At 38.1% G+C, this 72,089-nt stretch overlaps 1 protein-coding gene and 1 long non-coding RNA gene across 2 annotated transcripts; one reads left to right on the forward strand and one right to left on the reverse strand.

Annotated features, from left to right (window-relative positions):
* The first annotated feature begins 12,041 nt into the window (after positions 1 to 12,041).
* LOC120462479 (uncharacterized) lies at positions 12,042 to 16,782 on the forward strand. The gene is made up of 6 exons (XR_016147484.1): positions 12,042 to 12,152; positions 12,244 to 12,299; positions 12,709 to 12,774; positions 13,073 to 13,128; positions 13,222 to 13,291; positions 16,632 to 16,782. It is a non-coding gene; the product is annotated as an uncharacterized LOC120462479 (long non-coding RNA).
* Positions 16,783 to 26,829: 10,047 nt separating this feature from the next.
* On the reverse strand, positions 26,830 to 42,881 carry LOC148997641 (G2/M phase-specific E3 ubiquitin-protein ligase-like). Its single transcript, XM_089120273.1, has 4 exons — positions 42,820 to 42,881; positions 28,879 to 29,192; positions 28,533 to 28,711; positions 26,830 to 27,006 (listed from the first exon to the last, which is right to left on the reverse strand). The coding sequence occupies exons 1-4, from the start codon at positions 42,879 to 42,881 to the stop codon at positions 26,830 to 26,832; spliced, it is 732 nt and encodes a 243-aa protein (XP_088976399.1).
* Positions 42,882 to 72,089: the final 29,208 nt, after the last annotated feature.

Consider the following 72,089-nt stretch of genomic DNA (forward strand, 5'->3'; position numbering starts at 1 on the left):
GCTGACTTCACTTTTTACTCAGACATAATGTTTTGCAACTGCAGTGCAGAAAATGCTGATGGTCATTCTAACAAGCATAGATCTTTGTTTGATATCCTGATGTACTTTATCCTTCACATTTTGCTTATCTCACATGTATCAGTTAAGTCTCCTATGTCCACATAGTTACTAATAACAAGAAAGAGGGCTAGCGCAAAAATGCGGCATCGGCATCTCGAAGCGGCACTTCCGGCGGCATCTCCAGCGGCCATCCGTGCAGCGGCATCTCCAGCGGCCATCATCTCAGCCACTGACTGCAGATGCCGCTGGACATATATTTTAATTGAATAGTGTATTTATATTTACAGTACATTGTTAAATGATTATCAAGTGATATGCAAACATTTGAATGCATGTTTTGTGAAATCCGTTACAAATAATTTACAAACGATTGGTAATTGATTATTTAATGGTTTAGTTATGAAACATGACTGTAAACAACAGGATATAAACAAAAGGACAAAGGTGAGACCGATAATAAAACACAAGGTAAAACAGTGTAAGTAAATTTGACTAGTAAATGATTTAATAGATTATTTATTTTTACAATCGATTCTTATGTGATTATCAAGTGATATGCTAACATTTTTATGTTTGTATTGTGAATTTCGTTATTTGTATAAACATCAGGACAAAGGTAAGAGAGAGAATAAAACACAAGGACAAACAGTAAATGCAACATTTTAATGAACAATTACAAAATGGGACCTTTGGGAATAGAATGATGAACAGGGCGCCATATGGTTAACATTACATAGGCTATACAAAATATAAAACCTTAATTTACTCTGGACAGCTGCACTCATAGCAGGACTCACTGCTCCTCAAATCTTGCAAAGACTCTTAACTTTCTTTTGTCAACAAGTTCAGTCATGAACTTTTCAAAGTCCAGTCTTTTTTTGAAGGCAAATGTAAAAAGTTCGGCGGGAGAATTTTCATTATATACACCTTTGAAATCCTGCAGTTTCTGAAGGCTTTTGATTTGCATTTGTTCTGGCATGTTAAGGACACTGGGAACATTAACCGACTCTTCAAATGCTGTGTTGCGGCACCAATCAGTGCAGCCACGAGGTCTCTCCAAAAAATGCTGTCCTGCAGTGAATTAAGAACTAATGCTTCAAAGTTGTATAGCATTTACATTACATCATTAATAAATGCTATTTGTAACAAAGTCTATACCCCTCACCCTCTGCCACTTGCGTTTACGCTCCCCTTTATTAGGCTACTGATTATCACCTGTTTGCAGTCTGCATCTTCAGCACTACTTAAGCACAGCACAACCCTCTCTTTATGGGCTCTATGCACAGCTGCACTACTTCCTGAACTTCAGCCAGCTCCTTGTTTCCTGGCTGTCTGTCATTATTGGACAATTTGATAAATTCAGGTGTGCTTGACCTCAGTAGTCATGGCAACAATAATCAGACACACCTGAATTAATCAATGTGTCCAATAATGCCAGACAGGAAACAAGAAGCTGGCTGAAGTTCAGGAAGTAGTGCAGCTGTGCATAGAGCCCATTGTCCGGTCTACTTGGACCCACACGACTCGAAGCATTTGCTACTCACCAGCGTTGTCACCTTTTCCCCGGATCCGGTCTCTGTCTCCGGTCCGGTCTCCATCTCCGGTCCGGTCTCCGTCTCGTCTGCCTGGTTCCTCGTCCCGTCTCCCTGTTCCCAGTCTCTCTCATTCGTCGTCATCTTCATTCGGATAAGACATTCAGTCAACTCTCAAATGATCTTCAACCAGTTAACGTTACCGTTTACATTCCTCTATCATTCCAAAAGGAGATCAGTCTCAGTTTCGAGAAAGTTTGGAAGAGTGCTGGCGTCGAAAGAATATATTTCTTTAACTTTATTTATATAGATTGTAGCCTAGTGATTCACAAGTTCCCAGAATTATGTGCGTGCAACTATCAAAACACACACACAAACACACTTTTTTTTCCCGATAAAACACCTAACGGAACATATTGTCTGCAGTGTAATAAATGCCCCCTTGTGGCTACAACCATTTAAATTTTCAAAGAGCAGTCAAATTTTACAAAGTCTAAATTATACAGTCCTTTCCAATCACCAAAACAGTTCTTTGTTTAATTAAAGTGTGTATCCATCCACACAATTTAAATTAATCTATGGATTCAATACATGTGTAATCTGTTAACAGCGTGTGAAGTTTAAAGTATCATCATTTAATATTAATTCTGATTTCAAATTTGTATTTATGAGCTGTATAGTTTCCAACATCAGGTGGTCAAATGGACTTAAAACAGAAAAATAGTGTTAGGTAAGAGCAACTACTCAGCCTGTGTCATGTGCCTCTGCCATTAATACCATTGCTTTAATGTATTTGATTGAGGTTTTGACAATGTCTTACTTCTTCTGCACTCTAAAAAGAGATGTGTTAAAAAACAACACACATCATGTGTTGATGGTATTTTGACACAAGTTGTGTAGTTTTTAACACACAATGTGTGTTAAAATGTAACTGGATAGAAGTTTAATGTGTTGAGGGAAGTTTGTGTTTAAGAACCTAATTAGAGGTAGTATATTTTCTATGGTATCCCATAACAAGCTCTAAAATAAATGAAACAATACATTACAATAAATAAATAAAATCTTAATTCATAAAAAAACTTCAGATTAATGAGTGTTTTTGGCAGCCAATCACATCATGCCTCGGTTTCAATGTTTTTTCAAATGCTGATTTCACTTGTTATTGATAACTAATTTATTATAACAAACAATTTATTTCTGTCAGACGTCTACAGAAACACTTATTGAGAATTACCAGGTTTTGTGTTGACGATTCATTGAATGTTTGTTTTGATGTCACCAGAATCGTGATTAGTGGCAGCTTTATTTGGGCTCTTGACCCTTCACACTAGTGATGGGAAGTTCGGATCATTTTACTGATTCGGATCTTTGAGTCTCGTTCAGTAAAATGAACGAATCTTTTATCGAGTCATTTCGTTCATTTCGGTCATTTCATAATTATATAATTAAAATGTCATGTTAAATATCCCATACATCTAGTACTTACGAAAATCTTAATTACATTTGTAAAAATAACATAATAGGGTAATGCAGCCAAAGCCAAAAGCAACTGAAATAACTGTAACGTTAGCTATTAATTAGTTGCTGGGTCTCAAGTTCAGGCTATGCAGTCTGACCCTGTTATAGTTCACCTCACCTCCTGATCCGAGACGTTCTTTGCTTTGCAACTTCATATTTATCAGGTTTGTTCTCCTCCTCTCATGTCTCGAGACGTTAGCTGTTGACTCGTCAGTGTCTGACTCTGATCTGTGCTGTCTGCTGGCCGTGCCATGCGATATAGCAGGACCGGAAAGATTAAAGATTAGTTCATCTCTCGAGTTCGGGTTCGGCCGGGTCCGAGTCTTTCGTTCTTCCTGTCAGTCCCATAGAGTCTATGCTGTCAGCACCGGAAAGAGAAATGATTAGTTCATCTCTCGAGTTCGGGTTCGGCGGGTCCGAGTCTTTTGTTCTTCCCGTCAGTCCCATTAAGTCTATGCTTTCAGTACCGGAAAGGGGAATGATTAGTTCATTTGAGTCTTCGGGTTTGAGTCCGTCGTTCTTTTCTCACGTGGCCACGGGTCTCGCATCAAATACAACATTAGATTCGTATTATTGACTGCGTCTGAATATTGTGTTATATAGGCATTAAAATACAAATGTTCAATAAACATTAACGTCCATTATTCCTTATTCCTTATTATTGTCCCTGTCCGTCTCTTTTCTATATTATGCATCTGTGGTGTGTTTTATTATATATTGTACATTAATTAACTACTATTATATTATACATCATCTACGTGCTTGTTTGTAAAAGGTTTGTGAATTAGTTTGTAAAAAGTTTGTGAATTTGGGTATTCAATACGGTGACAATTCACGTGACTAAAGAACGAAGGACTCAAACCCGAAGACTCAAATGAACTAATCATTCCTCTTTCCGGTGGTCTGACAGCATAGGCTCAATGGGACTGACAGGAAGAACGAAAGACTCGGACTCGAGACTCGAGAGATGAACTAATCATTTCTGTTTCCAGTACAGATTCAGAATCCATATGTTGCGCAATGCGCATGCGCGGGTAACACAAGATGAACGAATCACTCCCTGAGACAACTCGATAGTCCCGAGTCATATTAAAGATTCGTTCAAAATGAACGAATCGTTCATGAACGACACATCACTACTTCACACTTTATCATTCGTTTCTCTGTTTACTGTTTCTGTGTATTTATATTGCACATCTGAAACAGTTGAAATCATCTTGAGGAAAAAGATCATTAAATGATCATTTTTCAACATGATGTTTTTTTAACATAGCAAGAGAAGTTTAATGTATAAGAGATAATGTATATTTGATCACTTATATTTGATTACAGATACTCAGTTTTTACATGATATTATGGTGTATGCTACCTCATTCTATAAATCTTAAAAAAATATATGTTTAGAGAACGTTTAAAGCTGCAGCAGAAACTAGTCAAATACAGACATCAAGAATCAGCATATGACTCTCAACAATGGTGGCAAAGCTTCATGTCTCTATAAAGCTCATCCATAAGTACCAGCATGCATTGCGGCCTGAAATTTTTCGTTTGTCACCATTATTGAGATACATACGCTGATTCTTGATATCTGTGTTTGACTGGTTTCTGCTGTAGCTTTAAACTTTTTTTGTCATTCTGCACTTTTTGATTGCTGGATGTAGTTTCACAAAACTTTCAGAACTAACAATAAATCATTAAAATAAAGCACTCCATCCATATACTCAAAAACTTGATCATAACTTGCTGATTATGACATCATCAAGAACCATCTGATCATATTTTCTATCACCATAACAGATGTATTTTATTAAAATACAGTTACAGCAGCCAGAGAAACACTAAAACAAGAGTAAAGGGTCAAGAGCCCAAATAAAGGAGCCATTAATCACGATTATGGTGACTTGAAATAAAACTGAAATGAAACATCAAATCTATGTTAATTCTCAATAAGAGCTTGTCTATGTAGATTAATGATGTTTAAAACATCCAAATGTTCAAACAAACTCTATTAAACATCACTGGACTACATAAACACAAGTTACCAATACGTGTCAATGTTCATCCAAACACTTTTGTAAGCACACGGGAATTAACTCTGGCAAATACTCTCCGACTACAGTCACATGTGACGCATATCTGACACAAGTTGTGTTACTATAACACATTAGTGTGTAAAAGGTTTCAACAACACACTGCTGCTGTGTAACACATTAGTTGTGTTAAATGTAACACAAAATGTGTAATCCTTATAAACACAGAGATGTGTAAAGAAACAACACAGGTTGTGTGTTAAATTTGACACAACATGTGTTGTCCTTGAGCAAACACACTAAATGTGTTAAAATCTACAAAACGTGTTAAAATCTACACAACATGTGTTAAAATCTACACAAAATGTGTTGTCCCTGAGCACACACACTACATGTGTTAAAATCTACACAACATGTGTTAAAATCTACACAAAATGTGTTGTCCCTAAGCACACACACTTTATGTGTTAAAATCTACACAGCATGTGTCATTTTTAACATCTCTTTTTACAGGTTGTGTTATTTACAAAATCATTTTATAAGAGTGCACCAGTGTAAATAAAACTTATTTACACACAATATTTTGTCAGTTGCTACATTTTAATCTAATTCAAAGTGCAAACTTAGTGAAATCACACTCCCTGTGTTAAGAACAATAACACACTGGTTGAGTTAAAAGTAACACAAAATGTGTTGTCCTTAACTAAACACACAGATGTGTTAAGATATAACACAGGTTGTGTTGTTTTTAACACATCCATTTTAAGAGTGTACCTTTATTTAAAAAAGAAAGAAAAACTTAAATATCTACTCTGAACGTATAGGCTACAACCTAGCGACAAAGAGAATAAACTACTATTTTACATTTAGTCCTCAGTACCTCGCATTAATACTTCAGTTTACTTGTTCTCAATTTATTCCATCTCTTTTTCATTTCTTCTGGACTCGATATCTCAGTTCACTTGTCCACGACCTGCTGCATAAATTTCTCCACTTCTTCTGGGCTGTTCATAATCATAGTACGGTCTCCATGTGTAAGAAGCAGTCGAGCAGGAAAGATTACTCTGTGTCGGTTGATTCCTTTGTCACGCAATTTTTGACGGACACTATCGTACCTTCTTTGTTGCCTGTGAAGCTCTGCCGACAAATCCGGAAAAAAACGAAGATTGGAGCCTTTGTATGCAATTGCTCCCTTACTCTTTGCAGCCTTTAGAACCTGTTCCTTCTGTTTGAAATTTAGGAACTTCATTATGACAGTCCTCGGCTGCACTTTATCATCTTGTCCATTTTTTTGACCTGAGCTGGGTATTCGATGGGCTCTCTCTATTATCAATAGTGTAACGCTTTCTCCCAACTCCAAAGTCTCTGGTAAAAACTTTTCCAGAAAAGCACACGCATCCGATCCCTCTTCTTTCTCCGGCAAGCCAACCAACCTAAGATTATTCCTCCTACTTCTGTTCTCCAAGTCAATTACCTTATCAGCCATGGATTTGATCTGTTTTTCCAGCGTATCATTTCTGACCTTCAATTGGACGATTTCGTCCTCTGTCCCTGAAATTCGTTCCTCCGCCTCTGTCAATCTCTCTTTGACATCCACGACCGCCGAAAGAATTTCGTCCACCTTACCGCTTACTTGTCTTTCCATTGCTTTAAAGGCCTTCATCATCTCCGCGTTACTAGGATTCTCGTTTGAGGCCTCCCCCCCTTCTTCCTCCGTCTCTTCGTGCTCGCTCAGGCTTTCAGGTTCGGATGGCATAATTTGTGATTCCGCTTCCGATCTCCCTTTATTTTTCATCTTTTTCTTCGACGGCATTGTTTTAGTAATCACTTTAGCTATTCCACTAACTTAAATTAAGTATCTTAAGTGGGTTCAGAAGGATTGATTCTAGCCTAATGCACGAGGGTTGAAATCTGCGACTTGTTACGCCACCGCCATAACCGGAAGTCAAAATTTGTAATTTTTACTGTTGATAACCTGGTGGAACCATTTAACCCTTTAGACAGGCCTGTGCAAAAAAAAAAGCTTTCTGGCTTTTACATGGAGTTATATAGAGTATAATAGCATATTACAGTGTGTATATGTGTGTGTGGGTGTGCGCGAGTGTGTGAGAGAGTGTGAGAACTCACCTTGATGCGTCTGAGAAAATAAAAATATACACTTCAGCTCTCAAAACTACATGGAGTAAACAAAAACAAAGTAAGTGTATTTATGCATCTGCTGCCTTTTGATGGTGAGAAATGCAGACTAAACAAAAACAAAGCAAGTGGATAAAAAACGCTTGTCATTTGATGGTGAGAAGAGCAGCAAGCAACATGAGAAAGGGCTTGACTTGTAGTGAAGTTTTAGAGATGATTATGCAGTCTGACCCCTCCAGCGAGCTGCAGGAGGTATTGTCTTCTCACTCTGACCGCAGACTCAGGACAGTCAGATCCTGGTGTGGATGTGGCACCCTCATCATCATCTCAAGCTTCCACTGAAGGCGAGGAGGATTCAGATGATCCTGGATCTGGATGGACTGGGAGAATCTTGAGAGGGACATGGTGGCTCTGAAAATCGCACGACCACTGCGATCATCCTACAGGCAACGTGTGGACTCCCCTGTAGACGCTGGCCAAAATCAGTAGCCCCATGCACAGAGATCTGTGGAGTCCACAGATCCAGGATCCTCTGAATCCTCCTCGCCTTCAGTGGAGCTCTAGCTTCCACTGAAAGCAGGAGGATTCTGTGGATCCTGGATCGGGGTGGATTGGGAGAAATGGTGAAGTATGGTTTTCCACCAATGCGGAGACAATTCCCTTTCTTCAGCCTGCAAGAGGCGTGAGTCGAGGCCTGACACGCTATGCTATCGCAATGGTTCAGAACATGGATTCTGTGTTCAATCTGTTTTTTACGGAGGAGACGACTGACCTCATTGTCAGCATGACCAACCTCCATGGGCACCACACAATGAGAAACTGGACTGGGGTGGACTCCACAGATCTCTGTTCCTACATGGGGCTACTGATTTTGGCCAGCGTCTACAGATCCAGAGGGGAGTCCACACGTTGCCTGTGGGATGATCGCAGTGGTCATGCGATTTTCAGAGCCACCATGTCCCTCTCAAGATTCTCCCATTCCATCCAGATCCAGGATCATCTGAATCCTCCTCGCCTTCAGTGGAAGCTTGAGATGATGATGAGGGTGCCACATCCACACCAGGATCTGACTGTCCTGAGTCTGCGGTCAGAGTGAGAAGACAATACCTCCTGCAGCTCGCTGGAGGGGTCAGACTGCATAATCATCTCTAAAACTTCACTACAAGTCAAGCCCTTTCTCATGTTGCTTGCTGCTCTTCTCACCATCAAATGACAAGCGTTTTTATCCACTTGCTTTGTTTTTGTTTAGTCTGCATTTCTCACCATCAAAAGGCAGCAGATGCATAAATACACTTACTTTGTTTTTGTTTACTCCATGTAGTTTTGAGAGCTGAAGTGTATATTTTTATTTTCTCAGACGCATCAAGGTGAGTTCTCACACTCTCTCACACACTCACGCACACCCACACACACATATACACACTGTAATATGCTATTATACTCTATATAACTCCATGTAAAAGCCAGAAACTAAGCTTTTTTTTGCACAGGCCTGTCTAAAGGGTTAAATGGTTCCACCTGGTTATCAACAGTAAAAATTACAAATTTTACCTCTTCCCAACAGGGAAAAGCATCAACAATCAAAAATGCATGAATTTATGGTGTCATGGCTTTGCAATCAAAAAATGTGGTTATAATGGAAGTCAATGGGGCAAAAACAGCCACGAACAGTAAATGAGGGAGAAAAAGTTAAAATCTGATGCTACACAAAAACTAACAATGCATCAAAACCAATGTTGTTTCTAATCTTTGACATGTCCAAGACTGTGATAAAAGGTGAAAAAAAATCCAGTCCACAATCATATTTTATATTGAAAATAAGTCATTTTGTGTTTTTTTCCCCCCAAATCAGTGACATCATTTATGAATTTGGCAATTAAAGAGTTAAAATCCTGAATTTTTTTTAAACATTTAGTAGTTTTGATCAGGACTGAGGTCGGTTAATAGATTTATGCAAAAAAAATTGAAAAAAATATTTATCTGATACATTTTTACAGCAGTTTAAAGTAGTGGCTTTTTTCAGCCACGAACATAACGAAAGGGTAGTGAATTTGCCCAGAGTGTACTGTTGAGTTTTTGAAAAATTTCAAAGCATTTTCCCAAAATATGTGTCAAAATAAGATTTGTCACCAAAAATCATTCCATTTGCTGAAACAAAGAAAAAGTTACGGCCAAATTAAGACTAAAAAATACCCCTTAGTGGCTGAAAAAAGCCACAACAGCACATAAGGGTTAAGAGAAAATAAACAGAGACGTTGAGATCATACGGTGAAGTATTTTATTTAAATAAAACGAACAAAACAAGACTATTGTGGTCTATTTTAGTTAAAGCCTAATATGGGTTGTTGTTTTGGTCTGTCTCAGAACATTAAAAAAGTGTGCCCCCCTATGAAAATTAAACCCCATTTGGTTTGTTCTGGCGACGGCCCTTCTCTCTTGATAGCATGCGTATCACTGTTCTACCATGGTGCTTTAATTTTCTCTCTAACCTTTTTTAATCTAATTGGTGCAACAATATCTAATGTACTAGTGAAAATGGTGCTTAAACTGCTAGTCATTTCCTCTAATTCATCTGTTTGTTTGGGTTCACTTTGCAGCTTAGATAGATCAGGTAAGCTATTTGAGAATCCATCTATAGTGGTTGGAAGGATTGTTCTGCCTGGTCTATAACGTGGCACAACATGACATATTTCAGCAGTACGTTTTATGCAAGTCACCATGTAATGATCAGTGACATCATCGCTTTGCGGTATAATATCTATATCAGTTGGAATGGTTCCATATGATATAATTAAATCTAGTGTATGATTTAGACGATGAGTGGGACCACTGACGTTTTGTTTAACCCCAAAGGAGTTTAATAAATCTGTAAACGCAGCACCTAAAGCATCATTCGTATTATCTACGTGTATGTTATAATCTCCAACAATTATTGCTTTATCGACATTCACCAATAGATCCGAGAGAAAGTCTGCGAACTCTTTTAGGAATTCAGCATATGGCCCTGGAGGTCTATATACAGTAGCCAAGGCTAGAGATAATATGGATTTCCTTCTTACATCTAAGAGCGTAACATTTAGCACAAGTACTTCAAATGAATTAAACCTGTGACCTGTTTTCTGAGTAACATTAAAAATATCTTTATGGATTGTTGCAACACCGCCGCCACGACCGATCAGGCGAGGCTCGTGTTTATAATAGTATCCTGGCGGAGTAGATTCATTTACACCATTTAAAATATATCTTCTGTAATTCTGGCTATCGGATCAGAGATCCGATATCTCACGCATAACACGTGATTTAAGCTCTCATCACTTCACTAAACCAGACAGAAGAATTAATGAGTAACGATAATACTGGTTAATAGATCAGAATAGTGATATGATCACTGTACAGTCATATACAGGACAGCACCATCATCACTATGTAATAACCAGATCTACCATTAGAGGAATGAACATTGATTTGATCCTATTCAAGCTACATGCTTTCTGTGCGCTGGTTAGTTATGACAAACAATATGCATCAAATGTTAAAAGAAAAGCAGAGAAACTAACACATTACTATATAAGTAAGTACATGTCTCATGTAATGATAGTAGTACACTCTTAAAAGAGATTGAACCTTTGGGGTTCAAAAAAGAACTTTAAAGTGCAAAAATGAACTTCTAAATGTAAAAAAGGTTCAAAGTTGAACCTATAGGTTCTTTAATGATCCTCTGATTATTTGGCACATGTTGTCAGTTCATTTTAGAACCTTTGTTGTGGCAGAAGGGTTCATTTAAGAACCTGGCCTGTTGTTAAGGTTCCTTTTTGAACCTCATAAGATGGACTGTAAAAGAATGATTGTTTTGTTTTTAGGCCCTTGCTTTGCTAATAGCCCCTGAACATACAAGAATTAAACTTTTACATTTTTACACATTAAAAGTACTTGATCATTAAAGATGCTCCATAATGTTGTTCACCTATTCGTTTTAAAATACTTTGTAAGCAAAATTACACTCCTACACCCCTGCTTTCAAGTTGATAACATTGTTTTTTTATAGAGATGTCAAATTATAATTCAGTAAACATTACTCAAAAAATATTTCTGTAAATTGCAAAGTGACAAACCTTTGCTCTTATTTTTATTTTACAGTTCTCTTTTATTTATTTCTTTTAAGACATGCCTAGTCTATTGAAATGTCAGGCTATTAATTAATTCCTCTTCACACAAAACAATTTTCAGCGGTTCTTCAGTGGTTCTTTATGGTGGTAGAGGTGCTATATAGCACCACTACCATAAAAAGAACCAGTTCAGCCCAGTATGGTTCTATAGTGGTTCTTTATAGTCGAGGTCCTATAGTACCTCAACTATTCAAAGAATATTACAGGCCCTGTATGGTTCTTTAAAGGTTTTATAAACTGTCTTCTCATAGAAATTTAGAAATAATTGAATACAATAAAACAATGTATTTCCTGAGGATGACACATTAAAGCAAAATAAATAAATGCAACAGAAAAAATGGATCTATCCGGAGCTCCCGAGAAGAAAAAACGCCTTCGTTCATTCATTAAGGGATGGGAGAGAAAAAATCTAAAGAAAAATCAAAGTGATGGTATAAAAATAAAGCATTTTTCATACAACTCATACAACTACACAATGAGTTTTAAATTCATAATTTAAAATTAATAATAGGCCTAAATACTTTAAATTGTCATATATAATGCTACATGTTTATTTAAATGCCGCTTGCCTTTTAAAGTGTTCTGTTAATGCGCGTGCGCGTAAACATTCAGTCACATTCAGGAGCGCGCGCGATCAGATGAAAACAAGGAAACATCAACTGACAAACTGCAAAAATAACTTCTCGCGCTGTTGATTTCGCTGCTTTCAGGTAAGTTTACTTAACATATAATAAATACAAATGTCCCTGACACCTTTCTTATGTGTAATTAATACACTTCTGTTGAATATTTACTTTATAGAAATGGTTTTGTGTCTTCGAAAAAGTCCGTTAGCATCACAACCGTTTTAAGAAGAGGTAGCTGCTAAGTTAAGTTAACGTTGCACTGGACCTCTCGTTTTATATAAGTTTGGGGGGTTTTAACTACATCTTTGTGTTGATAACAGTTTTTGATAGTTTTGTTTTGCTGAAAATTTGTCAATGGGTGATTTGAAGTAAGCTAATTTATTTAACCTAAAATAATTCACTGTAACGTTACTGTTAATCAGTGACGTCACTCACAACAAAGGGGGGAATTATTTTTTAATCATGATAATAACTCCATATGATTTATTTCACAATATATATTACCCTAAGATTATGTATATTAACTGCATTTCATCTCTGCTCGGTGCTCTAGCGTGCTTCATTGTAATAAACCCTATGTTCTATTGTAAATCCTATGTAACCTTGTTGGCTCTGTGACACATTGCATGTTATGTTCTAGAAGATCTTGCTGGTGGCCTGTTGCACGCCCTGTCCAAGAAAATCTCCACGGCTATGAACTCAACTAGTAAGCAAAACCTCAAACATACAGTGCACTACGGTTCAAAATTTGGGGGACTGTGGGATTTATGCTTTTGAATGAAGTCTCTCACTTTAAAATTATTAACCCCAGTTTTTTTCAGTGAGACTGTCCTTGAGAAACCTGTAGGCTAAATAATCAGCTAATATAATATAATGTTATTATATACATTATAATGTTATAATAGCAAATATAATGTTATAATAGTCATAGTTATAATAATTAATTTAACTATTATGATAACAGGATATCATGGTCATTGGTATATTTTATTTTATTTCTCTAGGTGTGTTTTTAATTATGTTGGCCAATGAGACAGACACCATACTGTCCAACTCAAAGGTATTTATTTATTTTTATGTATTTTTTACTGATAAATACTGAAATTCTTTAATTCAGGGGATCGTAAAGTAATGGCTATGCTCTTGTTACCAGATGAGATATAATCGTTTGCCCCTGTGATTCTTCAGGACAAGATCTTGATCCACATTCAGACATGAAGAAGGTGAGTTTCGCAAAAGCTGCCACTATCACTAATCAAGAGACAGAACACAACAGGCCTTCATCCATATGAACTCACCCATATGTAGGGATGGGTACCGAAACCCGGTGTTAAACATTAAACGGGCCCTGGGGTTCTGTTGTCAAGCCGCCTTCTCAAGTCTGCAGTGTGACCAGTTGATGTAAGATGCTGCTGACGTGTGTATGTATTCGGGTTCAAATAAATATGGCTGGGCATAAAAATGCAAGTCTTTACCTTAGACATCCTTAGAACAAAGAATTTTTTGTTTACAGCATGTCTCCCTCAGACTAACCGAAGCTCAGGCACACCAGACATACGTCAGCAGCGTCTTACGTCAGGAGCGGCACTGAATGCGGATCAACAACAGAACTGGAAGACAATACAATGCTGAATAAAGTCGTAGTTTTTGTTATTTTTGGACCAAAATGTATTTTCGATGCTTCAAAACATTCAAACTAACCCATTGATGTCACATCGACTACTTTGATGATGTCTTTATTTCCTTTCTGGACAAGGACAGTATACCGTACATACATTTACAATGGAGGAACAGAAAGCTCTCAGGTTAAATCTAAAATATCTTAAACTGTGTTCCGAAAATGAACGGATGTCTTACGGGCTTGGGACGACACGAGGGAGAGTCATTAATTACATAATTTTACCCTAAGGCTTAACCCTTTAAGGCTTAATTCTATAAAGTTTGTCATTTCCGTGAACGAATCGACACTAAATAGAGACTGGCAGTATAAACACACACACCACTGCCACTGCAATTTTTTTTATTACGGACGAAAGTTTTGTTGACAGTGTGCAAGTGTGATTGACATAACGTGAGGTCGATTTTTTTATTCTTATTTTTATAAACATGACTCACACTTTACAGACTCATATCGTGTGTATGTTCCCTGGTGTCCATTAGATGTCCTCTTTCTGTGACCTTCACATTTGGAACTACATTCCCCACAATCTTTGTCTGCGCTCATCACTGTTCATTCCACTCAGCTGTTCCCCATCATGATTGTCATGTTCTGTGTGTATAAATACCCTGCCTGTTTAGTGCTTGCCTCAGCAGCCTCTTCCGGAGGCCGATCCAGAGACTGTTCACGTCATGTCTGCCCAGCCAGAGACTGTTCACGTCGTTCAGGAGACTGTTCACGGATCAGGAGATGGCCATTCTCTGGGCCGCGGGGTCACTGGCTGACTATTTGGAGCGTCTGGCTTGGATCCAGGAGAGGCCTTTCAGACCTTTTGTGTCCGTGGTTCCTTAGCCGGAGCCAGTGTCTGCCTGTTCCTTATCTGAAGCCAGTGTCTGCCTGTTCCTGAGCCGGAGCCAGTGTCTGCCGTTCCTGAGCTGGAGCCAGTGTTTGCTGTTCCTGAGCCGGAGCCAGTGTCTGCCTGTTCCTGAGCCGGAGCCAGTGTCTGCCTGTTCCTTATCTGAAGCCAGTGTCTGCCTGTTCCTGAGCCGGAGCCAGTGTCTGCCGTTCCTGAGCCGGAGCCAGTGTCTGCCTGTTCCTGAGCCGGAGCCAGTGCCTGCTGTTCCTGAGCTGGAGCCAGTGTCTGCCGTTCCTGAGCCGGAGCCAGTGTCTGCCTGTTCCTGAGCCGGAGCCAGTGTCTGCCTGTTCCTGAGCCGGAGCCAGTGTCTGCCTGTTCCTGAGCCGGAGCCAGTGTCTGTCTGTTCCTGAGCCGGAGCCAGTGCCTGCTGTTCCTGAGCTGGAGCCAGTGTCTGCCTGTTCCTGAGCCGGAGCCAGTGCCTGCTGTTCCTGAGCTGGAGCCAGTGTCTGCCGTTCCTGAGCCGGAGCCAGTGTCTGCCTGTTCCTGAGCCGGAGCCAGTGTCTGCCTGTTCCTGAGCCGAAGCCAGTGTCTGCCTGTTCCTGAGCCGAAGCCAGTGTCTGCCGTTCCTGAGCCGGAGCCAGTGTCTGCCGTTCCTGAGCCGGAGCCAGTGTCTGCCTGTTCCTGAGCTGGAGCCAGTGTCATCTGTTCCTGAGCTGGAGCCAGTGTCATCTGTTCCTGAGCTGGAGCCAGTGTCTGCTGTTCCTGAGCTGGAGCCAGTGTCTGCCTGTTCCTGAGCCGGAGCCAGTGTCTGCCTGTTCCTGAGCCGGAGCCAGTGTCTGCCTGTTCCTGAGCTGGAGCCAGTGTTTGCTGTTCCTGAGCTGGAGCCAGTGTTTGCTGTTCCTGAGCTGGAGTCAGTGTCGTCTGTTCCTGAGCCGGAGCCAGTGTCTGCTGTTCCTGAGCCGGAGCCAGTGTCTGCTGTTCCTGAGCTGGAGCCAGTGTCTGCCTGTTCCTGAGCCGGAGCCAGTGTCTGCCTGTTCCTGAGCTGGAGCCAGTGTTTGCTGTTCCTGAGCTGGAGCCAGTGTTTGCTGTTCCTGAGCTGGAGTCAGTGTCGTCTGTTCCTGAGCCGGAGCCAGTGTCTGCTGTTCCTGAGCCGGAGCCAGTGTCTGCCGTTCCTGAGCTGGAGCCAGTGTCTGCTGTTCCTGAGCTGGAGCCAGTGTCTGCCTGTTCCTGAGCCGGAGCCAGTGTCTGCCTGTTCCTGAGCCGGAGCCAGTGTTTGCTGTTCCTGAGCTGGAGCCAGTGTTTGCTGTTCCTGAGCTGGAGCCAGTGTCGTCTGTTCCTGAGCCGGAGCCAGTGTCTGCTGTTCCTGAGCCGGAGCCAGTGTCTGCTGTTCCTGAACTGGAGCCAGTGGCGTCTAGGGCTTGGTATTGTCAAGGGCATCCCGATACGCATCACGATACATGGGTCATGATACGATAGATACCACAATACAATACAATACGATACATATTACGATATATTGCAATATTTATATTTTTTACCTCCTACAACCGGAAAAAAAGTACTGGAAGACAATACAGTACATTACAATTCATTGCACTCAGCTGTTCGCCATCATGATTGTCATGTTCTGTGTGTATAAATACCCTGCCTGTTTAGTGTTTGTTACGGAGTTATTGTATATTGTCCCCACATTTCCATTGTCTTTGAGCCTGTTTCTAGTATTTGTCTTATGTTTTTGGATTGCGTTTTTGGATTTTGACCTTTGTCTGGACTGGATTGTGAGTACGGATTATCCTAATAAATTTACTGCAATTGAATCTCTCTCTCCTGTGTGTGTGATCGTGACACACAGACCTAATTTCAACGCAAACAATAGGTTTTGTTGCTTTCCACAAACTATGCTGTCAAAAAAATTACATTTATTTTTAGATAATGGCCAAAAGTATTTGAGCAATTGTATGATGGGAGTTAAATTAATTTGTTTACTCATAAGGTTTGCCTTCAGATAAATGTGAGAAGATGGTTAATACTTGTGCTCTCTCTTCCCCAGGGCCATGCTCAGACCAGCACTCCTGGCATCTCAACACCCAAGATGGTGCTTAAAGGGATACTCCACTTTTTTTGGTAATATGTTCATTTTACAACTCCCCCAGAGTTAAACTGTTGAGTTTTACCTTTTTTGAATCCATTCAGCCGATCTCCGGTTCTGGCGGTACTACTTTTAGCATAGCTTAGCATACATCATTGAAGTGCACTAGACCATTAGCATTTCTCCCCAAAAAAATTACCAAAGTGTTTCGATATTTTTCCTATTTAAAACTTAACTCTTCTGTATTTACATCGTGCACTAAGACAGACAGAAAAAGTAAAGTTGCGATTTTCTAGGCTGATATGACTAGGAACTATTCTCTCATTCCTGCGTAATAATCAGGAAACTTCACTGCCGTACCATGAGTGCAGCAGGCGCAATGACTACACAAACTTAGTCCCGGTCATGTTAGACGCTGGGGACTATTTTCAAGCACTGCGTCATAACATTACGCCTGCTGCACTCATGGTACGGCAGTGAAGTTTCCTGATTATTACGCAGGAATGAGAGTATAGTTCCTAGTCATATCAGCCTAGAAAATCGCAACTTTACATTTTCCGTCAGTTTTAATGCACGATGTAACAACAAAAGAGTCAAGTTTTAAACAGGAAAAATATCTAAACACTTTGGTAATTTTTTTCTGAGAAATGCTAATGGTCTTGTCCTCTTCAATGATTTATGCTAAGCTATGCTAAAAGTGCTACTGCCAGAACCGGAGATCGGCTGAATGGATTCAAAAAAGTTAAAACTCAACAGTTTAACTCTGGAGGAGTTGTAAAATGAGCCTATTTCCAAAAAAAGTGGAGTATCCCTTTAAAGGCTGCAGGGAAGGTCATCCAATGCAGTATGACCACATTGTGCTCACTATGGATGGGCAGGTAATCACAGAAGAGAGCGAGGACATCTTGATGGGATTGGGTCTCGTCCTGTGTGTTTTATTTTGTGTTTGGGATCCAGTATCCTAAAGGACTCAAGAAGACACTGACCTTTTTGGAGTGTGTTACATTGAAACTGAAAGATGCAGCCAGACTTCCTGTCACAAAAATTAGACTTTAGGACTCAATAATCTCTTTCTGGATGGCCAGTTCAAGAAAACAAGCACGTTTACACTGATGCATGATGTAAATACATGATGTAAATATATTAAATGGGTTAATATTTATTGTGAATATTCAATTGCATTCTGTTTTAATTTTTTCATGAAATATAATATTCTATTAATTGTTATAAGTCTTAATTAATTTGTACTTTCTGTCTTGTGTTCAAATTTGTACATGACTATATTAAATAAATATTTAAAGAAGAATAATAGGTTGTGTCTGTGTTGTGAAATGGGATTAAAGTAGTAAAGTATAATAATAATAATTTCAAACATACATATCTACATACATATACATACCGAAATCATGTCTAAAAAGGTTCAAAATGGAACCCATGCGGTTCATTAATGCACCTTTAAGGGAAGGTTCCAATTAGAACCTTTTCAAAAAGGTTCAAAAATGAACCTTAAGGTTCCCCCACAGTTGCAATTTCCAGGAACCTCAAAAGGTTCATTTTTGAACCTTTCTTCTTAGAGTGTAGTGTGTATATATGAATAAATAATGTAGTTAGCAAGTATTTAATCATATTTATGAGAGGAGCATGCTGAGAACTTTTGATTGGTCGGCTCCTCAACCGTAGAGATAACACAACCGAGGCTGCAGTTTCAGGACTCAGCATAGTCTCGATGGGACTGACAGGAAGAACGAAAGACTCAGACCTGGCCGATCCCGAACTCCAGACTCGAGAGATGAACTAATCATTTTGTATATCACACACGGCACGGTCCAGCAGACAGCACAGATCAGAGTCAGACACTGACGAGTCAACAACTAACGACACGAGATGAGTCTCCAGAATAGGGCTGGGCGATATATCGAACGATATTGAATGCGCATCTCATCAGTAAAGCCGGTTCCTTGATTAGCAGTAAATCACCTTCACCTGCTTTCAGATGGAGCGGCATTCACTACAAAGAGCCGTAGTTCACTGACAAGCTGAGCCAAATCGCGTTATCGAGGACATATCGATATCGATATTTAATGCGATATGGCTCAGCTGGTCAGTGAACTACGGCTCTTCGTCACGACAAAATATCCCGTGTTAAACTAACACACCTGGGAGTGTATATGAGTCCACACTCAAGAGTGTTAAAGTTAATGAAATAATTAAGTGATTAAATGAGTGATGATTGAGCATTATTGAAGACACCTAAAGCAGAATCACAAGGAAAAAAATCTAAAATTTTAAGCCACCGTTATGGAGATGAGTGTTTGCTTTAGTTGGGCTCTTCACCCTTATATTATTAACTTTATATTTTTATTTGCTGTTGCATCTGAGTTATATCTATCAGATGAACAATAATAAAATGATTGTGGTCATATAATGACATTTATCATTTAAAATTTATGTACTTATATATATATATATATATATATATATAATAATAATGTTTATTTATAAAATTTATAACATATAATTTATTCTGTTGCTTAGTGTATGACTTAGATTCTGATTAAATGTCCAGAATGTTAAATATAATAGACAGTTTTCTCAAAAGTTACTTAAAAGAAAAAAACCCTTCCTTTAGGCACACACAGACCTCAAGATTATTGATCTCTGTGTTTCTAAATAAGCATGAAAGTGATTGGATCAGAATAATATTTCTGTTAAAAGAAAAAAAATACAGATATGCAGTACAATGACTAAAATCTTGCTAACAAGTTATGCCAAATTATCTGAAAAATTTCATTTTATAGATCACAGCATGATTATGTTAAAACATAACCAACACTATAAGATCAAAGATGTCTTATTTGTCTTATACACACATAATTTAAAGTGAAAGTAAAAGTGTCAAGAGCCCAACTAAAGCAAACACTGATCTCCATAACGGTGGCTTACAATTTGTGATTTTGTCCGTCAGCGATTCTGCTTGTGATCATCAGGTGTCTTCAATAATGCTCAATCATCACTAAATTAATCACTTAATTATCTCATTAACTTTCACACTCATATCGTCCATTTGAAGGCATGTGAAGGTGATTTACTGCTAATCAAGGAACCGGCTTTACTGATTAGATGCGCATAACAATATCGTGCGATATATCGCCCAGCTCTAGAACAAACCTGATAAATATGAAGTTGCAAAAGAATGAACGTCTCGGATCAGGAGGTGAGGTGAACTAACAGAATCAGACGGCAATAGCCTGAACTTGAGACCCAGCAACTAATCAATTAATACAACATTTCAGATTTGCTTGTGTGACAATTCGCGTCACATTCGCGGCAGAATAATGTCTGTCTCCTGCGCGAGAGGAGAGGAGGAGAGAAGAAAGGTGGCAAATGTCATTTAAGTCGTAAGTTAATTCGTAGAGGTGTGCGGTCAGGGGATTTCTGGATAATCCGTAACGTTAATTCGTTTGTAATTATAAAACGAAAATACCGTTTTTCTGTTTTTTGTTTCAAATAGAAAAACCAAATAACCGTTTTTGGTGTCAGAATCAAAAAACGAAAAACCAATTAAAAACTGCACGTTTTTTTGTTTTTGGAAATAATTTTATCGTTATTTCCTTTTGAAGAAAGAATGAATTGAGTCTTGAACTTCTCTGTCAATTCGTTTTTCGTTTATAAACCAAAAACGGAAGTCACGTGGTCCATTCCTTATTTGGAAGCAAATGTAACCGGAAACACTTTCAAAATAAAAGTAACTACAGTTAGCGAGATGATTGTAGACTCAAACTGAACTAATATAACTTGTTTTAGTACAACTAAAGTAGCACTGGTTGTGAATAAGACTTTAGTTAACTGAAATAAAAATTAAAACTAATAAAATAATAACTCTGGCTGTCAGGGAGAATTAAACATTTGTAAGAGCATTGGTGAATAGGGCCTACAGCTATGTATGCTATGAGCAGGGCTCTGCATTGCAACTCTTTCACTAGCATATATGGCCTAACATGTTTTACAAGCATAGTGGGTGAGTGAAGACTAAAACCTACTGTAAATGTTAAAAGGTTTATATTATACTTTTATACATTTATAGTTCCTCCTCCAGATTGTGGTTATTAGCCTCTGCAGTGGACAGATGTAGATTTAGCCAGAGTCAGGATGTCATTGTGCAAATACAGCCTCCTCCTGAGAGCAACACATTCCCCTTGTAGTGTTTTACATCTGCTTTACTGAAGTTAAAGATAATAAATAATGCTCTCCAATCTTTTTTTACATAAAGTGTGGTGTTGGTTGTGTGTGCAAGTGAAAGAGTAGCAATGCAGAGCCATGCTTCACTGTACCGTTGTACATTATGATGTACATTTGTAATTAAAGTCATAAACTGGCATCATCCAATTCCACAAAAGTAGTGCCACAAAATCCACAAAGATGTGGCTTAACATAAACCATACATATCTGAAAGTGACAACAAGGCCCTTTTATGGTGCCAGAGGAATGAGTGGTGTTCTGCTTTGTCCTGTCCAGCATTTATTTGAAGAGAGAGTGACGGTAGGTGAAGGGGCCAGTCCTGCTACTATCATCAGTCCTTAACCCTGCACACAGTGCACAGGCTCACATCCTCCAGGTATTGGGGAGGCCCTGACACGAGGACCAGGGAGAAAAACTAAATGCTAAAAAAATAAAAGTAAAAAACTAAACACTTTTATTTTACTTTACACAAGTACCAAAACAAGTACAGAGCACTGCCTTTACCCGGTGGTTCACCAAACAGAATTAAACCCCCAAAAAAGCGCTATAGATCTGAAAGTCCCAGCTCATTTTTGACCGAGTGGGTTTCACACACAAGTAGGTCTACATAACTAATGAGAACTACAAGCTGGATTAACCCTTGTGCATCCTTATGGACATTTTTGTCCTTTTCAGTTTTTTTTATCACTTTACCTGTGTTAATGCTAATTTGGCACAGGTGTGTATTTTTATGGAATTTTACTATTTCACCGCCATTTTCTTAAAAAAAATAATAATAATTTTGCATTAGGTACACAAAATACTCCCTATCAGCACCTTTTGGACAAAAAATGTCCCCATTGAAACCGCAGCTTTTAATCCCAGGGCCATTTAACTATAAAATGATGCAATCTTTGTTAAGAGGCTTTTATTCTGTTGGCAAGGCTCCAAAATGTTTATTTTTACTTTTTTTTTTTTATCAGATGGTGCCAGTTGTCCAGGTTTGGCCTATAAAACAAATATTACTTTATTCCTGTTTTCTGCTTATTAACGATAATTGTGTGGGTGGATGTCAGAGTGTGGTTTGTATGTGTGTAATACATTTTTTTGTGTGTGTGTAGATGTGTTTGTGTACTTGTAATATTTGAGAGAGAAAAACTCATTTGCAAATCTAAAATCCAATCACTGTGTGCACCAGTGGAGTTTTGCTGGCACCCAATGGGGGAAATCTGTTACTGCACCCAAACAAACTCTTACCGAAAGCTCATTTTTTTGAGATAGGCCTATCCAACTCAAATTTGGAACACAAACTATTCAGATGCATGGCTTTGATTTTCTTGCAGTTTTAGAGTGTTACGGCTGGCTCATATACCGCAACATAAAAGAGGCAAACAACAAATGTTTTAACAATAAACCAATTTATTATCAACCAAGCAAACAAATATTAAATAATCAAAAAGAAAGAAAGAAAACCGACTTCTAGGGGAGGGGGAAAACCAACGTGATCTCATGAGAATACGTATGTATTTATACGTAAAGTGTCGTTCTATCATACGTATATATAATTACGTTTTATATGCGCAGAAACGTATAATACTGACGTATTTACAGTACTAAAACGTAAAATATTTACGTATTGACAGCACAAAAACGTAATTTATTTACGTATGAACAAATCCACCGACGTACACATTGTACGTATCACAATTTATGCATATTAATATCGTAGCATTATGTTTTGACTCTGTTGCATTCCACTGTCTTATTAATGAAGTTTTCAGTCGCATTTATTGATATAATACTCATAAATATGAACATTTTGCTCGTTTCGCCTGCATGTTGTTAAACAATACACTATAAAACCTTAAAAATACAGTCTTTAACGTTAGCTACTCGTTCAACCATTTTGTAATAGTTTATTTACCTTGAGACACATAAAGCGTTTTCTCCTATAAAACACAACAAAAAAATCACAAAAGACATCAATTTGATTAGTTTGATGTAATCCAAATCTTTAGAATCCATAGTTGTTTGTAAGAAACAACTCCTAATTCAGCCTCTTATCCAGTCGTGATCTCTCCATTCTCAGCAGCGACCGTACATGTCAAACCCCGCGCTGATGAATTCAAATTCAAAAATTGCGCCCTTGAGAAGCGATACGTCATGTTTTACGGCAGTGATATCAAACGTTCATTGGCTCTTCCCTGCTTCGTCACAGTTTGCGACATGAAGGACTGTGACGGTTGGTTAGTTTAGTTCATTTGAATTTTGAAATGGAGAAGCGCGAACCGAAGCCGGATTAACATTTTCATTATTTAATTTCTGCTCTGTACTTTATACAAAACTATTACAATACTGCCAGAGACAGAGAGAAGACTGCGACTGCAACGCTTCATCATGTGAACGGCTTTTGGTATCGGTTTTCGACATTTTTGCAATAAATAAATTATTGTGATTATACTTGTCTGTTAGTTATGTTTTTCTTAATAATTGTAGTTTGTTACGTAGTTTTAAGGAATTGTTATGGGTAACGTTAGGTTTAGGGGTAGGATTGGTGGCTCAAAATATATTTTAATGTTATATTGTTAATAAAACTACCCTTTCCCAACACCTGTCCGTTACGTTTTATCCTTTTTTATATTAAGTATAAAATGGGTATGTTTAGGTTTGGGATTAGGGTTACGGGATCTTACATTTATGTATAAAATGGTAAAAAGGGAAATTATACAGATATCTGTATGATATAGAATATACGTAAATAGTTTACGTTTTGTAGCTGTAAAAACGTAATAATGTTACGTTTAAATGTTGCAGATACGTCTATATTATACGTTTCAGCACCTATCCAAACGTACTAAAAAGTAAGTTTTTTATCTTTGCAAAAACGTAAAATACCTACGTATTAACAATGAGACCAGGCTGAAAATGTACATATTAGCACATGAAATGTACATATTAGTACCTAAAATGTACATATCAACACTTAAAATGTCAATATTAGCACCTAAAATGTACATATCAACACTTAAAATGTACATATTAGCACCTCAAATGTACATATTAGTACTTACAATGTACATATTAGCACCTAAAATGTACATATTAGCACCTGAAATGTACATAGGCCTATTAGCACCCAAAATGTACATATCAACACTTAAATTGTACATATTATCACCTAAAATGTATATTAGCACCTGAAATGTACATATTAGTACCTAAAATGTACACATCAACACTTAAAATGTATGTAGTATCACCTAAAATATACATATTAGCACCTGAAATGTACATATCAACACTTAAAATGTAAATATTAGCATCTAAATATTAGCACCTGAAATGTACATATTAGCATTTAAAATATTCATATTAGCACCTAAAATGTACATAATAGCACCTAAAATTGATTATTGCTCATCTCTCAGTCATCATTGTATTGTATTGCATTGCATTATGTTTTATAACTACAGAGCTTTGATCATAAAACTAAGCTTTTAAATATTATCTTTCTAAGACATTATTGATATTGATATTTACATGCATTTTATGTAAGTATCTGCTTAACTGTTATTAAGATCTTATTGATTTGCATTATAAGCATTAGAATTGCATCACTTTCGGTCCATAGAAATATCCGTATCTGATATTGCATATTTTGCTCAGTTTGAGTCTAAATCTTCTCACTAAATCAGACTATATGAGCCATAAAAGTCTGTCTGATCAAATATGATCCACAAGCAAACTTTATCATCATTATTTTATTTTTTTAAGGTTTTGTCTAAAGGCTCAAGTACAAAAAAGAAGAAATTTCTGCCTATTATTATTTAATATGACAAGCTTTACAGAGTTAACAAAGAAGTAAAACCTCCCTATAAAGAATGAAACACAGCGACTGTCTCTACTGATTTACAGTGCCCTCCACAATTATTGGCACCCCTGTTTAAGATGTGGTCGAGGACTTTTAAAAATTCTCCCTTTTTTTTAAACAACATAGAACCTAAATGCAAAAAAAGAGAAAAATCCAACCTTTTATTTAAGTACATTACTTTGGTGGTAAAAAAAATGTAAAAATTTAGAAAAATAAAAACTTCAAATCATGTGTCCCACAATTATTGGCACCCCTAACAATTCCGCTAAAAAATGTAATTGATTTTAAAAAAATATATATTTTCTGTAGTTGCTAATGTTGGTCAGGATATCTAGGAACTTTTAATTAGTAATTCATGACTTCCTATTTCCCTGGGGTATAAATATGACATGACACAGAGGCCTAATTCTCTTACCCATTTGTCAACATGGCAAAGACAAGAGAACACACCATTCAAGTAAGGCAGATGTGTGATGACCTTTATAAGTCAGGCAATGGCTACAAGAAAATAGCCACTCACCTTATATTGCCCATATCTAAAGTTAGAGGAATCATTAAGAAGTTTAAAACAACAGGAACAGTGACAAACAAGGCTAAAGAGGTCCCAAGTTTATCTTGCCACAACGCACAGTGAGGAGGATGCTAAGAAAAGTAAAAAAAAGTCCTAAGCTCACTGTCACAGAATTGCATCAAATAGTGGCATCTTGGGGTCACAAAATCTCCAAAACAACCATCAGACGCTCTCTACATGCCAACAAGATGTTTGGGAGGCATGCTAGGAAAAAGCCTTTTCTCACTAACACTGACAAACGTAAACGTCTGGAGTTTGCCAAGCGGCACTGGGACTTCATCTGGGATCGTGCGCTTTGGTCGGATGAGACTAAGATTGAGCTTTTTGGCAACAAACACTCTAAGTGGATCTGGTGTAAAACAAAAGATGTGTATGCCGAAAAGTACCTCATGCCCACCGTGAAGTATGGTGGAGAATCTGTGATGCTGTGAGCCTGTTTCTCTTCCAAAGGCCCTGGGAACCTTGTTAGGGTGCATGGCATTATGAACGCTTTGAACTACCAGGACATTTTAAATAAAAACCTGATGGCCTCTGCCAGAAAGCTGAAGATGGGTCGTCATTGGGTCTTTCAGCAGGATAATGATCCAAAACGTGTGGCAAAATCTACACAAAAATGGTTCAGTCACAAACTCAAGGTCCTCCCATGGCCATCTCAGTCCCCAGACCTCAATCCAATCGAAAACCTGTGGGGTGAGCTAAAGAGGAGAGTGCACAAGAGAGGGCCCAGGATTCTGGATGATCTAGAAAGATTTTGCAAAGAAGAATGGTCAAAGATCCCTCTCTCTGTGTTCTTCAATCTTGTGAAATGTTATAGGAGGAGATTAAGTGCTGTCTTGTTGGCAAAAGGGGGTTGTACAAAGTATTAACATCAGGGGTGCCAATAATTGTGGGACACATGATTTGAAGTTTTTATTTTTTTAAATTTTTAATTTTTTTTTACCACCAAAGTAATGTACTTAAATAAAAGGTTGGATTTTTCTCTTTTTTTGCATTTGGATTCTATGTTGTTAAAAAAAAAGGGAGAATTTTTAAAAGTCCTCGACCACATCTTAAACAGGGGTGCCAATAATTGTGGAGGGCACTGTATATATATATATATATATATATATATATATGAAGAGTTCAGTAATTTCACTTAAATGACAATTAATAGGTAATCTTCATTGCCATTTAAGTCAAATTACTGAACTAAAATATACAAGCTTGATAAAAATTATCATTCTCGAAGAAAATTTCAAATGGCACTTAGAGGCTTTTGCATCTGAACTCTTCACACACACACACACACACACACACACACACACACACATATATATATATATATATATATATATATATATATGTACTGTATGTGTGTAATATCAACAGTAGGGTTATATCAATATTTGGCATGCAAAACAAATTTACAGACAACCCCTAAAGTGAGTTAGTTTTTTTTTATCTTTCATTTTAACGTCAATATATGTATTTATCCTGAATGAGTGATCAAGCAGTTAATCTTACTGTTTTAGGGGCATCTCTATCCGTCCCTCCACATAATAGGTTAGAGCTGCCTGGACCAGGTCATCTCTTTCCTGTAGGTTCGAAACCCTACACAATGAACCAAGCATGTGGAGGCTGTTTGATGCCTCTACCATGGCTGTGCGGGCCTCTTCGACGGTCTCTGCCCTTTGGATCTAAAAGTTGAAGTTGGTAAGATAAGAGGTTTTATTAGGATTATAGTCCTTTTGTTTCTGTCAATTTGAACAGTATATGGCAATAAAAAATAATACTCTTTATTTTATTTTTTAAAAATTCAGTTTTCTGTTTTAAGTTTTCTGGATTCCATTTTAATTGAATAATACATAAAAACAATTTATTTCTTTTTAAAAATCGACTTATTTCTAGAAATTGTGTTAAAAATTGTGAAATTGTATTATTTTTTAAACAAATTTAATATTAAACACTTTGTTTAAACTTTATATTTATGCAGTGTTAGAGGGATTTAAGTTTTTTTTTAAACATCTTTTTAATGTAAAATTCACTTTACATAATAAAAGATCCACATTTCTCATTTTCATTCATTAAGATAACATGGAAAATGTGCCATGGTTTAATGGAAGATTGCTGCCATCAACTGGAGAAACAAACACTAAAATTAAAACTAGATAAAAAAGTTTGTTGGCAAACATTAAGTTGGCTTGAAGTAGTTTTAAGAGCTTTTAAAGGTTTTAAAGGTTTTTAGTTTGAAATAGTTTTAGTTGGATAGATGGATAGAAAGAAAGAAAGAAAGAAAGAAAGAATGAAGGAAAGAAAGAAAGAGCTTAGTTAGAAAGTAAAAGAAAGATTAGTTAGAAAGAAATTAAGAATAGTTGTGCTTGTGTTTGATTCTGGGGCATCTGCCATACCTCCATTTGAATTTGGAGAGAAAAAACAAACACATATAGTCTATTCATTCTATTTTAAGCACTTTATACAAATTAGCACATACGTAATTTGATTATGCACCGTTTGTCCATGTTAACAAACAATTAAAAAAACTTTTAATACATTTTTTGTTTGTCTTTATGTAAGTAATAAAATCAGTAATTTTCATGTTGATATCTAAAGGTTAAAATTTGTACCCAATTCATGTGAGAAAAAGAATGAATCTGCGAATGAATAGGATATATTTGGGTCTTTTTCGAAACTTTCCCCTAATGGGATTCTTCAGGGCTTTTTTTCCTTACTCTGTACATATTGAGGATACAAAATCAGTTGAGTTTGCTTTTCTTGCAATTTGTTCAAGGTCGACCCCCATTTTGGCTTAAAATTACTAGACTAGCAGGATTTCAGTAAGTTGCCTTTCTCAAACCAACTTAATAATAAGACATTTCAACTATAGCCAAAATGGCTTAATGGCTTCCAAACAATACTCAATAGCACATTTGCCATTTTCTCATGGGTATACATCTTTTCAAGTTTTTTATTTTGATTTATATTTAGACATTATAATTCTATAAATATAATTACAATAACAATAAAAATGACTATTTTTTTATCATTGTGCGAGTTTGAATATTGTCAAGCTGTTATACTTGTGTTTTTTCCAATATGTGGCCAAAACTAGCAACCCCTCATCAATACCCACTCATCAGACCATAACACAAAATTTATGACATTTGATGACATTACAGATTCTACATTCTGCCTCAACAAGACCAAAGACAGATTTGAAACTTACCTTGTCCAGTTGATCTTGCAGCTCTGGGTCATCAACCTCTGTAATGTCCACTGGGGGAGCAGGGAGCCCTGACAGTTGTGCAAATAGCCGTCTGGACAGCACACGGGGTCCCACCCCACCATGGACAAGGCAGACGGAGAACATCATGCCCAACACCTTGTAAGTTCCCCTGGACAAGCCTAAAACAATTGGCATGAATTTTTTCTCTGTCTTGCAATAAGTGGTTTTAAGGTTTGTGGAAACTAACTAAAGCTTTGAAATCTCTCTATATATATGGACTTTCAGTATGCTGGCAATTGCCTGTCCAAAAAATTATACTTATTTATTACACAACAGATGAACCTACCAAGAGAATCAAGAGCAAGGCTTTTGCATTTTTGGGGCCCCACAAAGTACTGTGAATCCACAACCGCTTTCATGAGAAGCCTTATGAACTCCCTGATAGGTCCACCATTATCGACTGAGCCCTCCCCAGATCCACATGCATCAACAAAAACGACATCCAACCGTTTTAATGGATTAAAGGCCCGCCTCCTGAAGGTCCTCATGGCACTCTCCAGAACACTGGACCTCACTACATTAACACAATTGGACATGGGGCTGGGCTCAGCAAGTTCAGCTGCTGATTGTAGATTAAGCAACAATCCCTTCAAGTCATGGCTGGAAAACAAAGTAATCACAGCAATGTTATCCAAGCTGGCATAAATATGCGATTATATGGCTAACTAATTAACCATATTTAATGTTATCAATTACGGCTTGTTGTTGGAAGAAAAAGGCAATGCAACTGTTATTATATAATATAATTATTATTATTATATAATTATTATGTTAGTTAAGTAGATTATATATTTTTAACCCTTGTGCATCAATTATATAGAGGACAAAAATGTCTGTGTCAAAAAACTGTCATACAAATGTGAAGCTTGGAGCACAGACTTAAGTTGGTATGATTTTAAAGAAGACCCATGGCAGATTATTGCTGAAGTAAACTAAAGCTTAATTAAAATAATAAGTGAAGAGTTCAGATGCAAAAGCCTCTAAGTGCCATTTGAAATTTTCTTCTAAAATTATAATTTTTATCAAGCCTGTATATTTAAGTTCAGTGATTTCACTTAAGTGGCAATAAAGATTACCTATTAATTGTCATTTAAGTGAAATTACTGAACTTAAATACACAAGCTTGATAAAAATGGTCATTCTAGAACAAAATTTCAAATGGCACTTAGAGGCTTTTGCATCTGAACTCTTCAAGTAGTAAATCCAAAAAAAAAAGTTATATAGGTATAAGTTTATGAAAATTATTTATAAAAAAATATGATTTATAAAATATATATTTTGTAAATCAGGTTGAACTCTAAAACTGCAAGAAAATCAAAGCCATGCATCTGAATAGTTTGTGTTCCAAATTTGAGTTGGACAGGCCGATCTAAAAAAAAGCTTTCGGTAAGAGTTTGTTTGGGTGCAGTAACAGATTTCCCCCATTGGGTGCCAGCAAAACTCCACTGGTGCACACAGTGATTGGATTTTAGATTTGCAAATGAGTTTTTCTCTCTCAAATATTACAAGCACACAAACACATATACACACACAAAAAAATGTATTACACACATACAAACCACACTCTGACATCCACCCACACAATTATCGTTAATAAGCAGAAAACAGGAATAAAGCAACATTTGTTTTATAGGCCAAACCTGAACAACTGGCACCATCTGGTAAAAAAAAAAAAAAAATAGTAAAAATAAACATTTTGGAGCCTTGGCAACAAAATAAAAGCCTCTTAACAAAGATTGCATCATTTTATAGTTAAATGGCCCTGGGATTAAAAGCTGCGGTTTCAATGGGGACATTTTTGTCCAAAAGGCGCTGATAGGGAGTATTTTGTGTACCTAATGCAAAATTGTTATTATTTTTTTAAGAAAATGGCGGTGAAATAGTAAAATTTCATAAAAATACACACCTGTGCCAAATTAGCATTAACACAGGTAAAGTGATTAAAAAACTGAAAAGGACAAAAATGTCCATAAGGATGCACAAGGGTTAATCCAGCTTGTAGTTCTCATTAGTTATGTAGACCTACTTGTGTGTGAAACCCACTCGGTCAAAAATGAGCTGGGACTTTCAGATCTATAGCGCTTTTTTGGGGGTTTAATTCTGTTTGGTGAACCACCGGGTAAAGGCAGTGCTCTGTACTTGTTTTGGTACTTGTGTAAAGTAAAATAAAAGTGTTTAGTTTTTTACTTTTATTTTTTTAGCATTTAGTTTTTCTCCCTGGTCCTCGTGTCAGGGCCTCCCCAATACCTGGAGGATGTGAGCCTGTGCACTGTGTGCAGGGTTAAGGACTGATGATAGTAGCAGGACTGGCCCCTTCACCTACCGTCACTCTCTCTTCAAATAAATGCTGGACAGGACAAAGCAGAACACCACTCATTCCTCTGGCACCATAAAAGGGCCTTGTTGTCACTTTCAGATATGTATGGTTTATGTTAAGCCACATCTTTTTGGATTTTGTGGCACTACTTTTGTGGAATTGGATGATGTCAGTTTATGACTTTAATTACAAATGTACATCATAATGTACAACGGTACAGTGAAGCATCAAGCATGGCTCTGCATTGCAAACTCTTTCACTTGCACACACAACCAACACCACACTTTATGTAAAAAAATATTGGAGAGCATTATTTATTATCTTTAACTTCAGTAAAGCAGATGTAAAACACTACAAGGGGAATGTGTTGCTCTCAGGAGGAGGCTGTATTTGCACAATGACATCCTGACTCTGGCTAAATCTACATCTGTCCACTGCAGAGGCTAATAACCACAACCTGGAGGAGGAACTATAAATGTATAAAAGTATAATATAAACCTTTTAACATTTACAGTAGGTTTCAGTCTTCACTCACCCACTATGCTTGTAAAACATGTTAGGCCATATATGCTAGTGAAAGAGTTGCAATGCAGAGCCCTGCTCATAGCATACATAGCTGTAGGCCCTATTCACCAATGCTCTTACAAATGTTTAATTCTCCCTGACAGCCAGAGCTATTATTTTATTAGTTTTAATTTTTATTTCAGTTAACTAAAGTGTTTTTCACACCCAGTGCTACTTTAGTTGTACTAAAAAAAAGTTATATTAGTTCAGTTTGAGTCTACAATCATCTCGCTAACTGTAGTTACTTTTATTTTTGAAAGTGTTTCCGGTTACATTTGCTTCCAAAAAAGGAATGGACCACGTGACTTCCGTTTTTGGTTTATAAACGAAAAACGAATTGACAGAGAAGTTCAAGACTCAATTCATTCTTTCTTCAAAAGGAAATAACGATAAAATTATTTCCAAAAACAAAAAAACGTGCAGTTTTTAATTGGTTTTTCGTTTTTTGATTCTGACACCAAAAACGGTTATTTGGTTTTTCTATTTGAAACAAAAAACAGAAAAACGGTATTTTCGTTTTATAATTACAAACGAATTACGGATTATCCAGAAATCCCCTGACCACACACCTCTACGAATTGACTTACGACTTAAATGACATTTGCCACCTTTCTTCTCCCCTCTCCTCTCGCGCTGGAGACAGACATTATTCTGCCGCGAATGTGACGCGAATTGTCACACAAGCAAATCTGAAATTTTGTATTAATTGATTAGTTGCTGGGTCTCAAGTTCAGGCTATTGCCGTCTGATTCTGTTAGTTCACCTCACCTCCTGATCAGAGACGTTCATTCTTTTGCAACTTCATATTTATCAGGTTTGTTCTCCTCCTCTCGTGACTCGTCAGTGTCTGACTCTGATCTGTGCTGTCTGCTGGACCGTGCCGTGTGTGATATACAAAATGATTAGTTCATCTCTCGAGTCTGGAGTTCGGGATCGGCCAGGTCTGAGTCTTTCGTTCTTCCTGTCAGTCCCATCGAGACTATGCTGAGTCCTGAAACTGCAGCCTCGGTTGTGTTATCTCTACGGTTGAGGAGCCGACCAATCAAAAGTTCTCAGCATGCTCCTCTCATGAATATGATTAAATACTTGCTAACTACATTACTAATTCATATATACACACTACTACTATCATTACATGAGACATGTACTTACTTATATAGTAATGTGTTAGTTTCTCTGCTTTTCTTTTAACATTTGATGCATATTGTTTGTCATAACTAACCAGTGCACAGAAAGCCTGTAGCTTGAATAGGATCAAATCAATGTTCATTCCTCTAATGGTAGATCTGGTTATTACATAGTGATGATGGTGCTGTCCTGTATATGACTGTACAGTGATCATATCACTATTCTGATCTGTTAACCAGTATTATCGTTACTCATTAATTCTTCTGTCTGGTTTAGTGAAGTGATGAGAGCTTAAATCACGTGTTATGCGTGAGATATCGAATCTCTGATCCATTAACCAGAATTACAGAAGACATATTTTAAAAGGTGTAAACGAATCTACTCCGCCAGGATACTGTTATAAACATGAGCCTCGTCTGATCGGTCATGGCGGCGGTGTTGCAACAATCTATAAAGCTATTTTTAATATTACTCAGAAAACAGGTCACAGGTTTAATTCATTTAAAGTATTTGTGCTAAATGTTACGCTCTTAGATGTAAGAAGGAAATCTATATTATCTCTAGCCTTGGCTACTGTATATAGACCTCCAGGGCCATATGCTGAATTCCTAAAAGAGTTCGCAGACTTTCTCTCGGATCTATTGGTGAACGTCGATAAAGCAATAATTGCTGGAGATTTTAACATACACGTAGATAATACAAATGATGCTTTAGGGGCTGCGTTTACAGACTTATTAAACTCCTTTGGGGTTAAACAAAACGTCAGTGGTCCCACTCATCGTCTAAATCATACACTAGATTTAATTATATCATATGGAACCGATCCAACTGATATAGATATTATACCGCAAAGCGATGATGTCACTGATCATTACATGGTGACTTGTATAATACGTACTGCTGAAATATGTCATGTTGCGCCACGTTATAGACCAGGCAGAACAATCCTTCCAACCACTATAGATAGATTCTCAAATAGCTTACCTGATCTATCTAAGGCCATCCTTAAAAATATTTTGGTTTGCAGTAACAGCAATTTTTTTTTTAAAAAAGGGTCGGTAGGTAGGTCTATATTTTTTTTTTTCCAAGATTCAGTGTAAAAAAAAAGGTACAATTTTGGAGATGGTGATCGTGAATTTAAAAAAAAAAAAATGCATATTGTGACGTCACTGACTGGGTCTTCAAACTGTGCATCCACCGCTAGGTGTTAATGCAAAATACGACCAGTTACATTTTAGGCTAGTCACAAAATGTATAATATATCTATTTGTTATGCATATATACATGAGGTAAGCAAAAACAAGTACAAACACATGGTCAAACAAAGAATACAATTAAACAAAGATACAAATTAGCCTATATAAACAGTGCTTTTAATTTCAGGAAGGTCTAAAATTAGCTACTTTTCAGTTAAGTCTGTCGCTAGTCTCTGAAAAGAAATTTAATTTAGCTAGTAATCAAATGTAAAATGACACTGCATAGTTTATCATAGTTAGATTAATGCTTATTTAAGTTTAAGTTATTCATTCAAGAGCTGTGAGTGATTTTATCTGCCTTTTGTTGTTTGATTCGCATTGGCTCAATCGTCACGTTTATTAGACTACTGCCCCTTTAAGACCGAATGCAGAACTCTGCTGTAATAGATGACTGATGCACCATCATTTTCTCCCAACTATTTACGTCCAATTAAGACATAAACAGTTTTTAAATGAATCTCAGAGCAGGTCATTTTATATTTTATGTATATTTGATGGTTTAGATGCGCACATGAAGCCCAAAATGAGGCGATAGCCTACTTTTCTTGTCTCGTTTTAGTGCATTTCGGAGCGCGCGTCTTGAACAACGTTTCTTGCGCAGACTTTTGTGCTTTTAATAGCTCTTTTAATGATTGAACGCGTCCGCAGTTTAGCAACAGTACAGACTGCATTTTACAACAATCACCAATCGTGCTGATTCACACGGTACGTTTGGGTTTTAAGAAGAAATGACAGCGCAACGCTGTAAAGGGAAGGAAGTTGCGCTAGACTAATGGTTTCATCTCAAATATCTTCTTTTTATAATCTTTGAAAGCGGAAATCTAAAATACAATTAGAATAATATCCCAGATCTAAAATGTAACCACGTTTTGTCCTCATTGTCACTCATTAAGCAGTGCTGTCGTGCTGTGCGCGCTGTGGCTCCGGGTGAGAGATCGCTCTCTCTTCTGGACTGCGAATAGCAAAATTGCATCACAGACAAATTGTTTAATATTTTTATTATATATAGACATGGTTGATATTCAGCCCCGTTGCCCTTTTAATACCGGGTACCAAGCGGGAACACTGAAACGAGCGAACGTACAAGTGACACGCGTAACGTTAAACCAATGGTGTAAACATAATCTGATGAATATGACGCCACGGGTTTTTATTTAAGAAAGAACGTAGCCTACGTTTGTAGGCTATGTAGACACAAGCAACTTTCACAATACTAACTAAAATATAATTAATATTATTTTATTGAATTTGAATTAGTCGTTTGAAGAGTAAAAAAAAAATCGGTCGGTCTGAACGCAAGTTACAACCGGCAAGTCGGTCGGACTAAAAGGAAAAAAAAATAAAAAATTGGGTCGGCCCTAAATTGACAGGGTCGGTCGGGTTACGGCAAACAAGAATATTTTTAAGGGTGGCCTAAGCTGCAAAGTGAACCCAAACAAACAGATGAATTAGAGGAAATGACTAGCAGTTTGAGCACCATTTTCACTAGTACATTAGATATTTTTGCACCAATTAGATTAAAAAAGGTTAGATAGAAAATTAAAGCACCATGGTACAACAGTGCTACGCATGCTATCAAGAGAGAAGGGCCGTCGCCAGAACAAACCAAATGGGGTTTAATTTTCATAGGGGGGCACACTTTTTTAATGTTCTGAGACAGACCAAAACAACAACCCATATTAGGCTTTAACTAAAATAGACCACAATAGTCTTGTTTTGTTCCTTTTATTTAAATAAAATACTTCACCGTATGATCTCAACGTCTCTGTTTATTTTCTCTTAAGATTTCCACATATAGCTTGCTAGCCTAGTAGCCTATCCACAAGTTTCCGAGGGGCGCTCCTGTAAAAAATAAAGTGAGTGAAACTTCCGGTGACGCGGCGGAAGTAGCATTCCAATGGTATTTTGTGTGTTAGTTAGCGAAGAGGCTAGCTGTTTTTCGGAGAATTATTACTATTTAAAGACGCAAATCTTTATGAGAGATGTCGTTACGGAGCTCATGGACAACATGTGCTGTTCGCGGTTGTATGTATAACCGGACTAAACTAGTTCAGTGGCTTAAACGTGATTGTTTTGAACATAAGCTGAAAACGAAATCACAGTGATCCTGTCAGAGCCCGTCTCTGTTCCTGTCAACGTCTGTAGTTTCCATCACCTCCCAAAAGACAACGAATCTTCCTGTGTACATTAGTTTAAATTCTTAATATTCTATAAACTCTATCCGCATGTGATTGGCTGTTCTCTACTGATGTTACACCTAAACTCAGGATCAAAGCCTGTGTTGACAGAATACCAAATGTGCCAGTTAATGTATTCAAGTAGCACATTCATTTATAATTTTGAATAAACTCCAAAGCACAATGACTAAGTGTGTATTTTTTATTTTAATTGTTTGTCAGCTCGCACAACTGTCTGTCACCATGCCTTGATGAGTATTGATTATTAATAATGTTATTATAATACTCCCAATCAACTACTGCGGAGGGTAAAGGTACTGTTATTTCACCCTTTTGAATTTTAGCCCGTTAGCTAGTTTGGATCGCTATAACTTGATTGACTGTCAACTGTTGAATGAACGAGTGTGAAGTATGTCAAATCGCGCTTTGTTTACTTCCAACCGGAAGTCGCGCCCACTTTTGACGCAAGGCCTCATGGGGCGTAGGAAACTTGTGGATATTTTTTCTGCATAGTTCGTCACTTACACAACACAGTGCCATCTAGTGGCTTTCTTGAGTAAAAGGCGCAAGTAATATCATTAGTCCAAAGTCCAAAGTATAACCAATTTGATTTATGACTCTACACTTCATAAACATGGGTCACAAAAGCACCTGGTTTCCACCAACAATACAGCAATAATAAAAGCAATGCATTACATACTGCAATACAAATTTAGCAATGTAGCAGACAAATTCTCTATTCTTACCTTTCTTATACTGTCTGTTCCTACCATATCATTAGCTCCAGAGTTGTCTCCACGCACGTTGTTGTTGGTCAAAGTCGTCTTTGTCAACGACGAAACTTTAAACCACTTTTTACGAGCATAAGCTTTGCTGTAGGCCTACAAAACCACCAGAATTTGATTCTCGGATCGCATGCACTGCGCAGCTGCGCAAAGGAATTACGTATAAACAATACTGTATGCTTAACTAAATAAATTGCATGGTTTATATAATTGATTTATCCTTAAACACAAACTGCATATTGTAATTTGAAGAAATAAAAATACTAACACAAAAATAACAAATTGAAAGGTCTGCTGCTGGAGACTTGCCATTGGCTGTTGAATGTGAATAATTAATTTGGCAGGTCTTTGCAAGGTTTGGGTGCTGTTTTGGGATGTTTTAACAGTCATTTATGAAAACAATTATATTTCAAGTTACGTTCTGTGTAATAATGTGTTGAATAATGAATTTCTAAATAATTTCTGAAGATAATGTATTATACATTCCTACCGTTGTAGAGCTTACCGTTCCTGTGAGATAAGTTCTGCATAAACAACTAATCTCTATTTGATAATTGCTAACATAAACATTAAAATGTAGTATCAAACTGATATATGGGTGGGCACAGTGAGTCATTTGGGAGAGCATTGCCCCCCCCTTGAGGACGGGCCTGGGCTCTGATCCGGCAGGCGAGACTCAGTCTGAGAGGATACTGTGGGTTTGTGTTGTTCCTCTTCAGTAAAACCTACAGTAAAATTTGAGCCACTTAACGAAAGGACATAGTCAGTGTATTCCTCTAGGGAAAAATGAATTTTCCCCCCATGCAGTTTATAGCACAACGATTCATCTAATCCATGATGGAAAATGTCCTTTAACGCTACTTCATTAAAAGTCCACTTGGTTGGAGATTTCCAGAAATTCAAACACATTGTTCTCAATAGTTCTGTTACCTTGACGTAGGCAAAGTAGGGCAACTGCTGGGTTCATAGTTGCGGGTCAAGTATTCTGTAAAGGATCCACTAGAGGCAAGTGTAGATGAGAACCCAAGTGCAGTTTATTCAAAATAACAGGTAACAAGATCAAAACATAAACCAAAGCATGACATGGCATGAATCCATGGACATAAACTTACACAACCAGTGATTACAGGAAACAATACTTGACAGAGACACATGGAAAACATGAGGGTTTAAATACACAGACTAATGACAAGACAAGGGACACCTTTGAACAATGAACAGACAATTAACCAATGACAAGACACTTGGCAGGATCACATGACAAACAGGTAATCACACAATCAGACATGAAACATGACATGAACAAACCAAAACATGACAGAGACCAGACTAAATTGTGACATTATAGACTCCTGGGGTATTATGGACACATAAAATAATGAAAATATGTAATGGTTAAAAATTCACTAATTATTTGTTAAAACTCATTTACAATAATACATTTGTTTTTATAAAGGTATATCATGAATTGAGAATTAAAAAAATGGCCATTTATAATATGGCCATTTTGTAAAAAGTTATAAGAAATAAATCTTTACTAGGTAATTAGACAAAAAGGGTCCTCCACATTCAAGTATCATAGAATGCAGAAATAATGTAAAGTAAAAGCTATGTATGTTGGCAAAACTGTCAAACTGTTATGTGACTGTCAAACATAGTAAACTACTTTTGCAGATATTGCAGTTCAACCTTTTTTTGTCATTGTTTATTCACATTACAAGTCATGAACCTTAATGTCCTTTAAAGCAGTGGTTCCCAACCTTATTTTGTCTGAGACCCCCTTTTCCCCAAGAAAACATTTTAGGGCCCCCCTTCACATTTGATCTCATTATCGCTCTTGTAAGCTTGCAGTAAGGATGACGATTTTTTCTGTTTTCAAACAAACGGTATGTTTATTACTGTAACCATATATATTTATGGAACAATTAAAGACATACTATTGTAACTACAATAACAAAAACATCAGTAGGCTATTTTCAATTATTTATTTACTCCTATAGCCTATAAATTGGCCCTATTTGAAATGAAATAACAAAAATATCAGTATTCACATTAGTGTTTAAGAAAAAAAAATGAATATAGGCTATTACAAAATGAATGCTGTCTGTGACCACAATACTTGTATGTTTACTGCATGTTATTTGTGAAGCTTTGTCAATCAGTGTGAGGATTGCTGCTGGCAGTGAGTAATAATTTGGTCAATACGTGGAGAGATCTTTGACAAAGCAAGACGCATATCATCCTCAAGGGTCAGTCTGGCCCTGTGTTTGGTTTTAAGGGCTGTCATGGTTGAAAACCCAGCTTCACAAAGGTAGGTGGTGCTGAAGGGAATCAACACCTTCATTGCAGCTGTGTGACAGACTGGGTCTTCTTCTGCAATTTTACAACTTTTACTTTCCACTACATCAGACAGTAAACATAATGTATTACACCCAAAATACTTAATAAAAGTACATTCAGGGTATATACAGTAATCCTTAAGTTAAATGTACTACTTTTTAATACCTTTTTTACTACCTTCAGAATTTTTTTTAAAACCATCATGACACTGAATTGCAAGTGTTAACCAATGAACTTTCTATTACACAGATTTTGACATTTATAACATACAAAAATGAATAGATTAGAGCACACATTCCATTTTTATGTTTAGTGGATTGCATTTGCGACCGAAGTGCATTAGCTCCCATCCAGCTGACATTGATGTTTTTTTACACACCAAACAATAGAGGGAATGCATTGACATCACTTTCCCGCCGGTACAACCCCCCTCAACCTGACTGAGGGGCAAAAGATCTGCTGCGTGACTGGATTTAATAGGGGAAGCTATTAAACGAAAATGCGACTACAACTAACAATTTGATCAATTTAAACTAAATGTTGGACTCAATATAGTTGGACTCCAAACAACTTACTAAAGATCCAGTGATCCATGGATATTGACATGCAGCCAGCAATCGTGTTGCCTGACATTTATGTTTGCCTGATTTCAATAAAAGGGAAATAAAAGCAATATATAGATCTACATAGGCTAAAGCAAATTTGCCTGTGAACGCTTTATATAAATACAATATAGGTAGGTCTAAATCCGTGTGATCACTTATATCAGGGTTATATAGCCTCTATATATCGTCCAGCCACTAAAATGACGTCAGCATCAAACTTAGACAGAAATGAAAGATCTTTGATTGTGCCCAGATAAGCTAAAGCCCACATTTATACGGACTAACGCAAACACAAAATAGGACACCTGATAGTCTGAAAAAAATAATAATACCTAATTTTTAAAAAATAATACCTCTCAGACTACATTTAACACTTTTAATAACCTTAAATTTGACAATTTTGATTTATCACTTTTTAATACTTTTTAAAACCTCGCGGACACCATGTGGAAGAATGTGGGTAACCAAACACTTGATGTACCCCAGTGATTTCCATAGTAAATTTTTCCCTATGGAAGTCAATGGGGACCAGCAACTGTCTGGTTACCCACATTCTTCAAAATATCTTCTTTTTTGTTCAGCACAAGAAATAAATTAATACAGGTTTGGAACAACATTACAGTGAATAAATAATGACAGAATTTTTATTTTGGGGTCAACTATCCCTTTAAGAACAAGCGGCTGCATTTATTATTAGGGCTACTGTCACTTTAAGACCTATACGCGTCACGTCCAATATACAGGGAGCATTTGACAAGCAGATTGCTCTCAATTTTCTCGGTTTGCTTTGAGTTTAGACATAACCAAATGTTCTTATGTAAACCTTGTGTGTATTTGAGAGTATTAGCGAAATAATACTCGAAAGATAACTTAGTCCAGCAACCAGGCGCTGTTAGACAAGCTTTTAGTGCATGTGCACGTCGGGTGTTCACGCTCAGAACAGCGCATCAGCAGTGAATGACATGTTTAACCGGCAAGGCTTTAAAGCACGTGCAAATTAACTTTTGTGAACTCGCTGAACTGATGTAGCCGTTCCTCTGCGTTAATATTGCGAGTATTTGTCGCGTTGTACACTAATGCTGTTGAGACGGAGGTGTCAGGACTGCAACTGACTGAATGCACAATATAGCTGCTACATATTTCTACAAAAGCAGTCTGCAGCTTGCTTGGAGCAATGGATCATAGCGCAAATTTGAAATATATCGATATATCGCCCAGCCCTGATGACCTAACTGTCAACTGACAACGATACCAGCGCGAGAGCGACTGAGATACGAGACTGAGCAGGTGAACAAGCTGAACCAACTAGACATTCTCTGGCTGAACGCAAATACGTCCTTGTTGATACTTTGTAAGGAACTTTCTGTATACACACATCAGCCAGTTATGGATTATGACCTCATATTCTCTCCTTTTCACTCCGGCTGCCGACACCCGTCCCCCTCTTTTTTTATTTATTTATTTATTTTTTTTACAGATCTGCATGATTCACGTAGTTCACATTTTCAGGTCAGAAAATTCGGGATTCCGGATTAATCCGGAGTTGTGCCCGAACCCAGAGTACTCCCCCTGTATCTCTGTTTAGGAAGATAATCAGGCAAGTGTGAGGAGATGGGGTGGTGGGAGGGATGCTGAAAACTGTGGAGAACTATGGGTGAGTCGACTGCGAATATTTGTACACTCTTAAAATGGATGTGTTAAAAACAACACAACCTGTGTTATATCTTAACACACCTGTGTGTCTAGTTAAGGACAACACATTTTGTGTTACTTTTAACTCAACCAGTGTGTTATTGTTCTTAACACAGGGAGTGTGATTTCACTAAGTTTGCACTTTGAATTAGATTAAAATGTAGCAGTTTTATTTACACTGGTGCACTCTTATAAAATGATTTTGTAAATAACACAACCTGTAAAAAGAGATGTTAAAAATGAGACATGCTGTGTAGATTTTAACACATAAAGTGTGTGTGCTTAGGGACAACACATTTTGTGTAGATTTTAACACGTGTTGTGTAGATTTTAACACATGTAGTGTGTGTGCTCAGGGACAACACATTTTGTGTAGATTTTAACACATGTTGTGTAGATTTTAACACGTTTTGTAGATTTTAACACATTTAGTGTGTTTGCTCAGGGACAACACATGTTGTGTCAAATTTAACACACAACCTGTGTCGTTTCTTTACACATCTCTGTGTTTAAGGATTACACATTTTGTGTTACGTTTAACACAACTAATGTGTTAGACAGCAGCAGTGTGTTGTTGAAACCTTTTACACACTAATGTGTTATAGTAACACAACTTGTGTCAGATATGCGTCACATGTGACTGTAGTCGGAGAGTATTTGCCAGAGTTACTTCCCGTGTGCTTACAGAAGTGTTTGGATGAACACTGACACGTATTGGTAACTTGTGTTTATGTAGTCCAGTGATGTTTAATAGAGTTTGTTTGAACATTTGGATGTTTTAAACATCATTAATCTACATAGACAAGCTCTTATTGAGAATTAACAGAGGTTTGATGTTTCATTTCAGTTTTATTTCAAGTCACCAGAATCGTGATGAATGGCTCCTTTATTTGGGCTCTTGACCCTTTACTCTTGTTTTAGTGTTTCTCTGCCTGCTGTAACTGTATTTTAATAAAATACATCTGTTATGGTGAGAGAAAATATGATCAGATGGTTCTTGATGATGTCATAATCAGCAAGTTATGATCAAGTTTTTGAGTATTTGGATGGTGTGCTTTAATTTAATGATTTATTGTTAGTTCTGAAAGTTTTGTGAAACTACATCCAGCAATCAAAAAGTGCAGAATGACAAAAAAAGTTTAAAGCTACAGCTGAAACCAGTCAAACACAGATATCAATAATCAGCATATGGATCTCAATAATGGTGACAAACGAAAAATGTCATGCCGCAATGCATGCTGGGACTTATGGATGAGCTTTATACTAGAGACATGAAGTAGGGCTGGGCGATATATCGCACGATATTGTTATGCGCATCTAATCAGTAAAGCCGGTTCCTTGATTAGTAGTAAATCACCTTCACCTGCTTTCAGATGGAGCGGCATTCACTACAAAGAGCTGTAGATCACTGACAAGCTGAGCCATATCGCGTTAATATCAAGGACACATCGATATCGATATTTAATGCGATATGGCTAAGCTGGTCAGTGAACTACGGCTCTTCGTCACGACGAAATCTCCCGTGTTAAACTAACACACCTGGAGTGTATATGAGTCCACACTCAAGAGTGTTAAAGTTAATGAGATAATTAAGTCATTAAATGAGTGATGATTGAGCATTATTGAAGACACCTAAAGCAGAATCACAAGGAAAAAATCTAAAATTTTAAGCCACCGTTATGGAGATGAGTGTTTACTTTAGTTGGGCTCTTGACCCTTATATTATTAACTTTATATTTTAATTTGCTGTTGAATCTGAGTTATATCTATCAGATGAACAAAGATAAACAATAATAAAATGATTGTTGTCATATAATGACATTTGTCATTTGAAATTTATCTCATTATATATATAATTTATAATAAAATTTATTTATAAATTTATTTATAAAATGTATAACATATAATTTATTCTGTTGCTTATTGTATGACTTTAATTCTGAATAAATGTCCAGAATGTTAAAAATAATAGACAGTTTTCTCAAAAGTTGCTTAAAAGAAAAAAACCTTTCCTTTAGGCAAACACAGACCTCAAAATTCAGTCAATGCTTCTCAACAACGGTGACGAGTAGAATATTCAAGTAGGAAAAGTAAATTACATCGACAATTCAGATCATAATTTATTCAAACCGCAATGCATGATGGGAGCCATTAATGAGTTGTGATTGGTGGCAACAATGATTAATATCGCCACCACAGTTGAGATAGACAGGCTGATTATTGATCTCTGTGTTTCTAAATATGCATGAAAGTGATTTGATCAGAATAATATTTATTAATTAATTTATGTTAAAAGAAAATACAGATATGTCGTTCAATCACTAAAATGTTGCTAACAAGTTAAACCAAATCATCTGAATAGTTTCATATTACAGATCACAGCATGATTATGTCAAAACATAACCAACACTATAAGATCAAAGATGTCTTATTTGACTGTTATTAATCAATAACAGCAGACACAAAATTTAAAGTGAAAGTATAAGTGTCAAGAGCCCAACTAAAGCAGACACTGATCTCCATAACGGTGGCTTACAATTTGTGATTTTGTCCTTCAGCGATTCTGCTTGTGATCATCAGGTGTCTTCAATAATGCTCAATCATCACTAAATTAATCACTTAATTATCTCATTAACTCTAACACTCATATCGTCCATTTGAAAGCATGTGAAGGAGATTTACTGCTAATCAAGGAACCGGCTTTACTGATTAGATGCGCATAACAATATCGTGCGATATATCGCCCAGCCCTAACATGAAGCTTTGCCACCATTGTTGAGAGTCATATGCTGATTCTTGATGTCTGTATTTGACTAGTTTCTGCTGCAGCTTTAAACTTTCTCTAAACATATTTTTTAAAGAATTATAGCATAAGGTAGCATACACCATAATATAATTTAAACACTGAATATCTGTTATCAAATATAAGTGATCATATATAAGTTATCTCTTAAACATTAAACTTCTCTTGCTATGTTAAAAAACATCATGTTGAAAAATGATCATTTAATGATCTTTTTCCTCAAGATAACTTCAACTGTTTCAGATGTGGAATATAAATACACAGAAACAGCAAACAGAGAAACGAATGATAAAGGGTGAAGGGTCAAGAGCCTAAATAAAGCTGCCACTAATCACGATTCTGGTGACATCAAAACAAACATTCAATGAATCGTCAACACAAAACCTGGTAATTCTCAATAAGTGTTTCTGTAGACGTCTGACAGAAATAAATTGTTTGTTAAAATAAATTAGTTATTAATAACAAGTGAAATCAGCATTTGAAAAAAACATTGAAACCGAGGCATGATGTGATTGGCTGCCAAAAACACTCATTAATCTGAAGTTTTTTTATGAATTAAGATTTTATTTATTTATTGTAATGTATTGTTTCATTTATTTTAGAGCTTGTTATGGGATACCATATAAAATACACTACCTCTAATTAGGTTCTTAAACACAAACTTCCCTCCACCCATTAAAATTCTATCCAGTTACATTTTAACACACATTGTGTGTTAAAAACTACACAACTTGTGTCAAAATACCATCAACACATGATGTGTGTTGTTTTTTAACACATCTCTTTTTAGAGTGTAGGCATATTTGTTGACAGCTGGCTGGAATGACTTGATTGATCATTAGAACGTGTTCTTCCCGAACCTTGTTAATAAAACATTAATTCTTGTTTTAAAAAATGAGGATGTCAACATGTTCTAGGAGACGCGAGCACAACCTATTTACGGTGGTTAATGGAAATGACAATACTGTTCTCTTTTGTTGTTTGTTAACACTATGTATGTAGCCTAAATCGTGCAGTTGGGGGTTTAATGTATGTTAATAACACGACAGGAAAACATCCTGCTGCGATCTGTGACGCATGCAATCCTGCTACTGTACAATTAACATTTAAAGTAACAATTTTACGGACACAAAATTAACTCAAAATTGCAAACCTGTTATGGCCTGAACTTTTTCAACATCCAGCTGTTTTTTGGGGGGCCCCAGCCCTCTCCCAGATTTTCCTGTTAGGGTGGACTCTGCCAGCAGTTCCTTTGTGAACAGCAGAACAGCTCTTGGGCAAAAATGCTCATACGAGATCTGTTCAGCCGCTGGTAGGCCCTCTTCAGAAAACACTCACTGCACTTCCAGCCAATGAGTGCTGTATAAAGAGCAGGAGGGAGAGAGAAAGAGAGAGACTTCATTGACAAATTAATATATATTAGGGAGATGTATCTAGCAGTAGCGCCGTCATATCTGACTACAATAACATGACATATGGCCTATAACACGCTCTCACACGTTTATTTTTTAGCATTTTTGGGAGTAGTAACATTTACATATGTGGTTTCAACAACCAGATGCATTTACACAGTTTGGTCTGAAATGTGGCCCAGACTACCTTCTGATGTGGTTTGAGTGATCGGAGTTTCGGAGGGCATTTACACCTGGTCTTTTCGAGATCGGATACAGAAAACGTATGAAGTGATTTCAGAGCATCCGTTAACTGAATTAATTGAGAATCTCACCTGAAAATCCAATAACATCAGCAATTGTCATTCAAGCAGCTGATTTCTGTATTATGCATTATGCATTCATCAGATATTTCATCCCTCTCTATTTATTTGTATTGTAAGAAAAAGAGCTTCCCGGACACTACAAAATAATTCATTTCGTGTTACATAGAAGAAAAGTAGATCAAATGGGTTTAGAATTACACAAGAAAACCTTATGAAAAAAAACCAACAACAACAACAAAAACTGATTTAGTTATTATTTCGTGCTGTTTAAAACTGGGGTTGACAATAGAATAAAATAATTATGATTACTCTCATTATTTATAATAATATGAACATTCCAGTGTTAAATCTTGTATAAAACATATTTAGGCCTAATTACAAACTACCTGCGAGGTTATTTATTTGGGTATAGCACACGCCTGAATTCAAATGAGCCATTTTAATCTAGATTAATCTAGATTCATTTCAAAATTAATCTAGATAAAAAAAATAATCTATGCCCACCTCTAATATACTGTATATTAGGGCTGGGCGATATATCGAACGATATTGAATGCGCATCTAATCAGTAAAGCCGGTTCCTTGATTAGCAGTAAATCACCTTCACCTGCTTTCAGATGGAGCGGCATTCACTACAAAGAGCCGTAGATCACTGACAAGCTGAGCCAAATCGCGTTAATATCGAGGACATATCGATATCGATATTTAATGCGATATGGCTCAGCTGGTCAGTGAACTACGGCTCTTCGTCAGGACAAAACCTCCCGTGTTAAACTAACACACCTGGGAGTGTATGAGTCCACACTCAAGAGTGTTAAAGTTAATGAGATAATTAAGTGATTAAATGAGTGATGATTGAGCATTATTGAAAACACCTAAAGCAGAATCACAAGGAAAAAATCTAAAATTTTAAGCCACCGTTATGGAGATGAGTGTTTGCTTTAGTTGGGCTCTTGACCCTTATATTATTAACTTTGTATTTTAATTTGCTGTTGCATCTGAGTTATATCTATCAGATGAACAAAAATAAACAATAATAAAATGATTCGTCATATAATGACATTTATCATTTGAAATTTATGTAATTATATTAGGGCTGGGCGATATATCGAACGATATTGAATGCGCATCTAATCAGTAAAGCCGGTTCCTTGATTAGCAGTAAATCTCCTTCACCTGCTTTCAGATGGAGCGGCATTCACTACAAAGAGCCGTAGATCACTGACAAGCTGAGCCAAATCGCGTTAATATCGAGGACATATCGATATCGATATTTAATGCGATATGGCTCAGCTAGGGCTGGGCGATATATCGCACGATATTGTTATGCGCATCTAATCAGTAAAGCCGGTTCCTTGATTAGCAGTAAATCACCTTCACATGCTTTCAAATGGACGATATGAGTGTTAAAGTTAACGAGATAATTAAGTGATTAATTTAGTGGTGATTGAGCATTATTGAAGACACCTGATGATCACAAGCAGAATCGCTGAAGGACAAAATCACAAATTGTAAGCCACCGTTATGGAGATCAGTGTCTGCTTTAGTTGGGGTCTTGACACTTATACTTTCACTTTAAATTTTGTGTGTCTGCTGTTATTGATTAATAGCAGTCAAATAAGACAAATTTGATCTTATAGTGTTGGTTATGTTTTGACATAATCATGCTGTGATCTGTAAAATTAAACATTTCAGATGATTTGGCTTAACTTGTTAGCAAGATTTTAGTGATTGTACTGCATATCTGTATTTTTCTATTAACCTAAAATAATTAATAAATATTATTCTGCTCAAATCACTTTCATGCTTATTTAGAGACACAGAGATCAATAATCAGCCTGTCTATCTCAACTGTGGTGGCGAAATTAATCCTTGCCACCCATCACAACTCATTAATGGCTCCCATCATGCATTGCGGTTTGAATAAATTATGATCTGAATTGTCTATGTAATTTACTTTTCCTACTTGAATATTCTACTCGTCACCGTTGTTGAGAAGCATTGACTGAATCTTGAGGTCTGTGTGTGCCTAAAGGAAGGGTTTTTTTCTTTTAAGCAACTTCTGAGAAAACTGTCTATTATATTTAACATTCTGGACATTTATTCAGAATCTAAGTCATACACTAAGCAACAGAATAAATTATATGTTATAAATTTTATAAATAAATGTATAAATAAATGTTATTATACATTTTATATATAATGAGATAGATTTCAAACAATAAATGTCATTATATGACTACAATCATTTTATTAATGTTTATTTTGGTTCATCTGATAGATATAACTCTGATAGATAATAATACAAATTAAAATATAAAGTTAATATTATAAGGGTGAAGAGCCCAACTAAAGCAAACACTCATCTCCATAACGGTGGCTTAAAATTTTAGATTTTTTCCTTGTGATTCTGCTTTAGGTGTCTTCAATAATGCTCAATCATCACTCATTTAATCACTTAATTATCTTATTAACTTTAACACTCTTGAGTGTGGACTCATATACACTCCCAGGTGTGTTAATTTAACACGGGAGATTTTGTCATGACGAAGAGCCGTAGTTCACTGACCAGCTGTGTTTCTAAATAAGCATGAAAGTGATTTGATCAGAATAATATATATTAATTATTTTAGGTTATAAGAAATATACAGATATGCCGTACAATCACTAAAATGTTGCTAACAAGTTAAGCCAAATCATCTGAAAAGTTTCATTTTCCAGATCACAGCATGATTATGTCAAAACATAACCAACACTATAAGATCAAAGATGTCTTATTTGACTGTTATTAATCAATAACAGCAGAATCAAAATTTAAAGTGAAAGTATAAGTGTCAAGAGCCCAACTAAAGCAGACACTGATCTCCATAACGGTGGCTTACAATTTGTGATTTTGTCCTTCAGCGATTCTGCTTGTGATCATCAGGTGTCTTCAATAATGCTCAATCATCACTAAATTAATCACTTAATTAGCTCATTAACTTTAACACTTATATCGTCCATTTGAAAGCATGTGACGGTGATTTACTGCTAATCAAGGAACCGGCTTTACAGATTAGATGCGCATAACAATATCGTGCGATATATCGCCCAGCCCTACTGTATATATATATATATATATATATATATATATAGGATGGATGGGAGGATGTTGAAAAATTTCCCTCAACTCTGGATCAGAAGACAGCAGGTGCCGATGTTTTTTAAAAATTGATTTTATCGTGTAAGAATTAGGTGAATGGGTCGTAATACAAGTGAAAGAAAACTTTCTTGCCTTTTTTGTCTTCTTTTTTAACAACTCAGACCTGGTCTTTTTGAAGGCTGTGTTAAATGCTTCATCAACCCATTCTGAGGGGTAACCTCTATTCTATTTTTCATAATGTTCGGTTTCTCAATAAAATCAGAATCAGAATAACAAATCCGGCTCAATCTATAGATCTGACTCCTGCAGACCTTTTTTTTAAAGTCAGATCAAAGCTGGTAGCGAGTAAAAGTGTGTTGCGATCGGCCTCTTTTGTAATCAACCTCTCTTCGTTCTTCTGTACCCACATATCCAGGAAGTGTACTCTAGAATGATGAATATCAGAAGTAAATTATAAGTCGTCAACCAGGTCATTCAAAAAAGTCACCAGTTCTTCCTCATAATCTCCCAAAAAATACAAAAACTATCATTAGATATTATCTTTGAGGGAAACCAGTTAAGCGCTCTTTGATAGCGTGATGATTACGTCCCTGCAGATCATCTGTCCATCATCGCCCAACCTGGCAATTTGATTGGCCCGATCATTTTTTGTCTGATCATAATTACTCCTCTATGGATCGAGTCCAGACCGAACTTCCCGACCCAAAAATGTTGTGGGCGGAGTTCAGGCTGGCATCCAGGCGAACGATTCGCTAAATAACGATTGACAATACTCACGTTTAAGTGCTTAAGTTCTTCTCATGTTCTTCACATGTTTATCTGATACAATTTAATAGGAGGCGCTGTCTCGAAAAACGAGGGGTCTGAGGATGCGGGACTCTGGGTGGGGGACTGTACACAGTAAATTCCCCGGTGTTAAATTTAACACCGCTCGGTGTTTATATGGGAACCACCAGCAGGGTGTTAAAAGTAACACTGATACAGTGTTAAAGTTAATGAGATAATTAAGTGAATAATTGAGTGATGATTGAGCATTATTGAAGACACCTGATGATAACAAGCAGAATCACTGAAGGACAAAATCACAAATTGTAAGCCACCGTTATGGAGATCAGTGTTTGCTTTAGTTGGGCTCTTGACACTTATACTTTCACTTTAACTTTGTTTGTCTGCTTTTATTAATTTATAACAGTCAAATGAACAAAGAAAACAGTGATCTGACATTGTTGGTTATGTTTTGACATAATCATGCTGTGATCTGAAAAATCTAACTTTTCAGATGAATTGCCTTAACTTGTTAGTAACAGTTTAGTGATTGTGCAGCATATCCGTATTTTTCTTTTAACCGAAAATATTTAATAACAACTATTCTGATCAAATCACTTTCAACTTTATTTAGAAACACAGACATAAATAGTCAGCCTGTGTATCTCAACCATGGTGACATTAATAATCCTTGTTTCCACCAATCACAACTCATTAATGGCTCCCATCATGCATTGGGGTATGAATAAATTATGATCTGAATTGTCTATGTAATTTACTTTTCCTAATTTAATATTCTGCTCGTCACCATTGTTGAGAAGCATTGACTGAATTTTGAGGTTTATGTGTGCCTATAAGTAGTGATGGGAAGTCCGGTTCTTTTCCGCGAACCGGTTCTTTCGGACAGTTCGTTTTAATGAACCGGTTCAAAAAACCGGTTCACCAGTTCTTTTACGTCATCACGTAATGACGTCAATTCTATCATCCTGGCGGATAAAACTACTTCAAATTACAGGCATTTTTAATCATAACTTCAGTTAAATAATAGCCTAGTACACATCGTCATGATCATCTTGGATAAGTTTCTTACATTTACATTTTGAAAACGAACCTGCTGCAGCCAAGGCGATGTGCTAACGCGGATGTTTTACATGTTTTAAATATATAAAATGCATAAATGGTCTTCATCATTTTATTTGTTATTAAATAAACTTACATTTCGCCGATTCGCCCTCTCATTTAAGTCCTGGGTTCACCCGTACTACTGCGTGCTCGTATATCAGCACAGGATCAGCCGAAAGAAAGTTCTGTTCATAGACGGCGCTATCACGCATGCGCAGTATCTCCAGCTCATCGGTTCTCCGTATCGAACGTGTCCGAAAGAAACAGTTCTCGGTTCTGTACTAGTGATTCAAGAACTGCAACAACCAGTTCTCGACTCGAGAACCATAGCATAGGCGTGTGTGCTGAGCTGAAACCTGAATATACAGTCAAAACTAAAAAATCGATGCATGTCTGTCTCCAATAGCCTTCTGTAGCCTATAGCCTATACGTAACAGTATATATACATCATGTTTATAATGTGTTTACATAACTTCGTTATGTTAACACATTATAAACATTTACTAAGCAGTGCACCATTAAAACCTTGGCAAGAGTTTACATCAAAGATTTATATTGTTACTAGAAATTAAATGAGCTGTTCCTGAAAATATTATATTAGTATAATAATAAATGTTTAGTTTGACAGTTTTAGAATCCAATCATTGTTTCCAATCGTTAAAATAATACATTGATAATACAGTAATTATGTGATAAACATGTTTCCAAAATGTTTTATTTTGTTACACTTACTGATGTTCAACTAAAGACATGGAAACGTACATTTCGTCCCTCAGAAAAAAATGCACGCATGCACAGCTCATCAACTCATCAGTTCTCAGTATGTCGAACGTGTCCGAAAGAAACAGTTCTCGGTTCTGTACTAGTTATCCGAGAACTGCTGTATCTGTATGTTCGGTAGCACACGCATGCGCAGTATCAGCTGCTCGTGCTCATCACTTCTCTCAGCACAACATATGTCTCCGTTCAGCGAACTTTTTGAGTTACTGGAATAAAATGTACTTCTGGATATTGGTTTATTTCGATTCGGAGGGACTGTCAGGCATGTCTGAAAGTGAGTAACTTTTGTAACTTGTGGTTTAGCGCTGACGCAAGACGCGAACTGTTTCGAACGATTCAGTCCGATTTAGTGTACTGGTTCGACCGGTTCACTAAAAAGAACCGGTTCAAAAGAACGATTCGTTCACGAACCGGCCATCACTACCTATAAGAAGTTTTTTTTTAACAACTTGTAGAAATCCATTACCATTATATCTGACATTCTGGATATTTATGTAGAATCTCAGTTATGTTGTGACCTACAAAATTAACCACGAACATATATTTCAAATGAACTTCATAATATGACCAACACCATCATATAAATTGTCTCTTTGTTCATCTGGCAGGTATAACTCAGATGCAACAGCCAATTAAAATGTAAAGTTAATAATAAAAGGGTCAAGAGCCCAACTAAAACAAACACTCACCTCCATAACGGTGACCTGAAAGTTAGGTTTTCTCCTTGTAATTCTGCTTTAGGTGTCTTCAATAATGCTCAATCATCACTCAATTAATCACTTAATTATCTCATTAACTCTAACACTGCCTCAGTGTTACTTTTAACACCCTGCTGGTGGTTCCCATATAAACACCGAGCGGTGTTAAATTTAACACCGGGGAATTTACTGTGTGTGTGTGTGTGCGTGTGTGTGTGTGTGTGTGTGAATGTGTGTGTTTATGTGTGTCTAAATTTATGGATATATGATATTTGACAATACTGGTTATTAAATCAGAAAGGTGATATGATCACTGTACAGTCATATACAGGATGGTTCAATCATTATATGTAATAACCAGATCTGCCATTAGAGGAATGAACATTGATTTGATCCCATTCAACCTTGAATTGGATTACTTACCCGCTGACTCCGCGGTTCATCTGCTCCTGTTCCCGGTCTTCTCCTGGTCACCCGTCCGCTGCTACAGCCCATCCGTCTTCCATTCCTGCTCCAGATAAGAGACACGCTATCAGACTGTTTACCAGCTACTTACTGAACTTCCTCTACTATACTCACTTGCTATTTACCCTGAATCACCTGTCTCAATAAACCTGGCTTATACTCACCCATCTGTGTTCTTCTAATCTGTGACACTATGTAGGTTTTGTTTCTAATTGATTTAATGTAATCTATAATCAGATATTTTGCTCTATTTTTATCCATCTAATCTATTTTATCATTTGTATCTATTCCTCTTAAAGAACAAACATGTCTGGCCAAAAAAGGACTTGACAGAAAGTCTAGATTAAATACAAGAATATTTAGCAGGCTGGTAAGTGACTTGTCTGCAGAGAACATGGTGACATGTTTGCTGACATTTAATCGTCTGTGCTGATTTTAGCAATAAAAAAAAAGTCATATATCTGGTACGGGGGTGGCCCTCCAACCCAAGACTTCACCACAGCAGAGGAGCTGGCCCTATAAAGGGAAGACATCATCCAACAAAGGGCAAGCCATTGTGAATAGGAAAAACAAATCTTTAGTCTATATATACTACATATTGACCTTGTTGTTACACGAAACCACATTTACGACTTAATGAGCCATTTCTTATTATCTCATCAACTGCAATAAAATAGCCTCTAATTTTTTCTCATTCAACTATACATTTCTACTCTATATTTGCATAGATATACATAGCAGGCTATATTATATTTCTCATATTGTATAGTGTAGTTCTTTTGCACTGTGTGACATTTATTGTGGACAGCAAAGTTATAATTGCTCAGGAAAATCTGCTTTCCTCACTGCAGGTGGATGCCAATAAACGCTTTGAATCTCAAATAATATATTCATCAAACCTCTGACAGTGAAATGAACAGCAGTTTTTAATAATAACTATAATAGCAGTACGCATTCTTAGATGAATGGCAGTATATCTAGTATTTTAATGCAGGAGCATAAAGTAACGAAAACGTTAATATCTAGTAGGATTTAGGGAGGAACTAGCCGATAAATCACTAGGATTAATCTATGGTTGTTAGCTGCAAAGTGTAAATCTCCATAGTAACTTAATGTAGATTAATTTGCCTCCATTCGTCCAACCGAGTCAGGGCTAAATTCAGCCAGGATAACTGGAAAATCCCAGCTTAATCCCTTATCTTGCTTTTGTGCAATACCCCCCAGTAAGTGTTTATTTTGTTTTGTGTACTTATTTTTTTATTGAAAAATATAATTTTGTTAGAAAACGTCGAGTTTTCTGAGAAATGTTTTCGATACGGATGACAGAAATTGGCGGCGGAGGATTATTGTCTATAGGCTACTTTTTGGTCACTTCATGACTTTACCAATTGACAACATTAACTACAACGTCGCATGCTCGTAATTTCATTACCATCATTACCAACCCACATAGCAAACAGATCCGGAACGGATCTGCCGCGGAGGTAAGAACCAGGTCCGGAACGGAGTCCACTTGCACAGCGCAACGGATCCGGAACAGATCCGGATTGCGGATCCAGACTAGATCCGCGGCAGACCCTATCCGGATCCGATCTGGACCCGTTCATTTTGGAATGAAAACCTTTCAGATCACTCATTCAAAACTAGTAATCTGGCCAAAACTACAAAAATATTTCAAATCTATTGGTGGGCCAACATTAGATAGACTGCCCACTAAACAACATGATGTCCAAAAGATGTCTTTTCAACGTCTGTGTCACAAAAGTCGGATGCTGAAAAGACGTCCACTGAGGAGCCAGAATTAAAGTTTTTATGACGTGTTTTTTTGACGTGTTCTGCACGTCCGATGTAGACGTTCATCAAACCTTCGTACACGTTTAAAAACTAGGTCAAATGTTGGCCATTGAGTTTAAAACTCATGTTTATATCAATATCATTTCCTTACATTGTTTAGATGAGGTTTAGATGTTGATGTTTCATTTTAAGTCACCATTGTGGTGATGAGTGTTTGCTTTAGTTGGGCTCTTGGTCCCAATTCTTCCTACTTTAACTTCTCTTTGGTTGTTGAAACTGTGTTTGTATAACACTATTGTTGTTGCATAGAAAGCCAAGAAAAAAGTAAAATCGGCTGTCATCAGCTCCTTGTTGATGATGACAAAAACACAAAGCGAGCTTTTAATGATGTGTGTAGACTTTTGTCCTTATATCTGCTGTTTATAACCACCTATTTTGTGGAACTGTGTTATTTGGACCAGCACCATTACAATTATCGCTTATTTGAAGGTCAATAAAAATCATATGTACTCAATGTTTTGAGCAAATATGTCACATTGTCACACACAGACATCATGATTTTGCATATGATTCTCAACAACGGTGACAACCAAAACAAAAAAGCTTGGGAATCAAGGATGTTTGTACTTTGAAAACTACCCATCATGCATTGCAGCATGAAGCTTTTTTTATTGTCACCGTTCTTGTGATACATACACAAAATCTTGATGTATGTGTGTGACTATAAAGTAAATTTCCTAATAACATTGTTTAAACAAGCTTTTTTTTATTCACCTTCTAATAAGTGCTAATTTTAATGGTATACAAATAACACAGTTCCACAAGATAGGTGGTTATAAATGGCAGAAATAAAGACTAAACTCTAAACACAACATCAAATGCTCACTTTCTGACTTAGCAATCATCATCAACAAGCTGATGCCAGCATCTCACTTTTTCTTGGCTTTCTGTGCAACAACAATAGTGTTATACAATCACACAGTTACTACAACCACAGTAAAGTTAAAGTAAGATGAATTGGGACCAAGAGCCCAACTAAAGCAAACACTCATCACCACAATGGTGACTTAAAATGAAACATATCAACATCTAAACCTCATCTAAACAATGTAAGGAAATGACATTGATATAAACATGAGTTTTAAACACGATGGCCACATTTGACCTAGTTTTTAAACGTGTACGAAGGTTTGATGAACGTCTACATCGGACGTGCAGAACACGTCAAAAAAACACGTCATAAAAACTTTAATTCTGGCTCCTCAGTGGACGTCTTTTCAGCATCCGACTTTTGTGACACAGACGTTGAAAAGACATCTTTTGGACATCATGTTGTTTAGTGGGCAGTCTATCTAATGTTGGCCCACCAATAGATTTGAAATATTTTTGTAGTTTTGGCCAGATTACTAGTTTTGAATGAGTGATCTGAAAGGTTTTCATTCCAAAATGAACGGGTCCAGATCGGATCCGGATAGGGTCTGCCGCGGATCTAGTCTGGATCCGCAATCCGGATCTGTTCTGGATCCGTTGCGCTGTGCAAGTGGACTCCGTTCCGGACCTGGTTCTTACCTCCGCGGCAGATCCGTTCCGGATCTGTTTGCTATGTGGGAACCCACAACGTCGTCAGTACGTCCTCCTAAGTTATAAGATAACCAACAACGTCGCAGAAACATCCTCTCATAATAACTTGGTCATTTTAGTTCTCTTAAAAAAAATATATATATATATATATATATATATATATATATACAGTATTTTTTTTAAGAGAATAAGAATGCACTCTTTATATAAATTAAAGATAGTAATGAAATTACGGGCCTGTTTTAGTTTCGTTGCACTCTTTATGTTACATATTTATATTACACCAGTGGCGGCTCCTGCTAAATCTCTCAGGGGGGGGGGCAAATGTTTGGATGATTGATAAGGACAAGGTCCACCCATGCAATGGATAAATTAACAGCTTAAGCATGTAAAGGCAACTTCACTTTAATATTAATGACAAATAAAGTGACTTACAATAAATCTTCTTGTTTCTATACTCAGTGGCGCCTCCAGAAATTTTTCATAGGGGTGGCCAGATGGGGCCAGTTAAAATCTTGGGGTGGCACACCAAAACTACAGTATAAACCATAATTTCAGATTTGTATTCTACTGTTGTAGTAAACCAGCCTGAATCAGAAAGACTTAAGGAAACTCCTACTGATATACTTTGGTTTATTGTGTAATATTTAATGTTACTAATGATATTAGTAGGGCCCGGCTAATATATATTATATTATATATAATGATATATATTATATGATATAAGGGCCCTTGCCCCACAGCAAATTTCCAGATACTTACATAATTGTGATGAATTTAATCATTTTTAAGTTATTATTTTGCAGCGTAAGATTAACACCTTTAAATATTACATAAATGTATTATGAATTTTTAATGAACTTAATGAGTGTACACATCAGCAGCAAAAAGTAATTCTTGAAAAAATCGGCACAGTAATTTTATAAAATCTAAATATGTTAATAAAAACAAATTACTATTAGTTCTCTTTTAAAATTCAATCAGGCAATCATCTAAATTTTATAATTCAGAAGGGCATATATAGCCTACACTACAAATAAATAATATACAATTAAATTATGCTTATTTAAAATGTATTGAGCAGTCTAGGTATAACAAAATATTTTGCCAACGTTGGCAAGACTGATCTGTGTAATTGTTGTTAAAGTTCACACAGGTAATCTTTCTCTCCAAATCGTTCAATACCGTTTATGCATCCAGAGGCGTAGCAAGCTTTTGAAAAGTGTGGGGGATGAATGTGTCATTTAAATTTGGGCATGTTACGTAGACCCCTGTCCCTCTAGGGGGGTTCGGGGGCATGCTCCCCCGCAAGAAAATTTGGTACATTTTAAGGTTAAATGCATCAATTTGGAGCACATTGAGAGCTCAAAATTAAGAGCTTCAACTGGATTCGACCCAGGCCTGTGCACATTGAACAACGAAAAAGCATTGACTTGTTGCTTACCTAAACAGGGCTCAAACATCTTTATAGTTATGATATAGAGTTTGTCATTATATTCTATATTACGCTATCAAAATTACAATACTTTTGTCCTAATTTCTTCACTTTTAATTAATAAACCCTTGAGCTTTTATTTAGGAGAAAACACAGAACACCATGCTGATCGTGTGAGCAAAGAGCGCGTTTTTTTTTGTTTTTTTTTGTTTTTTCAAATCACTGTTTATCCAAAAATACGAAATATAATAATGAAAACACTGGACATGTCAATAAAACATAAACATAACATCTTCCCAAACACATATCAAGCTTATTTAAAAACCTCGAAAGCATAAACACTCATTCAAAGTACCTGGAAAAGGGAGGGAGATGTAAACAACCATAAGTTCCCGCCTCCTCAGCACGAGGCACGAGCTGACCGATACATCTAACACATCAAGAGAGGCGGGACTTAAGGCAGAACAGCCAATCATCAGCCGGACACACTCAAAGCCGGTGTCATGTTTGAGAGGAGACAGCCGCAGCGAGCGCGCACACACACACACACTGAGCGCCAGAGAAACGGAGGAGCGACTGTAGGAAGGCGTTTGTGTTAAACTGCGGAAAAACGGCAGAAAAAGTGCGGGTGTTGAACACTCTCACCGAGAAAAGTGTGGGTGTTAAAACACCCACATCCCCCACGGTTGCGACGCCCCTGTATGCATCAGTAAGTCAAGCCAGTGCATAAAATATCAATATATCAATATTTCGCATCGTTTCTTTTAATAGAATAAAAAAACCTTTAATTTATGAATAAATAATATACAGAAAGCGATCAAAGATCAATCTTTCCACACAGCGCGAGTTTATCTGGACACTTGCCAAACTCGTTCTGAATTCAATGACGCACGTTACACTGCACAACGAGCTCTTACTGTATTTACATGATCGTGTCTGCATTGGTGAAAGCAGAGAGAAACTGCGTTACAATCATGATAATATCCTCCTCGCGATCGACAGACTGTCCTCTGCTGCTCAATGCTCATCGCAGCAACACTTTGATGGGAATAGATCTTCAAAAACATCTCACGATTAGTTCATCTCGATAGCTGTGATAGTAAAAACGTACAAGCTGTGGTAAAATTATTCGGGAGAGTTTCACATGTAATACATAGCTATTTCATATGCAAGCGTGTCAGCCAATCACAGCAGAGGCCGGATTACACAACGTAGACACGCCCCTTCAAACAGAGCGTTCAAAGCAGAGGCTAAAATCAGGCTAGGAAAAATGCCTTTTATTTCTAAATTATGACTATTTTGATTTAAAAAACATACTAACCTTGCAGGAAATATTATAAAATTATTTTAAAAAACATTCTGGGGCACCTTTAACATTTGAACAAACAATAAGCATCAAATGTTAAAGAAAAGCAGACTTCAGTTTGTCACCAGCGCAGAGAAAGCCTGTAGCTTCAATAGGATCAAATCAATGTACTCAGTTTCATTAACTGGTAGTTCTGGTTCTTATGAAGTGATGATTGACTGGGCGACACTGAAATAAAACAGTGATTACAACAGTTTATCTGATCTAATAACCAGTGAAAACACTACTCACTATGGCTATGACGGGTTCTGTCACGTGGTTTACGTGAGATGTGAAACCTCTGATCCAATGACCAGAATCACAGAGGACTGAAGTAAAATGGAAGATTACACCACTTTATATATTATTAAATATATATTGTTTCACATGACTCTGTGCTCTGGCAATAAGATTAATCTTTTGTTCTGATGTATTGACTCAATTGCTCCATGAACTGATTCATTGATTTACTGATTCTCAGCGCCGCTCTGGCGACTCCTGCTGGTCAGAACTTTTACTAACACCTTTTAACAACTGATAATGTTTCATTGAACATGTAATTTGTTAATTGCAATTTACAAATCATACAACATCATTAAATATGAGGGCTCTTTATAATACGTGGTATTAAATTGTAGGGTTTGTATTTCTTTTATGGAGAGCTTGATTAATCAGTCCAACAAGAGACTTTTAGGGGGCTTAGAAAACAGAACGTGGGTAAATAAGCAGAAGTGTGGTTTTTTTAGTAATTCGCTGCTATTGTGTGCAGTTGAGTGAACAATACATGTTTACTGTCCGTGTGTCACATAAGGTGGACTTCTGCTGCTTGCAAACGGACTCTTTTGAGGAGACAGTGGATTTCCAAATGTGGTGCCCTGATTTCACACACAATGCACGAATACACTGCAGGCTCACTCTCGCTCGTACCCAAGGTAAATCATCAACACTATCATCCCTTACAAGTGTTTTATTTAACTGAATACATCACAATAAGCTAAAACACATGCGCAGGATACTTTACTTCCTGATAAAGTGCGCGCCCGGATTAATCCGTGCTGCTTTCACATTCACGCGAACCGCGGCACGGTTCAGGAGCAACCGAACTCCAGGCAGTCTCGGGTTCGGTACCGCAGTGCGCACCCGGGTCCCATGACAGCGTTCACATTAGCGAACCGTGCCCCGTTACCAACTAAACTGCCCCCTTAAATACAACTCTTGCTTTTTATTTCACAAGCGTCATGAAATGTGTACAAATGGAGAAAAACAACCTTTTACTCTCACAAGACTGTATTATCCAGATCATTTAAACGTTACTCTCAGGAAACTTTAAAAAACACTGGCTGATGAGGTTGTTGTAAATTGTTCATGCAAGTGAATGTAGTTTAGTACTGGGTCTTATATTTTTCAATGCACAGCAATATTGACTATGCATGTCATATTGCATAATAATACATATTACATAATTATAAATAAAGACAAAAATACAATTACATGTAATAGAAGGTTTATCCTTTATTGTCTACAGATGCCACATACAGTACATGTGCTACAGTTTGACTGTAAAAAAGGCCACTATTATGGTTATATTCAAGTGTTTTAGTTCCTCTACTATATGACCAAACTTATGCCTTCGTCTCAGCATCTGTCTAAAGAGCCAATCAGCGTCACGGAAAAGACGTGCAGGTCCATACTCCCGCCCACTGAATTGAGTCTGATGAACGGGAAAGCAGACGCAGGATATACTGTAGCGTTTATCTTTGCTAAAGTTGTGTGCGTGACTGGAAAGTAAGTAGCAGCCTGTTTATACATTGTTCTTTATTTAGTTTATAAATGTTGGAATAGCCTGGCATGTGAAAAGTTAATGTATGCGAGTTACGATGCGAACTAGCTCGTAAATATGTTTGTGTGTATATTTGCATAGTTTCCTCAGGTATTCCATTGTAACATTAAGAAGACATTATCTACGTGCTTTTGGTCAATTATAAGGGTTATTTAATGTATATATCGCTCACTTTCTAGAGTTAACGCACTCTTTGGGCGCATGCGCACTAATGTGCTACAGAGCAGCTCCTTTTTCTTTCCTCAGTGCGCAAAGGTGTCGAATTACAACCGCTCTGTATTCGTAACTTTTATTGGTGTACTTTTTTATATAATGGCACATTTGTGCCTATTGTACTGTATTAATCATACCAATTTAATATTCATTTTGGAGATTACTGTTTACTATATTATATGTTTATTTTCTACCAGAATTATTTTTTATTGTTATTTGTACTGATCTAATTTTTCTTATATCTTTATCAATAGACAACCACACACATGCAAAGTTGAAGTTGTTCAGTGTACTGAGTTGTGGTGACAATAAATGGGTTATTCCCGAATACCTGATCATCTCTGATAAAAGTCTCTCACCGGACGCTCTGTAGTGGGTCTGTTATCAACCGGCAAAATCAGCTTCTACTAGCCAACATTTTTACATGGTCCTTCGAGCCGGATCCCCAGATTTACTACGGAAAGATGTTACAGTATGAAGAGGATGAGCCAGTCGTGCGTGTTAGGAGGAAGATAGCACTCCCTGCACGATATGAAGAGTATGACCTCAGTGGCTTCACTCTCCCAAGACTGTTTCCAGAACCCATGTCACCACACTCTCAGCTTCATCCTACAGTGCCTTCCAGCCCAGAACCAGAGGGTGCAGCTGGTATCACTCCAATATCGCTGCTGTGCAAAGAGCCTGATCACCCTTTACAGTGGTCTAATAATGAACCATGGGGAACCAGCAACCTCCAGCGTGAGAACAGAGATCTCCGCCTTGCCCATGACAATCTGCTACAGATGATGCAGGAAGAAAAACACCAGTATTCACAAGAACTTTCTCAGCTGAAACGACAAATGCAGCAACTACAGATCCAACTGGAACAGCGACAGCCTACAGCACAGGCTTCTCCCCCTGCCAGTCCTGCGCGACCTGTACCTGCGCCACGCAGGTTGCTGAGAACACAACAGAGTGATCAGAGCTTCACTCCAGTGTCAGCACACAGTCCTGAGGCTTTCCTAGCTCCAACAGCTATCCCTAGAGCAGAGCTGCACTCTCCCCACTACACGTCTTATTTCGAACAGGACAGGTGGGACGCTTCAAGGGAGGAAAGAGCCTACCTCAAAACTGAGATGTCTTATAGACCGAGTCGTTATCCATCATACAAGCCAGAGAACACAGCCCCTCAACACTTTGAATCCGTCCAACACTCTCGCGTGCCATGCAGAGCATCTGTCCCAGTTCCACCTGAGCTAGATCAGATGTACAGAGGTCCATCCCCCACAATTCCAGACTTTGTACATCCGAATCCTAGAGAATTCTCGCGGCTCAAGATCGCCCTGGAAAACATTCTCCCAGCTACCGCCACGGAGAGATTCAAATTCCAAATACTCACTGATCACCTTAAACTTGAGGAGGCGCTGCTTATTGCTGATTCGTACAGTCATTCACAACAACCCTTCACAAAGACGATGGCAGCACTGGATCAGCAATACGGTCAGCCTCATCAGCTCGCATTGCAACGTATAGCAGAGCTCATGGATGGTCCAAACATAGCCAGTGGAGACATTAAAGCTTTCCGACTCTTCGCCCTCAGGGTTCGTTCCCTCGTTGGCATGCTAGAGCAACTAGGAAGAAAGGGTACATTTGAGCTGCAGTGCGGCTCCCATGTCTCCCGGCTCCTTGGGAAGCTGCCGCACGACCTCCGATCAAGTTTTCGACGCTTTGCACATCCTCACCAGGTGCCAATACCTACCCTTCTTGATCTGTCAGAGTGGCTAGAGTATGAAATTCAAGTGCAGGAGGACACATCAAGGTTTGTAGGAGCTAGTCGTCGTGGATATCCTGCACAAACACGAGAAGTGACCAGAGACTTAAAACCATTCGCTAAAAGTGCCACCATTCTGTTTGGCACAGAAAAAGCACCTCCACAGACAAAGATGACACCTACAGCCAACAAACCTGCTTCAACTCCTTATTGCCCTTACTGTGACCACCATAAACACTCCCTCAACAATTGTAACAACTTTAAGCAGCTTACAGTTGACCAGAAACAAAACTGGATAAGAGACTGCAACGGATGCTGGCGCTGTGGAAGGAATCATCGAGTTTCAGAGTGCAATTTGAAAATGCGCTGCAAACAGTGTAATGGACGCCATCTACTGGTCCTTCATGCCATCAATCCCAAGAGTGCAGACATCCCAAAGACTACCCCAAAGGAAGGTTCTTCGGCTAATGCCTGCCTCCTCAACACTACGAATGAGATACTTCTCATTCGTAAGCCCCCTGCCAGCAGAAAGGTTCTTCTGAAGATCGTCAAGGTCATTATCCGAAACGGGGCACACAAAATGAAAGCCTATGCCATCCTGGACGATGGATCGGAGAGGACCATCCTTCTGCATAATGCGGCCAAACAGCTGGGCTTAAAAGGCCAGCCAGAAGATCTTCCACTTCGCACAATCAGGCAGGAATTACAAATGCTCTCTGGTGCAGCAGTGTCCTTCCACATCTCCCCCCTGTCTCAGCCCAGCAAACTGTATCACATAAAGGGTGCATTCACAGCCCAGCAGTTGAGTCTTGCGGAACATACACACCCGGTTAAGATCTTACGGGAAAAATACCACCACCTCAGAGGGCTTCCTTTGAGCCATTTAGAGGCAGTTCGCCCGGTTCTGCTCATCGGATCAGACTACCCCCACCTCATCACGTCAGTGGAGCCAATCCGTCTGGGCCCCCCAGGGGGACCAGCAGCCATCAAGACTCGTCTCGGCTGGACTTTGCAGGGCCCTGTACAACACCTGCAGCATGAGTTGACTGAACAACAGTGTCTTTTCACCTCAATGGCATCTCCAGAAAGTGATCTTCTCAAACAAGTGGAGAGACTTTGGCAGATAGATGTGCTGCCCTGGCAAAGTGAAAAGATAAGCACAAGATCCAGACAAGACCAGGAAGCAGTGGAAATTCTGGAGAGCAAGACAGTGAGAGTAGAGGTGGATGGTGTTAAACGCTATGCAACACCACTTTTGCTTGTCAAGAACATGCCAGACCTCAAGGCCCCCAAACATGCTGTCCTCCCTCATCTGCGAGCCATAGAAAGAAGGCTGGCCAGAGACCCAAAGCAAGCAGCTGACTACACTGCAGAGATTCAGAAACTAGAGCAGTCAGGTTATGCAGTCAGGGTGGAACCAAGTGCTGAAACATGCTCAACTAACACGTGGTACATTCCCCATCACCTGGTCCAACACAACGGGAAGAACAGAGTTGTGTTTAATTGCTCATTTCAATATCAGGGTCAAAACCTTAACAAGTTCTTGCTCCCTGGACCTGTGTTAGGCCCATCTCTTCTCGCAGTGTTGCTCAGATTCAGAGAACATTCCATTGCTGTCAGCAGTGACATCAAGGGGATGTTCCACCAGATTAGATTGCTTCCAGAGGACAAGCCACTCCTGCGATTCCTCTGGAGGGATCTAAAGACACAGGATCCACCCAGTGTTTATGAATGGCAGGTTCTCCCCTTCGGCACGACATGCAGCCCTTGCTGTGCAATCTTTGCATTACAAAAACATGTCCTCGACCATAGCCAACCTGGGGAAGACGTCCGCCATTCTGTCCTGAAGTCTTTCTACGTCGACAATTGTCTGCAAAGCTTCTCCTCAGTGGACGAAGCAAAGATTCTTGTTGACAAACTCAGGAGCTTATTAGCAGAGGGGGGTTTTGACCTGAGGCAGTGGTCCAGTAACCAGCTCTCTATCGTAAGCCATTTACCTCCTGAGGCCAGATCAGAAGGCACTGAACTTTGGATTTCACAAGGGCAGAGCAACACCCACGAATCTACACTGGGGCTTCTCTGGAATCACCAAACGGACACGCTTTCCTACAAGTACCGTCCCATAGCAACCGCTGAGACTACCATGCGTACCATTTACAAAGTTGTGGCAAGTCAGTACGACCCCCTGGGCTATCTCATTCCCTTCACTACCAGAGCCAAGCTCATAGTGCAGCACCTTTGGGATAAGAAAAGGGACTGGGATGACCCTCATTTACCTGCAGATCTTCTACAGACCTGGAGAGAGTGGTACGAAGAGCTGCCTGCTCTGCAACACATTGTCCTTCCAAGGTGTTACACCAGCCCAATCAGAGACACAGACATGAGTCAGAGAGAAGTACATGTTTTCTGTGATGCCTCTGAGCGTGCTTATGGTTCAGTTGCCTACCTCCGCACAGAGGATCAACATGGGCAGGTAGAGGTGGCCTTCCTCACGGCCAGGTCACGAGTGGCACCCAAAAAACAGCAATCTATCCCTCGTCTGGAACTCTGTGCTGCTCTGACTGGGGCACAGCTCGCTAAAGTAGTCAGAACAGAATTGAACCTTCCCATAACCCAAATCACTCTTTGGACTGACTCCACCACAGTCCTCACTTGGCTGCAGTCAGAATCTTGCCGATTTAAAGTTTTTGTCGGAACCAGAGTCGCGGAGATCCAGGACATTACAGACAGGCACACATGGCGTTATGTACCATCAGCTCATAACCCAGCAGACGATATAACACGAGGGAAAAGCCTAAATAAGCTGGGATCAGACAGCTTTTGGTACCAAGGGCCATCCTTTCTCAAAGATCCTTCAAATCTGTGGCCGGAAATCCCACATCCTGTGGCTGCAGATGAAGACGAGATTCGTAAAACAGTTCCCTGCTTCCTTACCTGCTTCGCAGCCAACTTGTCATTCCCTGACATCAGCCTGTTTAAGACTTTCGAAGAGTTAATTAAATCCAGGGCCTGTCACAGGGCAGCAGGCAATAGTCAAACAGCAGATGACTACAAAATGGCTGAAATCAGTGTCCTACAGCAAGCTCAGGAGGAGTGCTTCACCTCTGAACTGGAGCAGTTAAAGTCAGGAAAATCACTTTCCAGAAGCAGTCGGTTAAAGACACTTGCCCCTGAACTTGACCATGAGACTCAGCTGATCAGAGTAGGAGGTCGTCTACGTTGGAGCCCATATCTAGATCCAGACTCAGTGCACCCCATTGTCCTAGACCCGAAACACCCAGTCTCTAAATTGCTCATACAGAGTTACGACACTAAACTCCACCACCCAGGCCCTGAAAGAGTCTTCGCCGAGCTTCGACGTAAATATTGGATTCTTCGAGGCAGAGAGGCCATCAAACGGTGTCAGAGTGCTTGTGTGGACTGCCAGAAGTGGAGAAAAAACCCTGAGGTACCAAGAATGGCAGACCTCCCTCCAGCCAGATTACGTTTATTCAAGCCCGCCTTCTACTCAACAGGAATGGATTGCTTCGGTCCATATACTGTTAAAGTAGGTCGCAGGAACGAGAAGAAATGGGGCATCTTGTTCAAATGTCTCACTACCCGGGCAGTCTACATTGATGTCCTTCATAGTCTCGACTCTGATTCGTTCCTAATGGCTCTCAGACGATTCGTCGCAAGACGAGGCAAGCCATTCGAGCTATTATCGGATCAAGGGACCAACTTCAAAGGAGGGGAGAGAGAATTGAAAGAAGCGTATGCAGCTATTGTCCCAGAACTGCAAAGTCAGCTAGCAGAGCAGCAGATACAATTCCACTTCAATCCTCCCAATTCTCCACACTTTGGTGGCAGCTGGGAAAGAGAGATTCGTTCGTTAAAACAGGCCTTGATGACAACACTTGGCACCCAGTCTGTCACCTTCGAAGTGCTGTACACTGTGTTGGTGGAGATCGAGGGTATCTTAAATTCAAAGCCAATGGGCTACACTTCATCTAATATTTCCGATCTGGACCCCATCACACCAAATTCCCTCCTCATGGGGCGGCCAGATTCATCACTTCCTCCTGTGATATACCCGGAATCTGAACTGATCAGTCGACGTAGATGGCGGCATAGTCAAGTCCTTGCCGACCAATTCTGGAAGCACTTCATCAGGTTCTACCTACCCAGCCTGCAAACCCGCCAGAAGTGGCAAGATGAGAAATCTAACCTCCAGGTTGGCACCATCGTCCTGATCGTTGACCCCCAATTGCCCAGAGCCCTCTGGCCTGTGGGACAGGTGTCAAGGGTATTCCCTGGAGTAGACAGCAGAGTAAGAACAGCTCAAATTAAAGTAGGAGAGAGGTCGTACACACGCCCAGTTGCACGCCTCATCCAATTGCCTGCCATACCATATTAGACCTGTCTGGAGTGGTATAGGTTATAGGCCTTTTGTTATTGTACATATTTCCTTACGGATATCTGGGGGCGGCTGTAAAAAAGGCCACTATTATGGTTATATTCAAGTGTTTTAGTTCCTCTACTATATGACCAAACTTATGCCTTCGTCTCAGCATCTGTCTAACGAGCCAATCAGCGTCACGGAAAAGACGTGCAGGTCCATACTCCCGCCCACTGAATTGAGTCTGATGAACGGGAAAGCAGACGCAGGATATACTGTAGCGTTTATCTTTGCTAAAGTTGTGTGCGTGACTGGAAAACAACCACACACATGCAAAGTTGAAGGCTACAGTATATCCTGCGTCTGCTTTCCCGTTCATCAGACTCAATTCAGTGGGCGGGAGTATGGACCTGCACGTCTTTTCCGTGACGCTGATTGGCTCGTTAGACAGATGCTGAGACGAAGGCATAAGTTTGGTCATATAGTAGAGGAACTAAAACACTTGAATATAACCATAATAGTGGCCTTTTTTACATTGACTCTTTGTTTCCCCTTTTTCTTAGTGTTTTGGTTTAGTCCTATTCAGTTTTCCCGCTCCTCGTTTGTCCTCAGTTTATTCACCTGTGTTTAGTTAATTATCTTCATCCATTTCACCTGTCTCCTATTCATTATTATCATCAGTACTCTGTATTTAGTTTCCCTCAGTTCATTCAGTCTTTGTCGGATCTTGTAAATGTTTTGGTGTTGTTGCAAGTGTTCCTGCCCGTCTTCCTGCCAATCTGTACCTGTGAGAGTTTTCTGAAGTAAACTATATGAACTCATTGGAGCTTTTGACTTTGCCGTTCTTCACCCGCACCACAAGAGTTGAAAAGAGTTACCACAGATTTCCAGTTCCCAGCATGCTTTGCTTCTGACTGTTTTAGGAGAGCAAATGTTAAAATGAAGAGTTATTTGATGTGTTTTGCTCAATATTATGGAAGATCTGGTAGTGTTTAATGGTCTAGTATTTAGGAATATAAAAGGTTTTGTGGTATATTTCTGGAGTTTTTGGGGTTACCACTGTGCTGAAGAGTTGAGCCTGTGGTTCGGTTGAAGAGTTTTTGAGGTCAAAGTCTGTATCCATTACTTTATTAAATATATCTGTGAATTATTTTACACAGGTATATTCACTATGTCTCATACTTTTATCTATTCTAGTGAGCTTTAGTGATGGGAAGCTTGGATCATTTTCCTGACTCGGATCTTTGAGTCTCGTTCAGTAAAATCAACGAATCTTTTCTCAAGTCATTTCGTTCATTTCATAAACAATTAAAATGTCATGTTAAATATCCCAAAACATCTAGTACTTACGAAAATATTAATTACATTTTTAAAAATAACATAAATAACTATAGGGTAATGCAGCCAAAGCCAAAAGCAACTGAAATAACTGTATTAATTAGTTGCTGGGTCTCAAGTTCAGGCTATTGCCGTCTGATTCTGTTAGTTCACCTCCTGATCCGAGACGTTCTTTCTTTTGCAACTTCATATTTATCAGGTTTGTTCTCCTCCTCTCGTGTCGTTAGTTGTTGACTCATCAGTGTCTGACTCTGATCTGTGCTGTCTGCTGGGCCGTGTGTGTGATATACAAAATGAGTTCATCTCTCGAGTCTCGAGTTCGGGTTCGCTGGGTCCGAGTCTTTCGTTCTCCCTGTCAGTCCCATTAAAGGTGCCATCTGTAAATATTGAGGTTAAAATATCCCATAAATGAGCTAAGAAATAAGGATGATGATGTCATTAAAAAAATGACAAGTTATAGTGCTGCAGAGATATTAACCTGAATTAGCATGCTAAATTACTAGCCCCGGCCCGGCAGGTGTCGTAATACCAGTTTCGGCCATGGGAGGCGGTATGCGGACGGGCAACATTACCACCAGCCAAACTGCAATAGACGAGTGAGTCGCGCGGCTTGTGTGTACTTGAACCTGATAAAAATCTCCAAATGCTCCTCGTGAAACTGCGGCCTTCCAACCTTTTACTATCGTGTCAATTGATTTGATGAATATGCACGAGGGAGACAGAGCAACTCAGCGCTCGCCCGTGTTGTTTGAAGACATGAGAGTGTGTGCGGCCGTAGAGGTATTTCTGGAGGTATACTGCCCCCATCTGGTATGGAATATGGTGTATGATTTGATTTTTTTATCCCAGAGGGCACCTTTAAGTCTATGCTGTCAGTACCGGAAAGAGAAATGATTAATTCATTTGAGTCTTCAGGTTTGAGTCCGTCGTTCTTTTCTCACGTGGCCACTGATCTCGCATCAAATACAACATTATATTTGTATTATTGACTGCGTCTGAATGTATATTGTGTTATATAGGCATTAAAATACAAAATATGTTCAATAAACATTATAAACAAAGGTTCCATTATTCCTTATTCCTTATTATTGTCCCTGTCAATCTCTTTTCTATATTATGCATCTGTGGTGTGTTTTATTATATATTGTACATTCATTAACTACTATTATATTATACATCATCTACGTGCTTGTTTGTAAAAAGTTTGTGAATAAGTTTGTAAAAAGTTTGTGAATTTGGCTATTCAATACGGTGACAACTCACGTGACTAAAGAACGAAGGACTCAAACCCGAAGACTCAAATGAACTAATCATTTCTCTTTCCGGTACTGACAGCATAGACTCTATGGGACTGACAGGAAGAACGAAAGACTCGGACCCGCCGAACCCGAACTCGAGAGATGAACTAATCATTTCTGTTTCCAGTACAGATTCAGAATCCATATGTTGCGCAATGCGCGGGTAACACAACATGAACGAATCACTCCCTGAGGCAACTCACAGTAGTCCCGAGTCATTTTAAAGATTCGTTCAAAATGAACGAATCGTTCATGAACGACACTTCACTAGTGTGCTTGTGCTATTGTTGTCTAGCTTGTAAATACAGATATAATGTTTAAAATTATAAAATATTTATCTATAGGTGTGTTTATAATTTGTGTAAAAATATATGCAATATATTACACATGCAGTACTGATCACATATGAATCTGTATATTATGAAGTGTATTTTTGAATATAAAATGACATACATTAGTAAATATATTGTCACATATTTTTCAATATATGAAAAGAGCAAATTCATTATCTTTATTGAGGTCCCGAGAGTCTTAACATTCAATATATTGTAATATATTAAGACTACACCGCGTTCCAAATTATTATGCAAATTGGAAATAAGTGTCATAAAAATGTATTATTTAGTTTTATAATCAAACTCATGGATAGTATTGTGTCTCCAAGTTCTTTGGATCACGGAAAAAAATCTCAGACACCTGTGATAAGTAGTTTGCAAGGTGAGCCCAATTAAAGGAAAACTACTTAAGAAGGATGTTCCACATTATTAAGCAGGCCACAGGTTTCAAGCAATATGGGAAAGAAAAAGGATCTCTTTGTTGCGGAAAAGAGTTAAATAGTGCAGTGCCTTGGACAAGGTATGAAAACTTTAGATAGTTCACGAAAATGTAAGCATGATCAATGTACTGTGAAGAGATTTGTGGCTGATTCAGAGTACAGATGGGTTTGTACAGAAAAAGGCATAATGAGGAAGGTTACTGCCAGACAAATGCATCGGATTTAGGAGAGCACTGCTATAATGCCATTACAAAGCAGCAAACAGGTATTTGAAGATGCTGGGGCCTCTGGAGTCCCGCAAACCTCAAGGTGTAGGATCCTCCAGGGCTTGCAGTTGTACATAAACCTACTATTCTGCCACCTCTAACCAATACTTACAAGCCGAAACGTTGCAGTGGGCCCAGAAATACATGAAGACCAATTTTTAAATAGTCTTGCTTACTGATGAGTGCCGTGCAACCCTGGATGGCGCAGATGGATGGAGTAGTGGATCGTTGGTGGATGGCCACCATGTCCCAATAAGGCTGCGACGTCAGCAAGGAGGAGGCGGAGTCATGTTTTGGGTCGGAATCATGGGGAGAGAGCTGGTAGGTCCCTTTAGCGTCCCTGAAGGTGTGAAAATGCCCTCTGCAATGCATCCAGAGTTTCAGACTTTCTTCTTCTCACTTTCTTCCATGGTACAAAAAGAAGAACCATGCCTTCCGTAGCAAAATTATTGTCATTCATGACAATGCACCATCTCATGCAGCAAAAAATAATTCTGTGTTATTGGCTGCTATGGGCAAAAAAGGAGATAAACTCTTGGAGTGGCCCCCACACTGACCTCAACCCTATTGAGAACCTTTGGAGCATCCTCAAGCAAAAGACCTCTGGAAGGCTATTCTGACATCGTGAAAAGATTTTCAAGCAGAAATCTCCATAAACTCACAACTTCAATGGATACAGGAATTGTGAAGGTCATATCAAAGGAGGGGTCCAAGGTTAACATGTAACTTGCCCTGTTAAGATGAGTTTGATTGAAATAGCTTTTGTTTTCATTAAATTTGACCTCCTAATGCTGCAAATTCATCATATTACCATTTTCAGTTCTTTACAACCAATAAAATGTTTTCAAACTCTTTTGTGCATAATAATTTGGAACAGTGCATTTTGAGTTTTTTATTTTTTCAAAAAATACTGTTTTCGTTGGGTGTTTTGTTCTATGAAATTCAACTTATACCCTAGTGGTTGGTGACTGGAAAATTATACTGACTGTCATTTGCATTGACTATTTAGGAAAATCAGTGTAAAATATCATTTGCATAATAATTTGGAACGCGGTGTATACTTTCAAACATACTGTTATTTCACTTAATATAATGATCATTCAGATATTGGGAAAATAAAATATATTT

This window comes from Pimephales promelas, chromosome 2, assembly GCF_988280905.1.
Source record: "Pimephales promelas chromosome 2, fPimPro1.hap1.1, whole genome shotgun sequence".
Lineage (NCBI taxonomy): Eukaryota > Metazoa > Chordata > Actinopteri > Cypriniformes > Leuciscidae > Pimephales > Pimephales promelas.

Coding starts and splice junctions, on each gene's coding strand:
- LOC148997641 (XM_089120273.1), bottom strand. CDS start 42,881: ATGGCTCAGCTTGTCAGTGATCTACAGCTCTTTGTAGTGAATGCCGCT. Junction 28,712..28,878: donor CCTTGCTCTTGATTCTCTTG/GTAGGTTCATCT, acceptor CAATTGTTTTAG/GCTTGTCCAGGGGAACTTAC. Junction 27,007..28,532: donor TGCAAGATCAACTGGACAAG/GTAAGTTTCAAA, acceptor TTCAACTTTTAG/ATCCAAAGGGCAGAGACCGT.